Source organism: Chelon labrosus, assembly GCF_963514085.1.
Source record: "Chelon labrosus genome assembly, chromosome: 11".
Taxonomy (NCBI): Eukaryota; Metazoa; Chordata; class Actinopteri; order Mugiliformes; family Mugilidae; genus Chelon; species Chelon labrosus.
Window position 1 is genome coordinate 1509269 of NC_140344.1, and position 72089 is coordinate 1581357.

Sequence of the window (72089 nt, forward strand, 5' to 3'; positions counted from 1 at the left end):
AATCCAACAAAGGAATTTTATGTTAAAACAGTTTTGTTATGTTCAGTGAATGACATTCTGTTATCCTGTGACAAGCAGAAAAGGGGCCTGATTTCTATTTCTGTTGAATACTATTGTGTGTGTGTGTGTGTGTGTGTGGGTGTGTGTGTGTGTGTGTGTCAGAAATGCCCCCTGTATTTTTACACTGGAGGCCAGCCAGAAATGAATGAAGCCCCGTGACACAGATAAAAACCTGTCCTTCAGCACTGCCACCTGTCACGCCCCATACCCAAAACACACCTACCCACGCCAGAGGCAGGGACATACCACACATAGCAGATATGCATGAGCTGGACTTGGAGGAAGACAGAAGGGAGGAGCAGAGGGAAACCCAATTCATGTACATGTGGTGAAAAAAGAAATAAGTCTATGAGAAGTGAAAGGAAGATAAAAATGAGGCATAACGTAAGATAAACAGGGATTTACAAAAAAAAGCAATACAGGATGCCTCCTATAACTGACACTCCTGATCACCAACATTCTTCCGACTGTCTCAGTTGTTAATAGTTTCCCAGAAGAGGAAGCAGGAAAGCAAATGTATGGATACTTGAGTCTTCTTAAACCTGAGTTTCAGGAATATGGCTGCAAGTATATACTTAGACTCATACTCATAATGTGTACAGATAAGTAGACTATCGTGTTGGTCCAAGCATGTGCAACAAGGTACAGCAAGAACCATGATGCTCAGTTCAGTTCAGCTCAGCTCACTTCAGTTCAGTGCAATTTAGTTTTATTCATATAGCACCAATAACTATCAGCCAATCATTTTACATTATGTGGCTTAAAAAAACAATACGAACTGGCTATGCGATCTTCTTCTAAATTACTGGAATGCCACCTTCTTTCCAGCTGTCTGCTTTAAAGTGAGCATTTGTGAATTATACCAACTAGCATTCTGTGATTCTTCTTCTGAGTGAGAGGAAACTGTGTCAAGTGTTGTACTCAGCAAGGTGTCAGTGCTATCAACAGGGTCATCAATTTGTGCAGGAGAAAAGTTTGCAAGAACAAAAAGCAACACAATACGCTTAGTGTAATGTCAGATGTCAGAGGCAATGAAAGGAACCAATACACTGGTGATGTCTGTGAGATGTACCACTATATAATGAACTGACCGTATTGATAGATAGATAGATAGATAGACAGATATTTTATTGATCCCAAGGGAAATTCAAGAATATTATTATGGTTATTGTGTTGGTCTGCATATTTCAGTGTAAACAAAGATCAGTGGGAAGAGCCTTTATCCATGGGTGCCAGTGCTTATTGTCCCTTTGGTGGATGTGGTTTTTCCCCAGCGTCACCTGTCTGGTCTGTCAGGAAGTTTATGATCCACTGGCTGGTGTAGACTGCTACGGAGAGCAGGGTCACCTTGGAGAGGAAGATTTCTGGAATGATAGTGTTGAACACTGAGCTTAAGTCCACAAACAGGATCCTTGCATAATTCCCTGGGGGCAGCTGTGTTGGGTTTAGGGTGAATTTGCTATGGTATTTGTTTACCTTCTTTGTATTTGTCTGATAGTTTGAAAAATATGATGCTCTGCTGCCAGTAGATTTGTCCATGCTTGTGATGGGTCATATGCTGCAAGATGCAGTGCACAATTTTCTATTAACAAGGCAAATAAGCTATCTATCGCCTTAAACAACATATTCACCCGGGAATAAAGCAAAGCACTTATAATATACTATTGTTCTGTTCAAGTGCCCATCATCAAAAACTCCCACTACCTCTGAGTTATGTCAAGTGCATCATAGTCACATACTGTACTGTACTGTACTGTTAAAAGGACTATAGTCTCACTTTATAGTCTCAATCAGGTAAGATATTGGGACGCCACCCTTGACCACTTTTTGATGGTTAATTGAATGATCTCTGCCTTTACTTTCTGCCAAAATGTCATTATTGCCTGATGATGTAAAATGTCATTTTTGACTTAGTTTAATGCATTGTTTTAGAAAGTTTATCTGGTACAATTCTGACTGCTATCAACTGAAATGAAATCAGTTTTATTTTCAAAGTGTGTAGTAGCTTGTAGTACATCTGAGAATGACTAGCGTCACTAGTTCCCAGAAGAACAACTTATTGATTAACCGCAGAGCTATACAGAATATTAACATTAACGATACCTAATTCGATTAATACATGTAGTTGAAAATCATCATTATTATCATCTTTCTATGGAAAGCACACATTTACTTACTGTGACAAGTCAGATGTCTGCCGTAAAACAGGTGTAGGAAAACAGGTCTTTTCTCCAACTTTAGTTTTATAACTTTCTGAGACACTTTCTTAATGACAAAATCCATTGTCTGAGAATGAACGTTGTCTGGTGATAAGTCCATTGTCTCTGTAAGATAATTGCATTATTAACATTATTTAGTTTAATACAGTTAAATGAAATTGTGAGCACCGAATTAAGAATGAAACGTGACACTGAACTGTGAAAAGAGACATAAACAAATCAATTGCAATTAATGGCAATCATAAACAGAGATATCATTGTAATTTAAGATAATAACATATTGTTTGTGAAATACACATATACAGTTCTATACTGAGGGTTTAATATTCCAAAACAGTACATAACATAATTATTTGCCTTTATCAAACCAAATATAGACAGTTACAGTTTTGTGGACAGTCTAGGACTTATCAAGGTTTCATGAGATAACTAAATAAACTTCAGGGATTCTCTAAAGTCCTCTGACCGTTCTCAAAAGGCTCTACAATATCAAGTGGTCTGTGGAGGCAGAAAAGGGCCTGATAGTGTTTCAGATAATTGTCGGGCAGCTGTTTCGGGGAAACCATGGGGATGACATAGATCTCACTTAATAACTGACAACATCAGGTTCTGTGAGGAGTATCTTGTGCCCACCAAGCAGTTCAGCAGCTTCACCAACAACAAACTCTGAGTCAACAAGGGCATCAAAGCCCTGTTAAACAGGAAGATATTAATTCAATTCAATTGTATTTATATAGTGTCAGTAACAATTCCAACAATCTTAAGACACTTTACAGAACCTAGCACCTAATACCCCCCGAGAGCAAGAAGAGGGCTTCCATTGCAGGAGACACTGTTGACGCCAGGAGCTGAGGATGGCCAGAGACTCCAGAGACTATAGTGAGCAGGTGTACAGGAACAATCTGATATCATTGGCATGAAGAGGTGAGAATGAACTGTAGATGGTCCAGTTTAACCAGTTTTTCAACAGGCTTGACTCACCAAACCATGACAAAACTCTTTCTACCTCATCTAATGTCCCTATTCACTCATCCTACCCTTAGGATCAGGAGGATTTCCTTATTTCTCCTTATTTCCACTATGTCCCCTGTTCTCCTATTACCAACAGACAAGCTCCTAGAGAACAACATACAATAAAATGTCCTAGCACTCTCAATGAGTTCAGGCTTGTGGACTTAACATCACGTTAATCTTATTACGACCTTTAAGAGAGTGGTTTCTGCAGTAAGTTGAGTACAAGACTGACATCGGTGTGGAGGATGTCATCTACCTGCTCCACAAAGGTTACATACATCAGGAGAAGCACAATGCCTCTTTGAACGTTGTGGTCCTCTACACTTGATTATCTACCACTCAGACTGCTCAGCTCAAGAACATTCCATTTACAGAAGTTCCCTGAAAGACTCTTTTCTCTATTGCTGGCTGTATTACAGATGGAAACGAGGAGCAGTAGAGACCTAGTTGAGGGCCTCATAGAAGGGGGCCACGCTAACCATGGTAAGGTCAATACTGAGAAGACCAAGGTGGTGAACTTCCTGTGCAACAACAGACCCAGAAAGCCTGTCACCATAAAGATGGAGGCGATGGAGATAGTGGACACCTGCAAGTTCCTAGGGGTACACCTTAACACAGTAGACTGGTCAGGCAACACTGGCATCCTCCCTCCTCAGGCAGGCAGTCATTTCTGAGGATCTGAAGAGGTGCAGGCCATTTAACGTACAGCATACTCTACCAGTCTCCAATGGCCAACATTGTTTGATTTGCTGTGATGTTCTTGATAGATGGCACTTGAGGACGAGAAACAAACTGGGCAAGCGGATGAAAAAGGTGGTGTGAAGATGAAAGGTAAACCGAAAAGTAAACTGAAAGTCCTCGTGGATAACGTTTCACATCTTCTCTATGCAAGGCTGAGTCAGATCAGGAACATGATGAGCCTGTCACAAGCCTCGGAGATTTTGGGAGACTCTTTCCTCCCATCTTTCATCAATTTATGCCTATCGTTTTAATCCTATTTCTAATGTCCATTTTTCCGCTTAGTATCCCTGTCCCTGTGCTGTTGTGTCCGTTTGAATTTCCCCTAGTGGGTGGGGGTCAATAAACGTACAGCTTATCCTTTCTTATTCCTAGATCGTTGTTTAAAGGCTGGAAACCCTGTAACCTTCAGGGAACGTGCCCTGAAGGTTACTGTTGACTGGGATAATAGCGCTGTGGTATTACTACTTCATGCGTCATGTCCTGCCCCCTCTATTGTGTCCACCGCTGTCGTTTCGAGGAGGAGCACGGCTTCCACTGGCACACACAGCATCCCATACTGGTTTGACCGGACTCCACCTGTCGCGAGCGCTGTGGGTTGTATGAATGATAACAACGCGCTCAGAGACACGACACGAGACACAAACACGGCAGACCTGGCAGTCTTTTAAAGCGAGAGCGAACGGGACAGAGCATTAGGTGAATGTAGTGCTTCGGCTCTCACCGCCTGCTCTATGGTTTGAATTATTTTTTTCAGCACCCGAGGAAGAGAGGAGGAAACAACGACCATAATTCCGGTGGATGGTTTTATCCGCAGTGACTCAGCCGAACAGACAATCGCGGGAGCAGGATGTCAAGGCACCAGCAGCTCCGTACGCCGTTAAGACTAACCGACAGCATGGTGGAGGTCAAAAGCAAAGTGAGTGGTGGGCTAATGGGAATGTTTGTTTATCTTTAGCGGTAATGAGAGGGGCAGCTGGTTCTGGCTCTTTATTTCTCTCGTGTTCGAGCGACATAAATCCTCTGACGCCGTTCAGACACGATACGCGACGTTCCCCTTCACACATACATTTTACAGCTGGGAATTCAGCGAAAATATTTAGTCAAACGAGACTGCGGTGCACTTGACTGGCGACCTGGCTCCACCTACTGTACTCTGTTAGCAGGCTACCTACCAGAGCCGAGCCGCTGTGTCAAAACACAGCACCATCGTCCCTTCTCTATGTGTCAGCGTCTCTTCAGTTTCGTGGTGTTACTTTTCCATTGAGCCCGTGTTTTGATTTGTCGTCATAGTGTAGCCCAAGGTCCTGTTGCTTGTAAGCTATTTACTTGTAGGCTATACTCATACTTTGCCACAGTAGCCCTCAGTTTTGGAGTAGTAATGCTAATGGCTCATTGAACGTTTGTGTTTATTTTGAGGCAAATATTCCTCGAGTACGGCAAATAAGCCTATCTGACAGCTGTACAATATCATAATGATAGGTATTTGTAATGTTCAAGACTCTGCTTAACCACCAGTGACACAGCAGTGACAATTAAACATTCTCACATTGTATTGTAATTGTGCTTGTACATTTTCTACCTCTGGTAAAGACAGAAGCAGTATGTGGACTCAATATTAAACGGCTGGTTACAGATTAAAAAGTACAACTGGTAACCAAAGCATTCCTCACGCTTACAGCCAAAACAGATATGCAGTGTCTGTATCAGTACCAGTCAGACTTCCTGGAACAGCAATGAAAAAAACGTACTATAAACATAAACATACTATATGCAGAATGGGCATACGCACTGTTCTTTAAAATATTCAGAATTCATCATATTTATCATTTCAATGAAAGTGTGAGCCCACGATAGTAATCAGATAATCATGGCAAGATGCTTTACCGCTTGATGTCCATTATTGTTTTTTTCACTACCCTTTCTCGGCCTTTGTCTGCAAGCAGCCAAAAGGTCTGGCAAAACAAAACAAAACCAAACTGCCTTTTAAATTTTTATACAATTGCATCTCAATAAATAGTGAATCAAATCTGCAAACTGACATGTAAATATTTTGTTTGCACGAAATAAATAATTAGTTTAATTCTTATCCTGATCACGAGGGGGTTTGGTCTGGTTCTCTACAGATGTTGTGTTTAAGACTCCTAACCCTAGAAATAAATGTCTGTAGCAGCACTCTACTACTACCACCATGTGAAACACCCGCATCGCATTTACAAACTGCTGTGTGACTGCCTTTGTTGTCCAGTTGGTATCTTCCCAGATTCATGGTTCCCAGATTCAGAGGTAGGGAGACCTCTGTTTCTAGAATAGCTTTGTTTCTGGATCCTGGCTCGTTGACTAGCTTTTAGTGCGGACAAAACTCCATAGTGATGAGGCAAAAGGAAGGCAAACTTTTGTGAAATGGGCTCTTTATTTTTCCCTTCACAGAGCAGGAGATTAGCTCATTACCTTTGGAAAGCTTCTCGACAGCAACATAAAACAATGTCTCCACCTTTTGGCCCTTAAACGTTACCCTGTGTACAGATGCCAGTTTCTGTTTCATGTGGTTGGCTTTTTTCAGCACAGCTCTCACACACTTTCCAACAACAACACGGCTCCAGCGCCAATCAAAATAATCTGAATATGACATCCCCAGCCTGCAGGTATCGGAAGTACACAGAATAGGGTGCCCAGTGGTGTTACTGCATACACTAACAGGATTAATAGTCACCATTTAGCTTGGGTTGTAACAAACACTTCTGCGTATTTAGAGACATTTGATTAGTTTTATTGAGTTCTGATATTTATTTCTAGTTCCTTTGCCAAAGAAGTTACCTCAGTAGATCTTGTGAAAACTGTCTTCCTCCAGCTCACAGTTTTAGTTAAGCTGCGTAATCCAGTGCTTTATTTATTTACACATAGTTAGACTAGCATAATAAGTCCTTTGGTTGTGAATGTAACTGATAACATATTGTTTATGTTAACACCAATGCTAAACTGAAATGACTGATAGTCTTTTACTCTGGTGACTCAGAATATGGATGGATTCATTCATTTGCTTTCCCATTATGCTGTGCCTTCACCAGAAACCTTTCCATTCTGTCTCCACCTCTGCCTCTTTGCTGTCTGCTGTGTGTGTCAGACTGACAGGAGAACAAGTCTTTTAATGTTTGAGAAAATATTTCAGGAATGGATTATGACGTGGTGAGGCATGTGGAATTGTGCAACACTCTGTGACACAGTGTTGTGTAAGTTGTAGGCTTTACATGAAACACGCATGCAGTACCTGTCCTGCCAGCTCCAGAGAACAATAGACAAAAGACAAATCAGCAAATGTCCTGCTTAAAGTAGCTAATGATCAGTGCCTTTTAGATTGTCTTAGATGAGTGGAGAGCAGCTCATACTTGACCAGAGTTCAAAAGAGTTCAGTACTGTATCCTTGGCTACCATCGGTAAAAGTAAAGAGCAACCATTACAACCCTATACATTTGTCATCATTGCTCTGCTAAAACCTCGTTTACAGGTACGTGTGATGAATATTTAGTGCAGTTGCATGCGACACCATTTCCACATTTAGTTAGGGATATTTTTTTTTTAGTGGAAGGCAGGTTGTGCATCTGCGTTTCCACAGTGACTGAGATTTTAAAAATTAAATCAGGTGTGAATCGACATTGAAAACTCAACTCAATGTCACCTGATTTAATTTAATCCATTTGGACACTTCACCAGTACTCTAGCCTTAGAAGTAGTTTCAGCAGCAAAAGTGCTCCAAGGTATTGTTCCTGCTAATGCGTGATTATCAACAGGTATTTCATTTATTCAAAAGTAATGACCCGGAATTCAGTAACAGAACTTCAGTTGTTTAGATTCATGCACACGGTTCATTTATTTTTCATCAGGGAGTGAAACTAATTCAGGTAGCAGAGAAGTGAAAGTGTGAAAGAGAGCCGGTGTGAGCACATCTGATGTCAGCGATAAATGATGCATATCATTTCATATTAGAACACCTTTCACTAACAAGACCACGTCTCAGTATACACAAAGAAATTAATTTTGACCAAGTTAAGGGGAGAGATGGAGGAACCCAGGGAGTGAGATTCAGGGTGGGCCATATCTATAGACGCTTCGGCTCCGTGTCTCCCTGGATCCTGCAGTGAGATTGTAAAGGAGAAGAAAGAAGCCAAACGGACGAGGAGAGGTTAGACGCGCCTATGTATGCAGGTGCGGGTAATTGGATGTTTGAGGCGTGGACTTGTTCCTGAACCCAAGTTATGTAACTTAATTTATGTCGCACTGAATGCTGCTTTCAGCCAGGAAATAGTAATGTTTAAGAGAAGTCATCAAGCTTAAAAAAACCATACACCAGTATTAGTAAGAAAATATCTGTCTGGCATACAAGTTCTCCTGATTTGTTTGTTATTATTTACCCTAAGTAACTATGCTGTTCTGTTAGGTAGCAGTGGCCTTCATACATACATGGCAAGCCCATGTTGTGCCGCAAGGCGTTTTATTACATCACTGATGTTTCCGCCATTACCTCATATTCTCACCTGACTGAAGTTACACCTAGCAGTACTGTCATGTGTATTAGTCAGGAAAACATGCAGCACTGATAGGCTCTGAGGTACAGTATGTGATTGATGGAATTTACAATTTTGTGCTGGTTCTTGATTTCCATCCTAATGGTGATAATTTTCTTGTTATTTGGCCTCTGACCCGTCAGTTAAAACATTTAAACCTCCATGTAAAATACAGTATGTGAATTGTGTGTTCATTGTCTCCCTACAGTTTGAGGCAGAATACCGTCGCTTTGCTCTAAAGAGAAATGGCCCAGGTGGCTTCCAGGAGTTCTACCGCCTCCTTCAAACCATCCATCACATTCCCGGTGTTGATGTGCTACTGGAATATGCGGACGTCCATGGAGACCTCCTTCCAATAAACAACACTGACAACTTCCACAAAGCTGTTTCATCAGCCAATCCACTGCTCCGCATTATTATAACAAAAAAAGGTAAGAGCAAAAAGAAAGGGGGGCTTGCAGATAAAAGTTTAGAAAATTCTGAACCACTATCCGTTTCTCTTAACAACTCAGAAAATACACATTTTTACATTTCGACTGTCAAACATTGCCAGCTGTATGTGTGGGAGTGAGAGCTTTGCACAGCTGCAAGAAAGACATCAACATGGTTTATTCTCCAGACAACACCATCTAGTGACTGACTAATATTGTTTTTCAGTGGGTGATGTCAATATTTATAGAGCAAGGTGACCCACATTGAGGGACAGCCGTGGCCTAGTAGTTAAAGAAACAGCCTTGGGATTGTGGGTCACTGGCTGAAATATGTTTGTAGGTAAAGCAAAGAGCCCTTTTCCCTCAACGTCACAACACAGCAAAACACATCAACAACAAAGGTTATTTTTCTCATAATTCCGATATCCTGTAAAAGAAAAAAAGAAAAAAAAAAATTAAGAAATGTATTAATAACAAATGAGACAGAGTTTCTGGATTAAATTTAATTATATGTATAATGTATTCAGGCACTCTTTTTTTAGATCTTTACTCTGTGGTGCATTTATTTAAAATTAATAAATGTATCAATGAAATAAAATCCACACCTAATCATAGAAATATTAGTAATATATTTTATAAAATATATTTAATAAAACAACGGCAGTTATCAGCAGATAGTAGTGTTTCTCCACGTTGTAATTAATGAAGCTTGATACTAAGTTTCTCAGTATTTTCTCCATTGAGCATGTTCTTTTTCTCATGAATGGCCATGACCCTAACTGAGTCACTAATATAGTGACATTTCCTTCACAGTAGGCCATGAAGGCATAGGTTTGGTCTTGTTTCCATCTCTCTATGGGCACACCACTCTTTCTGTCACTGGTTTCTGTATCTAACAGTTCAGCTCTCAGAGATTTCATCACTTTCTTCCAAGAGTTCCATCCTGAGATAGGCCTTTTACTGGCCCTCAACCAATGTTTTGGTGGACTGGTTGAAGTGAGTTGCAATACGTGCTCACTGCAGCTCAGGCTTATTGTCCTGGCCAGTTCAATGTCTTTGTTTATGTTGGTCTCACAAACCAATACCGATACCAATGATCTATCATGTTATGGAACTTGTCACTGATATCTTCCACCCTTACAACACCCAGATAAGGTTTTGATATTCAAGATTTATTTACAAAATGACATGTTAGACTCATGTGATTTGGTTTTAAGAGAGCAACAGTCTGAAGGGAAAGACCGTTGAAAGACAAAGTGGGGCCAGCATTCTCTTTTGCAGTTTGTGCTTTGATTTGTTTTCCACAGCTATAACTGTACACTGTCCAGCATCTCTGGTGGATCATTAATGTCTGTTAACAGGTGTCAATGTGTTGAGACCAGGCATTTACTTTGAGCATCAAACTTGTGTTGTAGTAGGCTGAAGTGAGACAGTTGTTTCTGTATCTTCTTCCTTCTTCTGTGCCTCTTTATTAGCAGGGAGATGTAATGTTTGGTTTCATGTTCATTACAGTGGTGTCTCAAGACAAGATAAAAATACAAAAATACATTCAGTTTTATTTCGGTTTCAAATTTAAAAAATACAACATCGTTATCAAGGATCATCATGCCTTGTCTTGAACTTTCTGCAAGCTTCATATTTAAATGAAGTTTCCAATCTTCGTTGCTGGTCCTAGTGCAGGGCATAAATCAGTCAAAAACAAGACAGATGACAGCTTGAGGCAGGCTGGCCAGTTCAATCATCACAATCCCTTCCTAGACAGTTCCAACTTTGAATATGCTGAGCTGATGACTCTTTAATCAACACAGAAAATTCCCACTTTTGACTGCATATGTCCATGTAAGTTTCATCCTAACAGAGCAGAGAACATATTGACAAGTTGAGTACACAGACTTTGAAAAAGAGTGCATGCAGGATGTTCGCCCAAACAGGTAACACCTCAACCAACTGAGTTTCCACATGGAAGATTTTTGATATTTTATAAGCCCCTTAGATCTCTACTTCAGACTGAGGGGACAAGCATTTAAAAAGTTCTCAAGGGAGAAGCTGTCAGGAAACTGTAACTGTACAACAACTAAAGACTTATTGTTTGTTATTGATTGTTTATGTTTTTGATTTTAGCACAAAATTAACACCATTACCGGTGACCCATGAAGCAGTGCTTAATAAATGGGAACAATACAGAAAACATGCATCACAAAAGCTACCAACTTGCCCATTTTGATTAAATTTGTCGATACAGCTGTGCCTAGGAAAACACATGTTCCCACCATGTAACCACCAAAAATCTAAATTATAAGCAGCAATTAGCAGGCTTAACATTGATTTACAGAAGAAGTGAGGATCAAAAGATCAAACTCATTTTCATGAGTACCATAGACAGTGTGTAGATAAACAAAAGTACACCAGGCAGTAACTATCTGCTTCATTCAGTCACCAAGTTCCTCTGTGTGCCATTTAATATATCTAGAGTCCATGTTACAAAGTATTTCTGGGACTTTTATTTTGCATATGTCATCCCCTCTTGGTCAATTATGAAAAAAACATGAACAAATACACACTATGTTTCTTGGACAAATTGGTTTCAGATGTCGAAATGGGTTTTACTAAGAATTGTTCTGTCCTTGTATCTTACATAATTCATGATATAATAATGTTGGTCTACTGCTTAAGCAGCTTTGTCCAGAAGTACAGACAGCTGCTAGCTTAATCTCATTAATTCAGCGGTGTGAGAGAAGGAAGGAAAGCAAGATGTGAGGCAGAGGACAGAGAACAAGATGAAATGAAAATGTACACTTTTGTCTTAACATCGTATTTAGCTCAACATTGAGAAATATTTTTTAATTCCATCAAATCCTACATTTTAAAAGAAAGTAGGAATGGTGACTTAATTAAATCTCCTTTGTGCTTAACCTAATTAGGAAGGATTAAGACATGAGTTAGCCAACTAAAGATCTACTGTACACATGAACAGAGAGACTCATACTAAAGCAGCTAATAAAATCTATTCAGCTGTTTAATCTTTCTCTGTTGTGGGAGCTTTATCCATCAAGAACAGATTCATATAGTTGTGATAGTTCAGGTTTTTGTTTATGGCAGGGACAAAATTATTTGTCAGTGATGTAATGATGCACTGTTTTAGGACTTTAAAATGTGCCTCGCCAGCATTTGTGCCTTTGTATGAGAGAGAGTGAAAGTGATAATAGCCCATCAGGAGCTGTAAGCCATTAGCCACTGGGATTATGTTACTCTAAAAATGTAATCAATTACATCAGCTCTGCTTAGAGAGAGTGACTGTGTGTCTGTGTTGTTGACACACACAGTGTAAAAAGGATTGCACAGAGAAAGCAGATGTCTAATATTTCAATTATATATATTAGTATCATTTCTGCAGTTGCAGTCATGGTAAACATTCTGAAGAAGTACCACAGTCATAAATGGTTTTGTGTTTATATAGCGTTTTTCTACCTATTTGTAATCAAAGTGCTTTACAGCAAAGTGACATTTACCCATTCATTCTCACACACATACGTACATTCTCACACCAGTGCCAAGCACTTAGGCAGATGGGTCCCTCCATAAGAGCTGGGTTCTGCTCAAGGTTTCTTTGTGCTTGCTCTCCAGATTTCAGGCCGGGTTTTGTAAAGCGCCTTGAGACAAATTGTATTGTACTGATGCTATATAAATAAAATTGAAATGAAAAATTTAATTGAATTGAAGAATTCAGAAGGTTTTCGTAAAGTTGAACATGCTAAAAAATAAGACTGAACATTTGGAGATGGCATGTCTGTCTGCGGCCTTCCCCTAATACAGTAGAGTTAGCAGTGACAAAGACAGCTGTGTCATAAATAAATAAATAATGAAGTAATGAGTGATAACAAAATACTTCAGTAATGATGTCATCAGTATCTGTATAATCAACCGAATGATCAACTGATGGCTTCAGAAAGCCATGACAGTTCACACTGAATGTATTTGCTTGACTATACCTGAGGTTATCGGAGGGTCAGTGGTTCAAACCCCGGTACATGGACCACATCTTCAGCTAACACACAATTTTAACAATAGCACCCAAAATAAAAATTCAGTACAGTGCATAAGTTTTATTAGGCTTGGAATGTGTGTAGAGGATGTTTGTGCAAGTGATACCATACCATACATACGTTTTCTCTTGCCATAGTTAGAAGTTAAATTAGATTTAGTTTGAAAATGGAATTTTCTCAACGTCTCTATGTATTAAAAGGCTTTAATAAAATGTGTAAACCAGTGAGGAGAAATATACAGTTTGATGTTTTGAAGTGCAAAGTACACAAACTGTCGTAAACCTGCTCTTCACTCAGCCATATGGCTGCCTCTTGGGCTCCAGATGGCTGGAACTACAGAGTGACGTCACTGTTACACATACATACACAAATGCTTATGACAGCTGCAGATCACAGACACATGATACATTAGGGACAGATATGGTACAGTTAGACACAGAGGCAGTAGTTTAATTTTAGAGGTAACACAACCTACCTACTGGTACCTAATAGTAATAATAATAAGTGTTGGACTATTTCTCCAAGTGGGGAAGTATAATATAATTTACTGATTTATTCATGGATTCTTCTCTTTTTTAATATCTGGATAACTTAGTGTTTTTAAGTTGAATATGAGCTACTGTAGCTAGAACTGGGACAGTGAGTAATTGGTAGGCACTGATTACAAGGAAAGTCTAGTCATGGCTTTTTTTTTAAACTTGGCTCTGCTATGCTGGGAAGTGTTGTTTTTTACTTGCTGTTTCCCCGCTTAGCGGGTCACACTGGAACAGAGAAAGCTGTCAATGAGGCAGACGGTCATCTGGCAGTGCATTGTGCTCCTGTGGCCAATGAGATTTCAGGGGTGGCTGGCGCCCCCATGTCTCCTATTACAGGCAAAGACAGTGCCTACAATATTGTTCTATCAGTGTGTGTTTCTATGTGTCTGTTTAGAGGGGGTTTAGCAGGAGTATACCTTCAGGCACTGCTCTGGCTCTTTCTGGTTAGGTCCTGTCTCTATTCTGTCTGCGTTGTCTGAAAATACTGCCTCTAAGTGGGGACAGTGGTGTACAGTTTTTGTAAGTGTTGTGTGTGCATTACTGCATTTTCTCTTGCATCTGTGTTTAAGTTGTTGCTGCTTCTTAATGAGTGTTAATCAGCAAATGCCCACAACTTCACACCCACATGCAGTGACCTTCACTCTACTTCTACTGCAGTTTTCTAGAAATATACTTATTGTCACACAGTGATTTCTCAGAGATTTCTATTATGCCTGTGTAAAATGTTTTGTGGACAGATGAGACCAAAATCATTCAAGCACCAGATCCTCATCCTGTCTATTAAACACGGGGATGGTAATGTCCTTGTTTGGGCCTGTTTTCCTGCATCTGGGCCAGGATGACTACCCATCATTGATGAATCAATGAATTCTGAATTATATCAGTGAATTCTAATAGAAAATGTCAGGACATCTGTCCATGAGCTGAATCTGAAATGAAACTGGGTCTGCAGCAAGACAACAAGCCCAAGAACACAAGTTGTTCTATAAAAGAATTATTCAAGAAGAACAAAATGAATGTTTTGGAATAGCCAACTCAAAGTCCTGACCTTAATCCAATAGAAATGTTGTGGACGGACCTGAAGCAAGTAGTTCATGTGTGGAAACCCACCAATATCTGAGACGTGAATTAGTTCTGTAATGAGGAATGCACTAAAAAAAATTCCTGTAAGCTGCTGTAGACGACTGATCAGAAGTTAGCAGAAATGTTTAGTTGCTGTTATTGCTGCACAAGGGGGTCACAGCAGATACTGATAACAAGGGTTCACTTACTTTTGCAACTGACACACACAGTTTTCCCGAATAAACAAAAATAATATTCAAAGTCCACTGATGTTTGACTTATTTTTATTCAGAAATGTAGACAATTTCTGTATATATAGAAGAAGACCGACACCCCCCCCCCCCCCCCCCCCCCCCCCCCCCCACCCACACACACACACACACACACACACACACACACACCCTCACACACAACTCACTTTTATTAAAATAATTAAATAAATATTATTTTTTAGGGCTTCTTCTTTGGATATAGTAAAACCAATTGAGCTGAAGTGAAGCACCTCTTCTGCTTGACATTTACAGTAAGCCTGTCATCCGGCCAGGCCATTGAAATATTCCATCTAAAACCTGCTCTCAGTACATATTGACATTTTAAAAGTATTATATCATGAATAATTGACTGTTACTTACTTGTTTCTCTTCCTCCTATGTCTCTTCTCTAAGATGGTGAGCCTGTAGTTTTTGCCACCAACTCCCTCCAAAGGCGTAAAAAAGGTCTGGGCTTGACCGGACTGCGCGCCCCTGCATCACGCCCCAGCCATTCAAAGAACAAATCGGCAATTGAGATTAGTGAGCCTGGGAACTTCAGACAGATATCGTCCATCATTGACGTGGACATCTTGCCTGAGACACTCCGACGTGTACGACTCCACAAACACGGTACCCACAAACCCCTAGGCTTCTACATCCGTGATGGGGTGAGCGTCAGGGTGACACCACAGGGCGTAGAGAAGGTGAGAGTCTTTAATTCATTCAGAATACTTTAATTGATGAGTATTTGTCAGTGGCATTTTTCACACAAAAACATTTCATAGTTCCAGCCTCATGTATGTGAGGATGTTTCTGCTTTTTCTTGTAATTACTTTTAATTTTGAGGTTTGTACTATTGGTTGAATTTCTCCTCTATAGGGGTAGTAATGCTTCCACTATGCTTGAGTGCTCCTGTGGACAGCAGAGAAAACAAAGTAAATGCATAACTTTCGTTTAATATCGTGAAAATATTCAAAAGTGCTTAACTCGTCTTAATTTGTACTGTAATAGTAAAGTAAACAATACAGCACTATCACTAGAAAAAGATCATCAACTGTATACTTAATAAAATTCAACATATTCATATTAATAAATTTAGTCAACCATTATGACCTAAATATATGGTCTTAGTTAACAAATTGTACATGTTAAAAACTTACACAGTGTCTGCCGAGCTTTTGCTGATGGATAATACTAACTGGTGCATTGTGAAAACATTCTGAAAGTAATTGCTTTGCTACAGGGTATATTGGGTATGTGGAAAAAAATAACCTATAATGTTACATGTGGGCGTCACAGTGGTGTGGTGGTTAGCACTGATGCCTCACAGCAAGAAGGTTCCGGGTTCGAATCCATGGGCCGACTGGGCCTTTCTGTGTGGAGTTTGCATGTTCTCCCTGTGTCTGCGTGGGTTCTCTCCAGGTACTCCAGCTTCCTCCCACCGTCCAAAGACATGCTGGTTAGGTTCATTGGTGATTCTAAATTGGCCGTAGGTGTGCGTGTGAGTGTGAATGGTTGTCTGTCTGTGTTAGCCCTGTGATAGACTGGAGACCTGTCCAGGGTGTACCCCGCCTCTTGCCTGATGACAGCTGGGATAGGCTCCAGCAGACCCCGCAACCCTTCACAGGACATGTGGTTACAGAAGATGAATGAATGAATGAATGTTAAAGTTGGTACTGATTTAACTTCTTATTATAAGACTGCTGCAATTTTTTTCTGCACCATAGTGTCTGTCTCCATTTCCACAGCCTAAACTCACTAGCTGATGGGAAGGCTGCATGTTTGTTTTTTTGCATTTGTTTTGGAATAGTGCATATGAATAAGCATTGCTGTAAATTCACCTGTTATGCTCATTGCTGCCCATGTACCTGGAGAGATGGTACATGGTCACACTAAAACAGTTTTAAAATGTCACAGTAGTTGATCATTATGCAAATAAAAGAGGGTAATACATAGACATATAGACAATAGACATACATAACAGGAAATTAAAAAGCAACTTTTGTGGAAGAAAAGAGTGACAAACAAGCTCTCTCCTGTGGTATTATCATCTTTAGTTTGAGGAGTTACATATTGTATGTAAAAAAGTTAATGATATAATCGCATAGAAGATATTAGGAATTTCTGTCTGCTGTCTTACACTAGTATCTTCTTCCTTCCTCCTGTAGGTTCCAGGGGTGTTTATATCTCGACTGGTTCGTGGAGGATTAGCAGAGACTACAGGGCTGCTTGGTCTTAATGACGAGATCCTCGAGGTCAATGGCATTGATGTAGCTGGAAAGTCTTTGGATCAGGTAATAGTTCTGGGAAATAACATTCTTAGAGACCTGCCAAGCACATACAAAAGCCAAAGTGAAGAGTGGGAAGAATAAGTTTTTATCACAAAGGAACTTTGAGAATCCATCTCATAAAAAGGGAGCCATCTGCTTGAGAGTGCACAAAATACACTGGGCATATCTGTATGTATAGCATATCTTGTCACATCAAACAGCCTATGAAGACACAAAAAAAGCAGCAACACAAAACTGATTCAAGATGAGTCAGATCTGTGCAGAATCAATCACCAACCATTGCAATGTACACTGATTAGATATCTATCTGCAACAGGATACATGGCGACATGAAGGGAAACACCTTACTCTCACCTGTTTTTTCCTCTGCTTCCAGAGCTAAGATCTCTCTATCTGTCCTTTCAGGTTACAGACATGATGGTGGCCAACAGTCACAACCTCATTGTGACTGTGAAACCCGCTAATCAGAGGAACAATGTGGTGCACCGCGGGAGTAAAACCTCAGTGGGCAATTCTGATTCAGTGGGCTCAGCTGGATCTATGGGGTCTGCTCTTTCACATGACTCCCCAAGCCCCGCCTCTCAGAGCAACCCCATTACTGCCAGGTATGACATGAACAGGATATATATTTAGCCCTCAAGCTACTGATAAAAAAAAAACAATGCATGTTGTGCCACTTGACAAATGTAACAAATGTAGGCAAAAACATCAGTAGGAGGAGAAGATTAATCGTCTAGAATAAAAAAAGAGAAATTGGTGTGCAGCGAAAAGAGGACAAACATGTATTGCATTTGTGCACAATCACCCTGAAGATCATGGAAATAATAAATAATAAATGTGACTTCTAATACACCATAATCAGTCCTAATCAGTACAAAAAGGCTTCTTTGTCAACTACGGAGCAAATTCCAGAAACTTTCCAAACAAAGCCATGAAAAGCTGTGTATAGGACAAGAAAGATTGCATTTTTGAACAAATACATTTTCTAAGAATGTATGTTTGAACTTAAACACAGCATGTTGATGAAGATTTTACCTATTTTCCACCTACACTGCAGTAGTTTAACAGACGACTTGAATTCCAAGGACATTTCACCTACGTTATCAGTATTTTTATAAAAGGGTGGCTTTACAGCAGCGGCTGTCCATAGTTGGAAAAACGTAAACGGCAGATACAGATATACTGTTGAAAACTGGAGAAGTATAGTATAATAGTAGTACTGTGTAGTAGCGGAGTAGTTCTGTATTGGTTGGTGGAGACCTAACCAGAGCTAAATGTTTAAACAAACAGTAAATACTAAACTTAGATTTCCAGATTAATTCTAATAATTATCTAATGACCTTTTTGTCTGTTGTTACAGCAACAGCATTGCTGAGGGTGACAGTGATGATGAAGATGATGACGGTGACCTCATTCTGGAAAACGACTGCCAAACACCCTACGAGTCCCACCGGGTAACTAACAGCAACAACACAAACCTCAACAGAGACTCGCCGAACAATTGGCCACACGGTCCCACTGTGGGCAGGCCCCTCCCACAGAGTGTCTCGTTGCCCAGTAGCATTGGAACATCCCTGAATGACAGCTCCATGAGGATGTCCAATCACAATGGAAACCCCACCCATGCGGCCAGTAGCAGTGAAGAGAGCATGAGAGAAGACGGCAATATAATAACACTGTAACCATGACAACCCTGACCTCTACACTGTAATATTGAGGACTATGGAATTTTGCAGTGGCAGTGCTGTAACCATTACACTTACAGACGACTGCACTCCTGTCAGACAGCAGACTTTGCAGCACATTTTCTTTTAAAGGTTCTTCCTGTTGATTTCTTGGTAGATTTTCTTTTTGAATTTGTGGACAGGATAGAAAACACTCTACACTCCACGTGGCTGATCTATATTAGTAATTCTATTATTTTTATTGTTGCTTTACAATCATATTATGGAAACTACTGCAATGCCATAATGTCATAATTGATTAATACGGACTTACAGAACATAACAAGATTGAAAAATAATTAAAGCCATGAGTCACTTTGATGTCAGCGTAGAGTGTTTAAGAAAATGTTTATATGCAAAGCTGTTTGTGAAGTAGCTACTACAAACCTACAAAATCTACAGTTACTCTGATCAGAGACGTCACTGCTAACTGCAGTTTACTGACAACAAGATGATTAAAGATCACTATATTTTAAACTTTAAGGTTCCATTTTCATGAAAGCAAAGCAATCAGTGCAATCAACACTGCACCTGGTATTTCATTTTTATGTTCATCTAGTTCATCTGTGTTGTGAGGGGTTCATTCAGATAAGTCAGTGCAAAGGTACCAAAAATCAAAATGGTTTATGTTTCTATAGCAACATCACCATTCTATGAGCAACTGCAACACATACAACATTAACTGAGTAATGTTTAATATATTTTCCGTAGCTACTCCATTTAATGTAAGTGGATTGTATGTAATTGAAAGAAAACACATCAGTAAAGTAGGTTGATGAAAGAATCTGTTGTCCAGAGAAACACAGAATATTTCAACAGATGATTGGTATTTGTACATATTTGATGTCATTTTACTTTTTTCCTTTCTAAAATTATGTCATTTTTTTTCACCAAATTCTTATCAAGCTTAACATTTGATATAGGAGTCATTTGAACGGATCAAAGAAAAAAAAAAATAAGGCAAATTTTTCTTCCAGTGCACACATTATTGAAAAGGGTGTGGTCAGTTCTACTGTGTTGTTTGACTAAGACATAGTATGGTATGATCACATATATCATCTCTGTGATTTTAAATGAATTTTAACACTAGTTATTCAGACCAAAAACCAGAGAAGAAGGTGGAAATGTTTATTGGTGTCACATACAGCACTCCTTCATTCTGTTGTATCTTCTATTTCAGATTTCAACAAAATGCTATGATCTGATTCTGTATTGTCCATTCTTTCATCAAAAATGAGTTCCGTAGTTTACAGTATCCTCTGACAGACAAAGTCTTTGCTCATAGCCATGCTGGTCTAGCCTGTTGAATAAAAATAATAATAGATTTCTTAAGCCTTTTTTAAAGCGTGACGTAGCACAATGCCCAAACCTGAGCCTGCTCCCCTAAAGAGAAAAACTCCCTGATTTGCAGGGGATGTGTGTATGATGCATGTGTAGGGATGGCTTTTTCAACTCCCGTTCAACCCATTCCTTTGAGACAGCTGTTGCATGTCACGTGGTTGTCACATGTTTCATATATTTCACAGCTAGGGAGTCAAATTATTTATACAATCCTACCTGACACGGTATCTAATTCCAGCACTGGTCTGAGTATGGCCTAATGTTATTGAAATCCCTATCAAAATGAAGATTAAGATTTCACCGGATGCTGTCATGGAGACATCTCTAGTCAAATAATCTTGACTGCTTATTATGATTGAAATGAGTTTAGAAATATAAGACCCTCAAAGCTGAATCAACAGAAATACTTTCTGAACTTTTTCCGTGTTAAAATGCCTCTAGCAAACAGCCAGTAAAGGTAAATCAAGAATACATGCATATTGTTACACACTTTGATGTCAAAACCTCTTAATGCACACACACACATACACACGCAGACAAAACAAAGACATTGCTTTCATTTTAATGTATCTTAATGTTGAGTAGAAATGTACATGTATGATCATGTAACTGGAATGATTTTCATAACCTGGGAGATGTTTTTATGTAAACAGCCATTTTATAATATGTATAAAATACAGAGACTATTTTTCTTATTCTTGTACTTTTACATTCCACACACACTGTTCATTGACTGACATGACCAGTGTGTGTGGTAGGTTTCTCTGAATAGTCACAGAAATTGTGAATCTATTATGAAGTAAAGGAACTTTTTGTTGTTGTTTAGTTTTTTTGAGGCATTCACAGTATTTAACTTAAATTCTGTTTTAATTCTAAGAATCCATGCTGAAATGTTCAAGATGAAAATCCTGTTGCGTTTTTAAAATGAATTAGCATTTGGTGCACACTGTCATTCCAAGGTCCATGTTAGGTGTTCCTCATGGTTTTGTATCCATAACTGTATGGATCATTTATCCTTGCCCTTATATGGTTGCCATTTGTGTTTGCCAGAAAGCGCTGGGTTTCAGAGCACTGAGACAAACACTGAGGTGCTGATGTTTTTTTCAGTCAGACTTGGATTACCTGCTGGGCAAATGGGACCGGACGACCAGGGGTCTGGACACACTTCAGGACATGTTTATCCCAGCTTAGCACAAACACGGAGCAAGAGGAAAACTGCTAGCATGTCTCTATGTCTATTCTATATCCAGTTCAAAAACATAGCAAATCTCCGGGTCTAGACTATCCTGCTGACATCTGACTAAATGGTAACTAATTATCTGTGGTAATCAAGTTTCCAAAGCCCTCAGAGTCACTTTACTGTTGAAGCCTGTGTGCAGTCTGCTTACAACATGACAGCTGGTCGGCTTGGAGACGGTCAGACAGAGGAGGTGTCCTCCTGACTTTACATGGTTTTAGAAAATAAAGGAAGTGCCTTTTTTAAGTGAGGATTTATTAGATGTCACATTCTGTGTGGTGATCTGTCCACAGAATCATCTCAGTGAAAGCAGGACTCATCAAACAGCCTATGAAGGGGTTCTTGTTAGTGATGTGTAACCTGCATTCAGCCCATTGCTGCTTTCTGTTGGAGTCTGTAACAAACTGTGGATGTCATTTGGAGACAAGCTATCATGATTATCGAATTATAATGTTATGCTAATAAAGTATTATTTAAAAAAACAGTGAACTTCCTGCAATGCTTTCTTCTTGTGTTTCTTTTCCATCGCTATATTCTAATTCTATTCCGACTTTCTTCTTCTTTCTGACTTTTTTCTTATCCTTGCATCGACCTTTGTGGTTGTACCTATTTGTTTTCTCTCGCCTTCCTTTCTATGTTATTCTATATTAATAACCAAACTTTCCTCCTTTCTGCTGTTTTCTTTCTTTTCTCATTTCTCCTTTACATCTCCTTTTTGGTGATCAGGTTTTTTTTTTGTTATCTCTTGACAGAATAAATTCTCCTTTTTATTAGAGTGCAATGTATCACCATGTTTTGGGTGTGGTCAGATGTGCATCAGAGATGGAACAGCCCAAATGTTCATGCGTGGTTCCACTGTCAGCAACCAGGAAGTTTCAACCTAGAGCAGCCCAGCAGAAGATTTCTTTTCCATCGTGTTTACTTGCACTCTAATGGACCTGCAGTCAATGACAGACCTCCTTCCTGGTAAATGTAGGCAAAGATCACACCTTTATTCTCATTCCAGCAGCAGCAGCAGCAGCAGCAGCATGATGAAACCAAGCAGAAATGTGCTCAGCGTAAACAGTGATATCCATTACAGGATAAGCTAAACCAAGCACTGCTGCTGTTTGCTTAACTGAGGCTAATAGAGGCTGTTTATATGGCTGGAAGAAATTGGGCTTTGAGTGGTCGAGGTTGGAAAGAGGACAGAGAGAGAGAGAGAGAGAGAAGTCAGTATTCACATGGACATGCTCTGGCAGTGGTTTAAGCAACTTGATGTGACATGGAGGTAACAATAGCTCCATGGCATCTACTAGAAATGCTTGCTGACAGCTAAACATATAAATAAGGTATATTTTTATGTGTTTGATACATAATACTGTCCTTATGAGGTCATAGCTATTGAAGCCTGAGGACAACTGGATCTACAAAGCATCCAAAGATTTGATCTGTAGTCATTTAGAGCAGTAGGCCCTTATTTTTGGTTCTTATTATTAGCTCACCCAATTTTTTTAATTCTAATTAGTACCTTAATCAGCAGTCACAGAAATGTTCTGTGAATAGAAGTAAGTTGATGGTAAATGATATTTGAGTTATATATATTATATAGTTATATATATATAGGTAGAATATATAGTTATTTATAACTATATATTCTACCTTACTCACTGTTTTCACTTCAAAGTCCTTCATTACGAAACCATGGACCTCTCTGCTTGATTTGCACAATAGCATCTCTTAAATTGCCTTTTCTTTTCTATATATATATTTTTTTTTTCACCATTTTACCAGTAGACAGACAATACCATTGCCTCATATTGTTCTCACTGTACTAATTAATCATTCTATAGTTTATCTAGTGTTGACTGTTGTACTCGTGGTGGCCTCATAGTGCTGAAATGTTTAATCAGAATTTTGTATTCAAAGCACTGCTGAACTTTGTTATTAAAAAGGATCAGAGCGCAAACTGACAAAGCTCAGAGCTGTGACCTCAAGCTCTAGCTGAGACAGGGAGCCAGTCTTTAGGCTTTCTGCTGCTGCTGCTGCTGCTGCTGCTGCTAGTGCTGCCCTCTGGTGGTCAAAATAACACTGCAAACAAGATGCCACTTCCAAGAAGATGTAAATCATCCATCATTTACTTCACTGTTTTTCTTTTTATGTACAGCGAGCTGAAATCTGGACGCACATGAAACAGTCATGCATGAAAAATACAAATTACGTAACAAATCACAGTTAACTATTTACGTTAACCGGAGCTTTCATTATAAATCTGTGATGTAGCACCGCTTGTGTCTCCCCGTCACGCTGACTGCAGTGATGTGAAGTGAAGTGTCAGTAAGTTGCTCATGTGTGTCTCATCTCTCCTGGAGGTAGTGGATGAGGACTTTCTCTGAGCTCACAATGTGGGTGGGATTTTTGAACTTCGGTGACTGCATCTTCTGGATGCCTGCACACACACACACACACACACACACACACACACACACACAGGTGAGACACAGGTGAGACACAGGGGTCCCATGTCCAAAACATTATTGTATTATCATCATATAATATGTTATATGACATATTAAGTAAACTAAGCATCTACCCAAGAGTTGTCTTTTTTATCATTCGGCAGACCAAGAGACATAACATCACTGAGTGGTCATTTAGCTTTAGCTGCTTTATGATCTATGTGTGCCTCTGTCTATTGCTGTGTGCTGGACAGGTAGTGCACTGTAGGTTTATCAGAACATTTTCACTGACAACAGCTGCTGTTGCTGGTGTTCGGAGCACTCAGACTGCAGGAGGCCAAATATCAGTGCAGCTTGGCAGCAGTTCTCTGTGGGTTTGTCACTAATTAGATTAATAATTAATGGGACACACTGCCAGCGATCCTGTCTTAAGCAGAGTAAAATCCAATTAAATGGTAACGTACCTCTGAGAACTTCATACCACCCTTGTAGACCCTGCTTCAAGACACTGTTGTCATCCTCCGACACAAACCTCCTGCCATCTGAAGACAGGAACGGGAGAAAACAGGCTGCTGTACTGATGCTGAGCTTCTTCAGAGAGATTCACATTTTACTAAAAGAAATCTTTCTTTCTTACTGGTAATTTACTACACATTCCCAGATCTTCACACTGGTTATTTACATAGGTGGTCAGTTAGAGTCTGTGTAGAGAGGTTTTCTGCCATACTAAAGACATTTTAACAATCAGTCAGTATTACTGCTGTCTAAGTTATCTTAATGGATGCTGCATAAGGGTGCCTCTGTCACTGGCTGCAGACAGGAGACTTTTGAACCAGTGGTGGAGAGGAGGACGCTGAACTATCGATCATGTATAACCCTGACCACCCTCTCCACCATATAATAGACACACAACGGAGCACCTTCTCCAAAAGGCTCAGACAGGCTACAAGAAATCTTTCCTTCCACAAGCCATCAGTCTGTACCACTCCTCATCTGTGTGTGACAGATGACTCTGGACTCACGGTTGTTTTTTTGTTGGTTTGTGAAATTCATTTTATTTCATTGCTGAGTTCTGTTCTACATTTTTTTCTTCAGTGATCAAGTATGAAAGTATGAAAAGGTCCAGCAACATACTCGCTTGTGGAACAAGTGGCTGCCTTCGCCGTCCTTGGCATCTAGTTGACAGCACCTTGGCTGTCTGTGAGGATTCCTCACTGGACTTTAATAATAGTTATCCAGACATCCCCACATGTACTGCATATCTTCAGTACTGGTCTGGCCCCGCCAGTGGAAAGCACTTACAAAGTAAAATCTTCAACTCCCAGGTACCAAGCATGTACTCATAAAATCAAGTGCAATGCCAAAATCCATTTCAGCTGGTTAACAAAACAAAAAAAGTAGCCTGTTCAAACAGTTTCACCAGATGGTGTCACTAATTCCATCTTTGATTATATCACAGTATATAGTATTAATCCAATTTATGACACGTCTCTATGCATAGCATGCAGAGGCTAGAATAAGATCCTTACCGCCTGAGTAAAATCCAAACACACTCCAAAAATAAGGGAGAGCCATTCCAAACTTTCAGACTGCTAATGAATCTGAGTGATTGAGTCACTAAGACCTGTTCACAGTTAGTCCAAAAATGTCCCTCTTATAAGAATTAAGAACAGATTAATGACTTTTTAAGCTAATTGACCATTGATGGTGGTGAATTTATAAAGACTGAGCCAGTTCACAGACGAGCTAAAACAATCCAGTAATACTGGATATGATCGTTTTCACAGTTCTACACTCCAAAACTCGGTCTGGTAATGTCTGAAGTGTCTGTGAGATCATTAGAGTATATCATTAACCAAACCAAGAAGCTCTACAGAGTCCAGCTCCAACTGCATTGAATAAACAAAGCCAGACTTTCAGATACAATTGGTACTATATATAGAGTAAACCTATATAGTACTATTTGTTCAGTCAACTCTAATTAAACAATCTTTTCTATCATTTCAGTATCTGTGTATCACTGAACACTGACACAGAACCTTCCACTTGTCATTGCAGACATGGTGAGTTAGTTCACTGATGTAGCAGGTAGCGAGCTGTCCAGAGCAACAGGGTCAAGCGCACCCCATCTCTTAGCTTAGGACCAGATGTTTCTTCCTAAAAGTGTCATAGGCTTTGTGAACAGATCAGAGTCTTCGTCAGCCCTGCACATTCTAAAATAATTAAAATGTGTCTAGAAAATGATGGACAGACAGTCAGCAGCCACAAGCAGCCTGGTGTCGGGAGGGACAGCTGTTCTACCCAGTTTATAACATCAATAAATGAATCCTCAGTGAAGAGCTAAAACACACACATACAAAATATGAAATACATGTGACATTGATAAAGTAAGAGTGTAAGCACTGTAGTCGTAGTTAAACTCACGTTTGCCCTTCAAGTACATCATGGACTGAGGACCCCAGTGAATATTCAGCTGAGGGGAAACAGACAACAGTTTGCCGGTGAGAAACTGTGGTGCTGAAAAGCAGTGGGACGTATCAGTAGCTGGAGAGTTTTACCTTCTGTGCATGACAGGACACAATGAACAGGGAGATGGCCAAAGTACACGTCCAGACAACCGTGCTTTTAAACTTCTGAAACAAGAACAAACAGAGAAAGGAAGCATGCGTACTATGTTGCAGAATACGCGTATAAGGACGACCAAACTGAAATACTACCAGCTTCTACATGGTTTGAATACACTTGTGTCCACAAAAACAAAGTATTTAGCTTTGTAAACTGGTGTTTGAACATGGCTATAATGTATATTACAGTGTATTATATTTTGCCCAAACATGTACTGCAAATGTAGATACAATCCATCTAACAATAAGTTAATATTCTAGGAGTCGCTCATGGCTGTGGCTCAGTAGGTGGAGCTTTATAAATACAGGACCATTACATTTCCAAATCCAACGTTGCAGACCATTGCTTGGTTTTGCATACGTGTTCCTCAGACTACTGTAGACTTTGCCACTTATGGTTCTTCTTAAACCGTATAACAAAATCTGAGGGAATAAAATGGATATAATTACCACCCACTGATTAAATAAATTACTGAAATTCATAAACTCAAAATCACTGGCGAGCAGATAATGTATTCTTCATCTGTTACATTCAATTTTAAGGGTTGTAGTAATACTACTGTATAAGGCTTACCCATTTAAAGAAGTACTTTTTGGTACATTTTGGTTTCAACAGTAAAGTATCTGTGAGCTGCGCTGTTTTGTGAGATTCCAAAATAACCGACCTTTATAAAAGCAGTATAGCAATAGTTAACAAATTGTTTAAACAAACAGAATTAGTTTTAGATATAGATTGCTGCAAAACTTTGAGCCCAAACAGTTTCTTTCATGGTAATCTTTCTGCAGAGCTTTCTGAATACCTGCAGACAGGTCAGATTGGGCAAGCTGGAGCTTTTTCTGTGTTTTTCTTTTCATCATCAGAGAAAGCCCAAAAATAGACAACATGTGCCCTTGATGGCAAGAACATACACACAGACCGTGTCAAAATCACAAAATCACATGGAAGGTCATGTAGTAGATTAAATCTGGTCTCATTTAACACTGTTTCACATCACAGCTGACCTTTAGTGTACTGGGTTTATTAAATTCCTTCGGCTTCATACAGTAACAGGATTCATGTAAAGCCTCCTAAGCCAGTTTAACAAGTTACAGTGTGTTTTCCGCACATATTTTCTGTCATATCATATTCAGTGATATCAGTCAATAATTCAAATATCATACTTGATCCCATTTAAGGGTTAACCCTAGAGCTTTAAAGGGGGCCCACCTGGGCTGAGCTCTACCGTTTTGCCCCCTGTGACAGCCAACATGTCACATTAAATATATATTCTGGTCTGCTCTGTAAAGAACCAATGCATTCTGTCTGGGCAGTAAACTAAATACTGATGGCTTTCGAATTTTTTTTTCTTTCTTTTCTTTTTATCTTTTTTTTTTTTGCATCTTTTAATACCACTGAAAATACTGCTGGGCTTTTTGACAGTTCCTCCAACAAATGTTTTAAAGTTTAATATTCTGATACACAGCAACTATTAGAATAAACATGATACCTTGAATAATTGTAATGGTAATGCAAATATTAAATTTTCAGTAATTAAAATAGCAACTAAAATAATAAAATGAAGTAATTAAATATAATGTATTCAGAATGGGTAATAAAATTGCAGAAATAATAATGGTGCTGACAATTAAACAGAGCACAAGGAAATGAAATGATTTGCTCTTTGCTATATTATATTTCAGATATGAATAAAATTTAAAATATAAAACCCATTTTCTTCATCGAACTGGCAAATTTACACAAACGAAAGACACATTCAGCCAAAATTATTCATACAATTTCACGGAAATAAGTTTTACACAAATCAAGTTACAAAGAGCAGGTCTATCGTGCACTTGTTTCCACTTACCATATCTGCTGCAGTAGGTGCGGGCAGTCCAGCAGCATGTGTGGTTCAGGCCAATGTTCCAGGCTGCTTTTATCCCCCATCAGGAGCAGCAGCGTCAGTAACAGGTTTGATCATGCTCCCTGTGAGGCCTTGCAGGATTCCTGTTTACGAGAAGCCAAAAAAACAGCACAAAAACAAGCTGACGTCACGACCAGCGAGGAACATCTATAGTGTGGATCTGCTGTGTGCACCCTAAGTGTGTGTGATGCTGTCCCAGTGCGTACGACACAGAGATATATCATGCTGCTGTTTTGATTTTCATTAGAGGTTTCCTAGTATGAGGCAATGACCTAATTTCTGAAAGCCTTCAGAGGCGAGGATCACTGATAATCTGACTTCACAGCCTTCATGCATGGACTCCACCACCGTAAAAACAACATGGAAATATATTTGTCATAAAGAAGAATTCAGAATGCTTCTCTTTTATAAGTTTAAACTTCCTTTTTGAGACTATCCAGTCGAGGGCTTTGTAGTGTGCTTACTCCATGAAACACTGGAGATGGTATACACCATGTGTCCATGTTTAGTTATAAAGTGAAGTGTTAGCATTTACTTTGCCAACCCATGAGTCGCTCTCTTAACTCTAAACTCTTATCCCTCTCATCCCCCTTCCTCACCTTATTCTTCTAGTGGCTCTCTGACTACGCAAGTGGTCTCCTCCAGATGTTCTGGATCCTCTCCAGCAGTGACGAGTCTGCTGATTTCTAGCTAGCCATGAATGCACCGTTAAAAGAGAGTAAGACAGTTACCTAGGCAGCAGCTACAACATGGAGCAACATGACCATCAGTAAAAGGCTGCGTTTCTCATTGGAATGGCAACTCCTCCCAGCTGTATCATCAACAGATACGATCCCTAGCTATCAGTGTAACACACTCCCGTGAACTCCCTCACAGGCTGGTCACTAACTGGACTCACACAGCTAAGGCAGTGTAATTATGTACACATGGCTAAACATATATCTGCTTAACTTTTGCCACTGTACATGCACTGGTTTGAGTTGTCCAGTGAATGGTATTGCTTTGATTCATCATTGTTAAACCAGTGGGTTCACTACACCACTGAGTATTCATTATGTTTCACACAGACACATGGTGTTGCAAACTAACCATCTACTGACTGGTTTTGGCACCATCATCTTACACAGATCACATAAACACAGACACACTCATCCTTTCTTCTTTTGTTAGATTAGATTACGTGATTTACTTTATTTCATTCATTAAATACATTGTAATAATTAAACAACACTATTTAATGTTGCACAAAAGTGAATGCTGCGTAACACAACTATACCTCAAACAGTTTGTGGCAACTTTGATTATAGTCATTAATTTAACTATGAATCAGTGTTCAAAATTGATAGTTTTCTATTTAATATACGGTATATATGAGACTGCAGACTAAAAGTTTCTTAGATGTCCTATTAGTACAATTAACTGTGCAGAATGGAATTATTGGTCCAATATTTCCACGGAGTTGACAAAAAAGGAGCAGGCGGTGTTGCCAGCAGAGTCAACAGACAGAATCTAGCACTGTGAAGAGGGGTCTGTTTCATCTGACTCTGGTGCTCAGCCAGCCCTGCTGTTCTGTAAGGGTCGGCAGTGGCCCATCATGAGGCCAGCCTGGGAGCCACCTGCGGGGGAGTTTGGTGTCACTTAGCGTGTACGTGGTGAGAAGCAATGCAACAGGGGAAGGAAAGATGGCTTGTTCAACGTGGTCCAATGCCATCCTCTTGTCTCCTGCATGAATGAGTCACTCCCTGTGACAAAACAACAACTGTACGGCTACTGCTCTAAAAACCGCAACACCTCAAAATTGTTCACCTTAAATTTAGATTTTCAAACTTCAGAGAACCTTCAGAGGCAGCTTTGAGTGATAAATCTAGAAACCTATTATGTTTCTAATCCTTGGTCTGGGTACGGTGACTGCGCTGGCAGCACAGACTGCCACCTTTTTGTTCTGAAGGTCACCGACTTTCATTGTTTTATTGGTTGAATGGATCAGAGTGGAGGAATGAAATATCTTGGATTGAAAAAGGTTGTAAAGAAAAATATTGCGACAATGTAATGTGGTAAGAAAATAAATCTGCTCTTAACACCCGATATCATAAATATTACTTTTATTTTGAACCAATAAACAATAAACTTAAATTATATCAAGGTAAATCTAAACATAAATACATATGTTTTAAATGGGACAATATTATACATAACATACTGCACAAAACAATTTTTGTGCAGCAACAACTGGAAAAAACTGTGTGTAACTGAATGCTTACTTCTTGTCAGTTTATAATCAAAACCAGAACACTGTCATTGCTTTGAAAAAATCATAGACACAGAGAAAAACTGTTTGAGAACAATGGCGCACCTCTGAACTCAACAAATTTAAGTGTCTGCATAAGCAATAAAAACATCAGAAAATGTACACTGACCAATAAAGCTTTCTAAGAACACAATACAACATAAAAACACTGATGAAGATGTGGTAAGCCCTTCAAACCACTCCTCCACTCAAGTTCAACAGAAGGACATGTGTTTATCTGTCGCTCAGTGTGTATTTCATTCGAACACGGTCTTGACAATCTGTGAGAGACAATGTCCGAACTCCTCCAGGATACTTTGCTCAGCCTGGGCGGGGCTCTGGGCTTCCCTCTCAGCCTGAGCCAGCAGACAGCCACACACAGCCTCCACCACGGAAGACGTAATCACAAATTCAGGACGTCTGAACACACACACACACACACAAACAAATGTGAACCCAGTCCAATGGTGCAACCTTCACAGAAACCTATCTTCATCTTCACTGAGGGATGTGCTTCTCATTCAAATCAGATTCAGATGCATTTGCTTTCTTATTTTAGCCCGATGAATGCCATTTCACACGATTAGCATGATCAACATTCCTAAATTGGTATATAAGATATTTGGGTTGCTCCAAGTGCAGGGCACCTAAAAAATGTGAAACTATATCACATGTCAAACTTAAATGACTCACCTGTCCTCCACGTTGTCAGTCTTCCATTTAAGGCTCGTTTGGGAGCCTTTGTCATAGTTCCTGCAGCCAACACATTTACAGCTGGAGGTACACATGATGTTGGCCTGCACACGGACACAGCAGCAAACAGCAAAACAATCTCAAATGCTTCAAAACAGTTCCATGCAATTTGTTGCTTTGTTATATGTACATTCAAAAACCTAATTAAACAAATGTAAGTCTTACTGACTTACGCTGACAAAATAAACCAGGAGACATGACAGATAAGAATGACAAGTATTTTGATATTTTGTCTGTTAAAGAAAGTCAATTATATTTCACATTTTGCAAACTTTGCTGAAGCCTGATAGGCCTACAAGTTGAGACGAAAGGGAGGAGGTGAAATCATTCAGAATTTAGCAAATGAGAAATGTAGCATTGATCAGTGTTTTCACCTATTGGAGCCAACATTTAGCACAGTGAATATAGACGCCTCATTTATTTCAAAGTGTGTGAAAATAGTTATCTGTGGCTCAGTCTCTGCTTTTGTGGACAACAGTCCACAAAATGTTGCCTATGTCTTTGTCATCTTTAAATGCATTGATTCCAGTTTAATACTGTTTATTTGAGTACAGCAATTAGACCTTGTGATTACCATTCAGTTTTGTTTGATTTCTCTAACAATGAAGTAGTATCTTTTAAATATGGTGATGTGTAATGTGTGTGTGTAAGTGTGTGTAAACCTCATAGCACTCGCAGTAGTTCTTAAGGCAGCCGGAGCGTTTACAGTTGCAGCCCTTGTTATGCCGACCTTTGACCACTCCTGACTTCCCACCAGCAATCTTAGGCCTGAAGGCATCTGGGTTACGACCTAAACATGACTACAAAGTGATAATACAAGTAATGATTGGAGCAAGAAACATTGAGGAAATAAATAAAATAATTATTTATCACATTTATCACCCCCTCTGAAACAAAAAAATGGGAGAAAAACTAGTCTAATCTAGACTACCGTAGACCTTTTTTAGGTCTTGCACACATTCATATATACATACATTCACTATAAATTACTTTGTGTAAAACCACATCTGCTTTTGCCTGTGTTTCATCTTTGGAGCGAACACATTTCTGCCTCAGAGTGTAACTGTTTTCGAAGTGTACAGAGATGTGATGTTTATTGAAAATCTTTGGCTGATACTCCAGCTACATTACACTCTTGTAGCCGCCTTCCCCTCTGTCTGTTTTGGGATATTTCTTTGTGCTTTTAGATGCCGGTTGGGATATCCAAATGTTCTACGCCGGCCTTATGGTTGTAATCTGTGGGCAGCTATTGATCAGGTGGTAGAGCAGGTTGTTCTCTGATTATAGAGTGTGTGGTTAAATCACTGCCTCTCCACATGCCAAAGTGTCCTGGAGCAAGACACTGCACTGGACATTGCTCCTGATTTTAAATGTGATGTAAAGTACTTGCTCTTAGGTAGTGCAGACAACTGAATATTTATTGAGATCACTCTTGCTGATGTGAATACGACCTGAATTGGAAACAATACGGGTGGAACTGATGATGTTGAATGAATGGGCGCATTCCAAATCAAACTTAGAAATGCCATTTAATTGTAAATAATGTAATACACATCTGTAATCATTTTACTCCATAGATAGGCACAGGTACCAACTAAAACTAGAACTATAACATAATTTGCTATGTTGATTTATTTGAAAACATTTTTCTATGCTTTGGAATGTATATGCAGATTGAATGTGCCCTCCTGATCAATGAACCAGTTAATGGATGCCAGGGTGTACAGTTAGATTAAGGATGTCAGATATCTCAGGATTCACTACAAGATGCAAATCCCATGTAAACTTGGGGAAAAACCAGGCTGAACTTGGCAAAAACACGGGCGCAAACAATGCTGGATTTGAAATATTTTACAGAATCAGCTTGTAAATGTTTTATATGGATGGTTTTTCCATTAGGGATAAACAAGTTTACGGTTAGGGTAATAGGTCTGTTTATCATGCAGTGATTATGTTTCAGTTTTTGAAGGTAATAGATGAATGAAGAGTGAAGACAACACAACAAAACACCTTAAACTGAGACACACTGAGAGTGAGAGAGAACCTGTTTTCCCATGAATGTTTTCCAGTGCTTTAGAGTATCTGTTTATGACATGTCACCCTGACAGAAACACCAATTAGACTTGATTGATTCTGACAACTCTACACGCTGTCTCTCAGCCAGTCAACAGTCAATTTCAGCTGATACTGAGTGATCCACTCACACAGCAGTCACCATCCTGTACCATCCCATTACAGCAGGGTGTTTATATACAGATTATCACAAATATCTGCCACTATGGTAAATGGTCTTCTTTTCATTTAGCATTTTTCTACCTACTGGTACTCAAAGCACTTTACAGTCACAGAGACATCTACCCATTCGCTCACACAAGCACACACACATTCACACACAAGTGTACCATGTACTGGGAGCAACTGGAGGTTCAGTGTCTTGCTCAAGGACACTTCAACATGTGGTATGTTGCCATGTTCCAGAGATCGAACCTAGCAAACTCTAGTTTGTGGAAGACCCACTACTGACAGCCACGCCAGTCAGTCAGTCAGCACTCTACTTGCTACAGCAAGCCATTTAATAAAATTCTTTGACCTTTTCACTTAGTGTTTGTATATCTTATACTTCATCCACAGTGTGAAGGAGAGATACCAAAGGTCCTTCCATCCTGCTGCAGTCAAACTAACTACTGTAAGTACCAGTACATCACAGATACATTTGAACAAGAAACATAGTGTGTGTTTCTGTTCTATTCCCTGTGCTGCTGTAACGCTGCAAATTGAATAAAGGATTACTGTATCTTATAAGGTACAGGCCAGTTTTTGTTACACTGAATGATTTTAACCTTTAATATTTAAGCACATTTTAACGGATGTAATTACACACTTTTATCCAAAAGTGTACTCAGATTTAGAGTAATCACTGTAGAAAGAAAACTGGATCAAAACAGATTCCTTCAAATAAAGGTGATTTCTGGTTGTTGACCCTAGCCAAGTGAGTTTAAGGTGGGCAACTAGCCAGAGATGCTCCAATTATCTCCCCAACGCCACACTAGTCTTTTAGAAACTATTTATTTCATTGTTCTTTATAAATTGCCTTTTTGTCATCAATATTAATATATTACAACATTAAAAAGTTGTCTTTCATGCATACTGATTTACAATGTGGGCGAGGGCACTCTGAAATTTTGATCTGACCAAAGAACAGTTGAACTATAATTCTTAAACTGTGTATGCAGACTATTTAAGATCATATATTTTAATATGTAATTCCAGTGTAATAATCAGTCTGTTTGCTGTCTTATTCACATGTCTCTTTTCATAGATACTGTATTTAAATATATTCTTACATATTTAAGTCTTATTGGGAGGAACTTCAGTAAAAATATTGCAAACCTTGATTGCCTTATGACGCTTCATTTGGTGTTCTGAATTATTGTGGCAATTAGAGCAGTCACAGTTGATGCACATTGCTCCATTGGCAAAACACTCACAGTACCTAAGAGACACAAACACATAGAAATATTAATTCATCTGCAACACATAACTTTAAAATGTAGTGTGTATTTATTTTTACAACATAAATAATTTAGTTCAATTAAACATAATAATGTTATTGTGGTTACAGCAGGAATGACAGTAAATCAGTGCACTAACCTATGAATATGGCAAATTCTTACAGTATCAGTACAGTATCACATCTGATTTATACTTTCTGAAAAAGTTCTCCTTCAATTCATTAAATCCATGTAGCATCTGAAAGCTGCAGGACTGACCCAGTTAGGTCCATATACGTTCAGCTTTAAAGGGGATAATGGAAGCCAGTTTCCACAAGTTGGTAGGATCTTGGTAACAGACTTCAGTTAAAATTCCTCAATGATTGTGTAAAACTGAACCTTTTTTCACCAAGTTAACAGCCTTGTCCACAAAGATTTCTCTACCGGGAGGTGTGCTTACACAGGACACTGGCTGTGCCCCTTGCAGCCATTCAGTGTATTGGTCGAGAATGGCAGCAGGGCGCTTTGAAGCCACAGCAGTCCATTCTATTTTAACACGAGACAACATGTCTGTGATACAGTTAATGGTTAAGAAAAGATAGATGTATGCTATGTAATGCAACTGTTACTGTAACACTGATGTTAGCTCAATGCCATTAATGTAATCTGGAAGGAGTAATGGGTCGAGGAAGGTTTGAAATACTCCTCTGAATTCATTGTAATGTACACCAATCAGGCATAACATTAGGTCTTATGGGTTAAGGGGAGGGGCCTCTGTGGATCATCCCACAGATACTTGATCAGTTTGGGATCTAGTGAATTTGGAGGCCAGGTCAACACCTTGTACTGTTCTTCATGTTTTTTTGAGTTGTTCCATCAAGGAGTGTCATTACTAGCAGCCATCCCAAGAAATCTTAACACACAGTCATACCTCAGATCACGTGACCCCCTAAAATCTGTCATGATGGCTTGGAGGGTCATCTGTTTTTTATTTATTGTCTGTCCAAAGGAACAGAAAAATAATGTAGTAGTATGATCATCTACTCACAGTTTGAGGCACTGAGATCTGGTGCAGTGGCAGGGCTTCCTGGATTTTGATTCACACACTGTTGCAAAAGTTCTACAGGGGTAAAAGGTGAAAATAGTCTGTACTTAATTGTGTTTCAAATTCACATTACATAAAGTTCATATACCCTCTTATAACTATTAAGAGGCCTTTACAGATATTCTACAATAGAAAGGAGGACAATGTACACATGACTGTTCCATTACTCTAGTACTGAGTTCGTTTTCTAATGTTTAAGGATATGTATGTATAACATAGTATCTAATATCAAGGCTGGCCACAGGCTTGCCGTTGCAATCCTGATTAAGACAATCACTCTTTGGTATCAGTGCGTCATTCCTTACCTTGCAGGTGGGGTTTGAGGCTGCATGTTGGATGCCTGCACTATGGACTCATACAGGGGACAAGGTGTCTGGTGATACAGATGAAACTGTATATGAGCAATCACTGCATACCCAAAGATAACCTTCTAGTTAATGAACTGATTAATCAATCAATCATGGTAAGGAGGGCTAATAAAATAAACACTTTCATACCTGACAGGGAGACCCCAGAACACCGCAGTCTGTTAAACACAAAGGAAAAGAGAAAAACTAAATAAACCATGGTTCAATCAACAACAACAAGATTGCTGTGTACAAAGTGTTTTGGCAACATTTGGAAGGCTATAGTGAGAAGCACTGGTCTTAAGCCATTTTCAAACAGCTGTTTCTTTTTAAGTGTGGATATTAATGTGAGGCTAAAATCTAAATTGACTGTTTTGTGCAATGTGGCAATGAGGAAAAATCCTTGAGCAGAAAACAGCTTAGATGGGGGGAGCCAAGCGGAGAGACAGAAGGTGAGGAAGTGATACAGAAGTGGAGGGGAAGACAGAAGAAAGCAGATAGCTTTCTCAATTGAAGAAGGAAACTGAAACTGGAAAAACTGGAACTGACCTTTTACTTGAGTTAGTCCGTCGTCTCTGTGTTTTTCCACAGATCCTGACTCAAAAGGATCAACCAGCCCCACCTGTCCATCTCCACTGACACTACACATGACCTAAACAGATGGAGGGAAGACTTAAGACTTATGTAATCTTAAATTGGTGGTTTATCAATTACTATAAATAGGCAACTATTCTGATTATCCATTTAACACACTTTAAAGAGCTAAAACATCAAACACTAACTGTTTCCTTCTTCTTAAATGTGGAAATTGACATTTCTGACTTTGGACAGTAGCTTGGTCACCAAACTAAAGTTGAGATCCATTCCTTCTTGAAAAATAGACCGAACTTGGCAAAACTTACAGGCTGTTTGATGTAAGGTGTGTCTTCTGGCAGTCCTTCTTGAAACTGCTGATAGTCCATTGCTACAGAGTTATGTAAGTCACCCTGAAAATACACATGGTAAAATGACACATGTAGACCCATGAACACGCACGCTAATGTGTCTGAATTTTGAACTAACCTGCATCATGCTGCAGCAAATGGGTTCATTAGTAAACCAGGAACCAGAAACAGGGTAGTGATGACTGCTGTCAGGTGGACCAGGCATAAGGATAAGAACAACATGACTGGCTCAAATCGCTTTACACAGTTAAAGCAATTCAGCGTTGCACAGTGGATCACGGTATTTTTGTTTTTACAGTATAAATACATACAGACTTACCCAGCGAGGAGGTGATACTGGCTTGACTGGGGTTGCTGGAGGTCATATGGATAAGTTAGTAGACACTGGGTGGACTGATATGGACAGTGGAATCTGCAATCAATGGATTAATATTAGTCCAGGCAAATGTCAAACATGTATAGCATTTCTTTGAGCATTTCTTCCTGATTTTTAAGATTAGGAGTATGGCCATCATGAAAAATGTTTTGGAAAGGTCTGACAAAGAAACTAGACAACAGAAAACATTTTCAGATCAAACAATATCAGAAATCCCAAAACAGTTAATGACTGAACACATACCTTAAGCTGAGAGGGTCCAAAATTTCAGGCTGGAGAGTATACTGGTGAGGATGGGGAATTAGAACAGGCAGACTGATCTCTGAAGAGGGCCCTTTCCAAACAGGAGTCCCTGCAGAGTCAGGATGGACATAACAGATTTTTTCGGAGCAGCAATCTCTTGTTGAATGGTCCCCAGTGTCATTATATTCCTTTTTGCACTGGGCTGTGCTCAGCTCTGCCATAGGGCTAGTCATCCCACCAACATGGAAGACACCTGTTGATGAATCATGCACTCATTAAATAATTAGCATATTGTATATGAATCAGGGATTTCGATATAAACTCGCTTCACTGTCCTAGTTATCATCCATTGTGTATCAAGATTAAACGTGTCACTACTCTTTACCAAGATTTATTCATGTACTACGAAATTTACTGATTAAGCTTCTAACTTCATTAGAACGCAACTCTAACTTTTAATTTTCCACATAGCTGACATACTTGTACTTACATAACTCTTTACAAAGCAGGTTGTACCAATATTTCTACAGCGTTCTTTTTCTCTTCTACAACACAGGCATTTATCTGTAAATTAACTAGTTAGCATTTAGCTATTAGCCGGATACCATCTACTCGGAGTAGCTCATTTTAAATAAACCTTATGTTAACGTTAGCTCATCTTTGCTATGTCTAAGTATTAGACAAACGTCCCGGGTGACCTGTTGAGTTAATTGCTGTTCATAGACTTACTGAATCCGTGCAAATTTATAAAGGAGTGGCAGTTTACTAAATTTGCTGGCGTTAACACAGGGGATGACGATACGAGATGTAACCATGGTTGCACTTTTTTTCAGTTAAAGAGCGCTCGTATTGGTACGTGTCATGGCCATGTCATGGCCTACCAAGCATAGACCAAGTACGCTAACTCCGGACTTTTGTTTAACATTTCAATAACGCTTTAATAAACAAAACACTGCAATCAAATCAACACAAGCAAAAACAGAATCAAACTAGTAAACAAAAGTTATGCTGCCTGCCCCCCCAAAAAAAACAAACAAACAAACAAACCTGTGGCACTGTGTCGATAAGCTTCTGCAATGTCACCAGATTTATTTCCATCCAGTGTTGCATTCATTTTTCACCAAGATCTTGTATTGATGATGGGGGAGTCTGACCACTGCTCAAAGCCTTCTCCAGCACATCCCAAAGATTCTCAATGGGGTTAAGGTCTGGACTCTGTGGTGGCCAATCCATGTGTGAAAATGATGTCTCATGCTCCCTGAACCACTCTTTCACAATTTGAGCCCCATGAATCCTGCCATTGTAATCGGAATATGCCTGTGCCATCAGGGAAGAAAAAATCCATTGATGGAATAACCTGGTCATTCAGTATATTCAGGTAGTCAGCTGACCTCATTCTTTGGGCACATAATGTTGCTGAACCTAGACCTGAGCAACTGCAGCAACGCCAGATCATAGCACTGCCCCCACAGGCTTGTACAGTAGACACTAGGCATGATGGGTGCATCACTTCATCTGCCTCTCTTCTTACCCTGATGCCCCCATCACTCTGGAACAGGGTAAATCTGGACTCATCAGACCACATGGCCTTCTTCCATTGCTCCAGAGTCCAATCTTTATGCTCCCTAGCAAATTGAAGCCTTTTTCCCAGTTAGCCTCACTGATTAGTGGTTTTCTTAAGGCTACACAGCTGTTCAGTCCCAATCCCTTGAGTTCCCTTCACATTGTACGTGTGGTAATGCTCTTACTTTCACTATTAAACGTAGCCCTGAGTTCTACTGTTGTTTCTCTTTGATTTGGTTTCACCAAACATTTAAGTCTTTAGACATGGTTGTTTAAGAAATGAGAAGCTACTCATTGCATCAGTTTGGGTTAAATAACTTGTTGCCAGCTGAAAGATAATCTCCCATGCAGTAATTATCCAATAGGAGGCTCGTTTCTATTTGCTTAGTTGAATACAGGTGGCGACTTTTTTTTGGCCAGACAGTGTATATATAATTTCTTCTCTCTTGTGAGTATCTGCCCTGTTCACCGCTGTCTGACTCATTCAGCAACAGCGTCTGTCCCCGTCTCTGCTTTCACATGATAATATAGTAATGGTAAGTCCATACATGTGATTGGTCACATGGTGCGCTCATCAAAACAAAGTTCTACCCCCTTTCTCACGGGAGCAGAGATGAACGAGCAAAAGGAAAAAAATAAAACTGGGAAAAATGGGAATCGGCAACCCCCAGTTGCTCCCAGTGCGTGGCACTGGTGTGTGCTTGTGTGAGTGAATTGGTTGATGCATCAGTGACTGCAAGGCGCTTTGAGTGCCAATAGGTAAAAAAGCGCTATACAAAAACAAGACTGCTTACTGTTTCTGTTACTCCTACACTTTGTGGTGTTGCTGCTTGCAAATTGTTTCAACTCCTTTAAAATCACGAAGACCCTCTGTGTATAGCGGTTAATTACACACACGGTGGCGCCTATCTTACTAAACCACTTGTATTCCAAAGCTCCTTGTTAATTTCACACCTAAATTCTCAACTGTAGTCTGTTAGGTTTAGGGGTTAGCCATGGCTGCTGTCTCTCCGTGTTTCTCCTAGCTAATCAGGTCTCTGTAGCTGGAGCAGACCGACCTGGAGTAGCTCCTTTTAACTGTCCTCTGGGTGAAATCAGGGCGGCTGGATGATGGTACAAAGTAAGCATAGACCTACACACCAACCCATGGCTCACTTTGGCTCTCTTGACAACTCAGGCCTTTCTCACATCCAAAACTCCTGTAAACCCCACAGAGGATCTGTCTGCTCTCAAATTCTTTAAATAAAAAACAAAAAGAAAAGAGGAGTTATTTAATAAAAACAGAATATAAATCAATACAAAAAATTAAATGTCTGTAATTTCTTCACTGTGGCTATCACACTTTCCGGTCAACCTCCAGGCAATGGACACAGGGATAGTTGACTATTAAAAGTACCTGGGTGTCTACTTTAACAAAAAATATACTGACTAGTATACTATAGTATACTGGTCTGACTATTCTAGGGGACTTTATAAGAAAGGCCAGAGCAGACTGCTAAGGACACTTAGGACCTCAAGAATGCAAAAACAAACTGAACGGACTGGTGAGGAAGGCTGGCTTTGTCACTCTTGAGCCTGTGGATGGAAAACCAGTCCCAGGCGCTCCATGGTGCTATAACCACTGACTCTATATACTAGGATGTAACAGCACTGGGCAGCACCTTCAGCAGCTGACTGCTTCACCTACGCTGTGTGAAGGAGTGTTACCACAGGTCCTTCCTTCTTGCTGCTGCGAGGCTGTACAACCAGCCTGCTCTCAGTAGACCACAAACATAACTACAGTTGTATTTAATTTGCTATTTTTTGTATTTATTTAATGTTTACTTTTACCTGTCTTGTCCACCGTCCTTAACCTATATGTTGCTGTATTATGGCAAATTTAGATCAACTTGTAAGGAGTTAATTCCTTTATTATTTACCTCAGGACCATGTCTCAACATTATGGATGACAGCATCCAAAAGCGAACTTCAGTTCAAATTAATTATTTCGTTAACAGCACTGCAGCATCACTTAGTACAACTTTTGACTCAGTTCCCTCTCTGGAAAAAGAAGGTCATGAAACAGAGGAGAGCTCCCTGGTATAATTCACACTTGCGCAGCCCTAAGTAGTACTGACTTCACGAGCTTCTTTTCTAACAAAATTCCCAGATGTTTTAGCCAACTTTTAGCCAATTTGTATTTTTATTGAAGATATATAAATAAAATTTAATTGAACAATCAATATTAAACTTATCAAACTGTACAAAAACTGTACAAACACATGGCACAATCTTCATAAAATCCATAACATTTAACACGTCTGTGAAAAATAAAACTGAACAACACAATCTCTTATTCTCATCCCCCAGTGGGTGCTTTAAATTGTACTGCAAATGTATGATGATACAAATAAGATGTATCTCTAGCCCTGTCACGATAACAAATTTGGCTGGACGATATATTGTCCCACAATTTATATTATTGTCAACATTATTTTGAGACCATTTTTTCATTAATGATAATATGGCATACAATGCAAGTACAGCCTTTCAAAAGCAATAAACTTTTATTCCTCAAGAGTAGGGTTGGGCAATTATTTTTCTCAAGGGGCCCCATGAGAAACAGTAAATATCTTGGAGGGCCGTGCCAATAGGCTGAACTCAATTCTGCACCCACAGCATTGGTATGTTTTATTTTGTGCTGGTGTTTTTAGTAAAGGGATGATCAAGAAAGCAATTAGTCATACTTAAAGCTTGAAATGCTTTACAATGAACACATTCTCTTATAAAGTGCAGTTAATTAAATCTTTAATGAAATCTGTACCAATGAACTTTTAAAATATAAACAATATTTATTTCGTTATTTAACTGTTAATCTATTAGTATGATTTGTTTTTTTAAATGACCATATATAATATTTATATTGGCTAATACTACTGTATATTAAATAAATGATCATTCATAAACCACACGTCAAATTCAAGGACCATAACTGTATCAGGCAAGTTAATATTTTCTATCTATCAGAACTGACCCGCAGGTATTTTGTGTGCGTCAAGCAGGAACGTCAATCAGCTCATCCTCCCAACTTTATTGACAAACTCGTCAGAGTCTCATTGTTGCCTTGGCAACGGCAGCGCGGCGCTCTGAAGTTCATACGGTTGACCAATAATACCAAAATATGTTAACGGAGATTCTGACACAAAGGCGTAGTAACTCTGTACCAGTTAGCAACGTCACTATGTTTTGTAACCAGTTAGCAGACAACGGGCTAAATCTGTTAGCCTACTGTTCAACAGTAGCACACACGGCTAACAGAAAACTTACTATAAATGACAACACCACTGCAGCTAAACACCAGTCTGTTAGCATACATGCTAACATACAGACATACTGAAAGTGACCGATAGCCAAATAACAGCAGTATGTTTAACACGGCATGAGCATGCTAACTTAGGACACCACGCTAATAATACTCCTTTTAGCTCCAGATAAATACTTTGAGGAATGCAGATTTATGGCTTGTAACAGGCAAGATTTTCCTGTAGCTCGGAAGGAGAGTGATGCTGGGATGAGTGGAGGCAAAGTGGCCAAGTGCTCAACACCTCTGGGAACTCCTTCAAGACTGCTGGGAAACCATACGAGGTGGCTTCCTCATGAAGAATCTAAAATATAAAACATATACTGTTTTATATTATATTCTGAGTAAAAAAAAATAAAGAAAGAAGAAACACTGAATGCGAAGGTGTCATGGTCTTGGCCATCAATTCCACCTGATAAAATTTACTTACTTCTTAGCTGGTCACTGGGAGCACAGAGGAAGTTTGTTCTTGATTGGAAGATTCTTGGACTGACAAAAGCAATTAAAGAAACATCAGGATCACAATGCATCTGTCACATTGCGCAATTTCACATTTTTAAATAACATTTTACTCACCTGCATCAGAGAGACGAACCGCTTGTGAGTTCACTGTCAACAAATAAAAGAACCATCATGACACTTTTCCAAAATAAAAAAAAAAACTGTGCTGGTTCACTGGTTCAAGCTTTTAAAATACAAATATTTTCTGATTTCCTGTGATTTGAAGATATGATTGAGCACTTTTACAGGCCGCTCCTAGTTTATTTTAATGGTTGGTAATGACAGCTGGAACAGACTGAACCCCCCATGACCCCTCTAGAGTGGTAATGGATAATAGATGGATAACTGGAATAATGACTACTAATGACTATTAATCATTAAATACATTTTATTTGCCAATGTTACTCACCATCCTTGATGTCACTGTTCATGAATTTGTTCCCTGTAAAAAAAATAAATAAATAAATAGTTATCAAAACTTTACAGTGTATGTCTTCAAAAACCTGTAACAAAAAACAAACAAAAACATACTTGCTGGTTTCCTAAAATTGGACTTTTGAGCACTTTCAAAGGCTGGACTTAGCCGGTCACACATACACACACAGTTGCAAATTATTGCTAGTGATAATTCTAGTCTAGTAACCTATTATATATATATATTGCATATGGCATAATATGAGAGCGGCTGATGAATATATGTTATATAATATAGCAGTATTGATGTACATACACTACCAGTCAAAAGTTTGCCATTTAATAGTTCTTCTTTATTTTCATGATCATTTACACTGTAGATTCTCACTGAAGGTATCAAAACTATGAATGAACACATACAGAATTATGTAGTAACCACAATAGTGTGAAATAACTGTAAATATTATTCATATTTTAGAGTCCTCAAAGTAGCCACCCTTTGCCTTACTGACAGCGCTGCAAACCCTCGGACTTCTCTCAATGAGCTTCATGATATAGTCACCTGAAATGGTTTTCACTTCACAGGTGTGCCTTGTCAAGGTTCATTTGTGGAATTTCTTGCCTTCTTAATGGGGTTGGGAACAACAGTTGTGTTGTACAGAAGTCTTGTTGGTAGACACCTGACAGCCTTATTTGACAACTGGCAGAATTCATATTATGGCAAGAACCAATCAGCTAAGTAAAGAGAAATGACAGTCCATCATTATTTTAAGAACTGAAGGTCAGTCAGTCTGGAATATTGCAAAAACTGTGAGTGTGTCCCCAAGTGCAGTTGCAAGAACCATCAAGTGCTACAACGAAACTGGCTCACATGAGGACTGCCCCAGGAAAGGAAGACCAAGAGTCACCTCTGCTGCTGAGGACAAGTTCATCCGAGTCACAAGCCTCAGAAATCACAAGTTAACAGCTCCTCAGATTAGAGCCCAGATCAATGGCACACAGAGTTCTAGTAGCAGACACATCTCTACATCAGCTGTTCAGAGGAGACTGCACCAATCAGGCCTTTATGGTCAAATAGCTGCTAGAAAACCACTACTAAGGAAAAGCAACAAGCAGAAGAGATTTGTTTGGGCCAAGAAACACAAGGAATGGACATTAGACCAGTGTAAACCTGTGCTTTGGTCTGATGAGTCCAAATTTGAGATTTTTGGTTCCAACTGCCGTGTCTTTGTGCGACGCAGAAAAGGTGAACGGATGGTATCTACATGCATGGTTCCAACCATGAAGCATGGAGGAGTTGGTGTGATAATGTGGGGGTACTTTGCTGGTGAAACTTGGGGATTTATTCACAATTGAAGGCACAGCATGGCTACCACAGCATCCTGCAGCGACATGCTATCCCATCCGGTTTGCGTTTAGTTGGACCATCATTTATTTTTCAACAAGACAATGACCCCAAACACACCTCCAGGCTGTGTAAGGGCTATTTGAGAGTGGTGGAGTGATGCTCCAGATGACCTGGCCTCCACAGTCACCTGACCTAAACCCAGTCAAGATGGTTCGGGATGAGATGGACCGCAGAGTGAAGGCAAAAGGGCTAACAAGTGCGCAGCATCTCTGGACACTCCTTCAAGAGTGTTGGAAAACCATTTCAGGTGACTACCTCATGAAGCTCATTGAGAGAATGCCAAGAGTGTGCCAAACAGTAATCAAAGCAAAGGGTGGCTATTTTGTTGTTACTACATAATTCCAAATGTGTTCATTCATAGTTTTGATGCCTTCAGTGAGAATCTACAATGTAAATAAATAGTCATGAAAATAAAGAAAATCCATTAAATGAGAGGGTGTGTCCGAACTTTTGACTGGTAGTGTACATATGGATGTAAACCAATAAAATACAAAATAAATAAATGGGTGAGTAACACTTTCAACAATAACATAATAGTGAAGTTTTTTTAAGAAATAAAATGTAACTAACAAAACATGTATCTTAAGAGAGACAGTTGAAAATAAAGATGAAATAAAAACAAATATAAATAATTTTCAGTGTGTTTAAAGAGAGCAGAAAATAAATAAAAAATAGAAAAATAACAGTAATAATAAAGGGCTCAGTCATTGATATGGGGGGTAATGGCAGGGTCTGGGGCATATCTGGGGCACCAGAGACACCTGAGCATTGAAGTGCTTGTATGCGCTTATGTGTATATCCTAATTAACATTACAAAAGCCCAATATTGATATTTGTGAGTGGAGACGAACATGTATGGAATGAGCTGATCTGATTTTTAATGCCATTTGTTTTTCTGTCGAGATATGATTTGATAATAGAAGGTGCCACTGAGATAGAGATTTTTGTTCTGTCTTTCCAATTTAGGAGGACTGTCTTTTCAGCAATTGTTAGAGTGATCAATATGGGTTGTTCATATTTCAGTGGCAGTTCAACCGCAGAAAGGTCTCCTAGCAGATATACAGATGGGGAGGCTGGATACTGACACCCATAGCTAGTGATAAAGTATTGGTGAGTTAATGTACAGTGTTTGTTGTGAAGTGTGAACAGGTGTCATTTTCTGAAATTCCCATTTTGTGTAATGTGGGTTAAATGGACTATGTGCTGAATTTTGTATTGAATAAATTGTAATTTGGAGTTTTGTGAGATTGAGAAGCAGCATATATAAAACAACAACAATGGACCCACTTAACATAAACTTCTACCAGGTGCACCTCCACTACGACACAGGATTTTTGCATTAAGATACAAACTGTAATGGACACAGTGGATGTTTAGTCTTGACAGGATGTTTTTAAGAATTTATACTTATCTGTTAAACTGAACTTTCTGTTTTTTACCATCGTTGCATAACATTTTACTCACCATCTGCATCGTCACTATCAGCCAGCAATTGTTTGCACTCTGTCAAATAATAAAATAACTGAGTAAATTCTAGTTTACTGTTGCTAAAAACCTTTCACAGAAAACTTCATTCTCTTTATAAAATTGTAACGAAACAAGTTGTAACTTCTACAGTCCCAGTTTTATCTCCTACTGAATGTGAAAATGTTTTTCTCACCTGTTTCATTAGTGGAAAATGGATGCACAGAGGATTTTTGGTCTTGAATGGATGATTCTTGGACTGATAAAAAGACAAAAATAATCATCAAGACCACAGTGCACAGGCCACATTGAACAATTTCTGTTTTTTTCTGCTGTCTCCGTTTTTATCACCATTAATTAACATTTTACTCACCAGGTGTAGTGACTTGACCCTTTTTGTTCTCTGTCAATTAATAAAAGAACTGTTATGACCAGTACATCTGTCACATTATGTAACTCTTAAATAGTCAGAGACATTGGATAAACTATTCATTAAATACAAATATTAAGCACTAATGACCACAATCATTAGTTGAAGAAGAAACATAAGTAATGTTTCTTGGATTAATAAAACTGAAAAAATTATAATATTTTTAGTTAACTTAGTTTCTGGTCCCTGCTGTGTAAAAACAACAAGTTAATACTACACCTAAAGTAAATAAGTAAATACATACATATACATATGTTCATACATATACTTATAATGACAATACACAGATGCATATTTAATTATGTTCCATAAATTATAATCTTCAGTAAATTCTTACCTTTTCCTTCTTTACATTTGTGAATGATGATGATGATGATTGAACTGACTGAAATGATTGGAATCAAGACCACTAGCAGTCTGAACCACCAACTGCCTACAAACAAAAAGATAAGAAAGAATAAAACAGTATTTCCAAGTTATCTGGTCTTATATGCAATTAAAGGCGCCCTGAGGTGTCCTGAACTTTAATATCTATTGGGCCATGATGTAGATCTCTATTGACGTGAAACTCACGGCTGGTATTGAAAGGGTTGTCGACTGGTTTGCTGCTGTTGAAGCTGACTGGGTTTTTCACCATACAGATAAACGAAGCTGCACTCTCCTCCTAGAAATTCAGTGAAAAGCAACATTAGCCTTGAGTTCAAACGCCAATATTCTACCTTTGTTTTTGTACTTAAAATATAGATGATAGTGTGTTAGTTAAGAACCCCTCTCAACAAAAATCTCAGAGAGATGCTTGAATGTATGAAGCAACATTAAACTGTTCTCATTCTGACGGATCAAATTAGCCCACAAACAACATTATCATGTTTGTACCTTTGTAATGATGAGCTCCTTGGTTCTACTCTTCTCCTTGTCACCTGACCTCCAGTAATAGGTGACTGGTTCAGCGTTTGTTGTGTTGACTTCACAGATGAGAACACAGCGGGTCTTTTCACAGCTTGAGTTGACAGAGGGTGTAGGAACAGCAGCTGATAGAAACAAACAAACAAACATTTCATTAAAGTTCAGATGAATAAATAAATAAATGTTCCAAATAAAGTTTTGGTTCAATGTTCCCCACTTACAGATAACCAGAATTTTCGAGACTTTGTGCAAGACCTTCCTGTTGATCTCTGCAGTGTAGCTGCCGCTGTCCTCTATTGTCAGGTGTGAGATGGTCAGCTCTCCAGTCGTGGTGTTCAGCACACAGTGAAGCTTGCATTTACCTTGGATTTTAAGGAGATCTGAGCAGTTTAAAATTCCTTAAAATGGACTTCAATATATTCTATATTATGTATTTCATTGTCTGCACGATGTAAGGGCTTTTTAAAGAGTTAAAACAGAAAAAATATAAATCCTTTAAAACAAACCCTCATTTTTACTGTTTACATTGTTCAGTTCTTTCTGCCAACTGGGAATTTATTTAAATCCTTTAATATGCTGCAACACCAAATCGTCAGTTTAATTAGTGTATTAGAAGAATTAAGGTTAGTTTAAGAGATGATTGTTTTATACTGAAGGCTTTAGTATAAAGGTGCCATTTGAAACCAGCAGTCAAAGATATATCTGTATAGAGAGAATTTAACAGTTAAATCTTGAGTGACTATACCTCCATAGTCCTTTAAAAAGCCAGGACCCCAATCCAAGATATCGTCACGTCCATGTTTCCATGTTATGCTGGTAATGGATTCATCCACAGAGCCTGGGCTAAGGACAACTTCGTCTCCCTCTTTCCTGTAGATGTCTACAAAATAATATCAAAACATGTCACAAATGGGGAATACATTATTACATTTTACATTTGTGTCAAGTATCAACTAGATGCTTTTAACAACTTGACAGAACATCATTTAACTAACATTGATGATTTTAGGCTACTTTATACTTCTACCCAACGAGACCTGCTTACTGTACTTGTAAAACATGTCAAGTATATATGAGTAATTTTTACAGATAATGCTTGCCTGGTAAAATTTAAAATCTGTGTTTTTAGTGTTGCACTCCTCCTTGTATTAGTATTGTATTACACTCTCTTAAGTCTGTGAAGGTTCTTAGTCATCCAGTCATACACTCTGTTAAAGCACACCATATCATTTAGATTTCTATAAATTGGTCAAAGATCAGATGGCCATAAATCCTTTATTTACGCTATTATCTCCTGTTCCTGTTTCCTGTCGATAAGCTTCTGCAATGTCACCAGATTTATTTCCATCCAGTGTTGCATTAATTTTCCACCAAGATCTTGTATTGATGATGGGAGAGTCTGACCACTGCACAAAGCCTTCTCCAGCACATCCCAAAGATTCTCAATGGGGTTAAGGTCTGGACTCTGTGGTGGTCAATCCATGTGTGAAAATGATGTCTCATGCTCCCTGAACCACTCTTTAACAATTTGAGAACTCATTGCATCAGCTGGGGTTAAATAACTTGTTTTCAGCTGAAAGATATTCACCCATGCAGTAATTATCCAATAGGAGACTTGTACCTATTTGCTTACTTAAATCCAGATGGCGACTTTTTTTGGCCAGGCAGTGTACCATGCTGCCTAAAGAGCTCCGGTAGCTGACGTCACCCTGCACTGGCAATCACAACACCGCCATATTGGCAGGTGAGCCCGCTTTTCGAATTAACAACTGCAAGCAACTAACTAATTTGTCCTTGTACCGGTTACATCTAAAATGGTCGACAGCTGTTGTGCCCCATGATGCCAGAATAGTCGGGGACAAGCAAAGGGGAAATCGTTTTGTAGGATTCCCAAAGATCCCGGAAGACCGCAGGTGTGGATTATTGGAATAAAACGCACAAGAAGCAGGCACGAGAAATTTCAGATTCAGATTCAGATTCTGCTTCAGAAAACTTTATTTGTCCCTGGGGGGCAATTTAAGGCACAAGTGAGCAGCTTAACGAGCAAAATAACAGAAATAGAACAAGATACAAAATAATAAGTATATACAAGTTACCATGCCATAAATGTTATAACTATCCAAAATGTCCATGGAGAATGTAAACAGACTGTATAAGTAAAGTGACTTGAGTGGAAATGTAAACAGTAAACACAGGGATTATATACTTACAAGTTATAGTCGAGGTAGAATGGGTAATAAATAAAAACAACCAAGAGTCTCTGGTATGTGAGTATGGGGGTGGAGGGCAAGGGGTGTGTGACTGTGCTATGGTTGTGTGTGAGCTGAGAAGAGTCAGCGAGAGAGAGAGAGAGAGAGAGATCCCTCAAGAAACAGATTTTGCTTGTGTACCGATCACTTTACATCAGGTACAGAATCCAGTGTTTTCCAGGTGTAATGTCTTAATTATTTAGCATGTTTTTTTGTTTTTTTTTAACACGATGTCCAACAGATTTCTTCCTAAAGGCAAGTTTGGGTAATGTTTATAGCCTGGATTACAAAGGGTGTTGCTCATTCAGCACTAAAACTACTCACAATGAGGAAGAAATTCGGGATTAAACGGTACTTGTTATTGTAGTCACGTTACTGTCACGAATCTCCTCAAATACTCAATACTCAAATACATTTTTACGGATACGAATAATGATAAGAATAAGGATACGGATAATATACTGCAGGTCAGGAACAGTGTCCGCGCCGGCTGTTTCAATGCTGGGGGAAAAAGCACAACTGATGCATGATAAGGGTCCGTGATACATAATCTGTCGAGTTTTACCTTGTACTGGTCAATTTCTATCTGTTTAAAGTACGCAGTAAACTCTGACGGCCTGAAATCAGCGCATTTTTTGATGACACTGCGATCAGCAGGGAAAGAAATGGCGCCAGGCATTTCAGGCCGCGGGATTTCCCCTTTGCTTGTTCCCGGCTATTCTGCCATCCTGTGGTACAACACATGTCGACCATTTTTAGATGTAACTGGTACAAGGACAAGTTAATTAGTTGCTTGCAGTTATTAATACGAAACCCGCGCTTTCCGGCCGATATGGCGTGTGTTGTGATTGCAGGGTGACGCAGCTAACGAAGCTCTTAGCTCAGCAATTGATTGCAGCAATACTTTTGGAGAGAAGTAATCTATTCTTGTATGGGAATTATGTAATTTTGAGAGAAAAAAAGTAAAGAAAATCATAGCTTTACATGAAGCCGCATATATAGATGTCAACAAACTTTACACTTGATCCGTAACTTTGCAGAAATTTACCTGAGTTAGCTTGACCAGTGTCCAGAGCGTAAGAAAAGCTCACAGTCACGATTAGCAGTGCCAACAGCCACTTCATCCTCTTCTATTAACTAAAATAAGACACATAAGAAAGGTAAAAGTGACTTAATTCCGGAATATAAAAACTTTTCAAAGTCTTCTTCTCTCTGCGAGTACCTGCCCTGTTTACGCTGTCTGTTGTCTCAGTCAGCCACACAGTGGGTTCCTTGTTTTGGGCGGATCATCCAAATATCGATACCAATGTAATGAGATCGATACTTAAGTTTCAGTTTCTCTCTCGTACGACTGCATTAAAGAGGCGACCTGACTGTTTTTATCTAAATGCTGCTGCTATCACAGGAGGGTGAGAAATGTTGTCTTATTTTTGTATTGTATTGTACTTCCTAAACATACATACTACTTGAAAAAATCATTTGTTTTATATTTTTATAATATTTATTGTGGATTTGTACACGTTTATTTAAGAAAACAAATACAGGAAGAAGTGCAATAGCCTACTATGAGGGATTTAGTTTTATATAATTGTAATATAGTTTCTGAACACTCTGCCTGAAAAAAAAGAATTTATTGTCATTTGTTCTCAAGTGACAATGTTGTAGTGTTTCTGAACAAAAACTTTAATTGTGATAATAAAGTATTTTCTATTTACTTATAAACTTTGCCCAGATTCTGTACTGGATTTTAACTGATTAATAATCCAAAAAGGCAAATCACAAAAACACGTCATGAAAATCCATTCAAATTTAAATTGATGATGCATCCACCTTCATTACTAAAAAGTATCGGTATCAGCGGTAATGGCCCCGTATTTACTTGGTCGATACCAAATCTAGCGGTATCGCACTCCACTACTAGTGATGTGCGGATCGATACTGAAATATCGATACCTCCGATAACAGATCGTTATGCCCACAAATCGATTTTCAAAGTAAATACCAAGTAAATACCATTGACTGTATATACTACGTAAATACAGGGCCGGTATCGCCGATACCGATAATAATTACGGTGGATGCATCATCAATCCGAATCAATCTGAATATGAATGAATGTTCATGAGTTAAGTGTTTTTGTGATATGCCTTTCGGATTATGAATCAGTTCAAATCCTGTACAGAATTTGGGCATAGTTAATAAGTAAATAGAAAATATTTTATTATCACAATAAAAGTTTTTGTTCAGAAACAACACAAAATGATCACTTGAGGAGAAATAGGGCGGGGGATTCTAAAAATTTCCATATGATTATACAAGTTTGTTGTGTATCTTACAGCCTTTTTACAAATGGAACAACTTGCTATTGTTTCATTTTCGGCCTGAAAATATTACCAAACAGCCCTACTCTTTTTCCCTGCCATTCTCCTGCTCCATCTCTGCGCTGTGTGTAATGCTGCTGGCCGGGCCTGACTGGTAGCAGTATACGGTGCTTGGTTACCTGGAGTCACGTGACGGTACAACAAACACACGAGAGGGGGAGGAGGGGCAGCAGAGTGAGCCTGCTCTGCTCTGTGACAGCAGCGGCATTTAGACAAACACCGTCAAGTCGCCTCTTTAACGAAACGAGAGAAACTTAAACTTAAATATCGATTTCATTGCATTGGTATCGATCAATATCGACTCTGCATGCAGAATTGCCTCAACAGGAGAAACTGAACCGTGTTCTTACCAGTGTAAGTGTCTCTGCTGCCGGACTCTTTTACCTTTTCCCTCCGAGTCTGAACTCATGTTCACTTATTTTCGATTGTTGCTGTGCCAGTGCACCTGCGCAAAAAAACAAGAGCTGAACGCTGCAGATGATTGACAGTGAGGAGGGGCCAGCCAGCTATGAGCCGATCTGACATGAGCAGCAGAGCCGTTTCTTGCATACAGCCAATACATGAGACCCTTAAACCACCAGGGGGCCCCAAATCTGCAAGCTTTGAACTGGTCTTGGGACGTCTGGTGGCGTTTCACGGGGCGTTAATCAGTATCAACACCAAGTCCGCAAGCGACTTGTCCCAGAACTTCTCGGATTACATTATTAATCAGTTCAGGCACACTTCTCTTTATGTCATTTTTCTGTAAGAAATACATTCTGAGGTTGAATATACTATATTTTGGTCTAAACAATATGTGGATGAAGTTTATTTTAGCCATGGCACTTCAAGATCAGCAGGGTGGCCAACCTCCAATGGGTAAAAGCATCAGATTGTGAGTTTGTGAGTTTAGTTATTGGCTTATCCTTCTGTCCTGGGTGGGTGCACAATATTTTCTCATGTTGTATTGTTAGGCTTCACAAATGACTTTCACACATATCTAGGGTGTAAGGTGAATGTATACTTGTTATGTTGCCATTTAAACTGATGCCAATAACCTGTTGTTTGCTGACAATTTTAGTTTCAAAAAAATATGTTAGTACACTCTCACAAAATGCTATAACAGAATGGTTCAGATCTTTAAATAGTTTGAACTAAACAAATGTACCACAATATTAAAAATACAACTCTTAGAATCATATATAAAGATGGAAATACATCACCATGTGTCCTCAGCCATCAGCCTCAGAACCAGCTTCCCTCAGGGCTGTGTGTTGAGCCCCTTTCTCTACACCCTCTACACACGACTGCACCTCCACCCCAGCAACAGCATTATAAAGTTTGCTGACGGCACCACCGTGGTGGGCTCATCACAGGTGGGGAGGAGTCTGCATACCGGGACCAAGTGGAGCGGCTGACAGTGTGGTGCACCGAGAACAACCTCACCCTGAACACCACCAAGACGAAAGAGATCGCCCTAGACTTCAGGAGGCGGAAAATGGCCATTCAGCCACTGTTCATTGGAGGGGATTGTGTGGAGAGGGTCTCCAGGGTGTCGACCTCAAGGACGACCTGACCTGGAGCACCAACACCAGAGCCATCGTTAAAAAGGCGAACACTGAACAACTTGAACATTAAAGAAATAATAATGTGAATGTACAATAATTCTCATAATAATGTGCAATACATGTGTGTGCAATAATTTCATATGTGCAACTTATAATAACTTTCTTTATAATAACTGTGTAATGTGCAATCATTTCTCACAAACAAGTGCAATAACTTCACGTGATATGCAATAACAGTGTTATGTCATGTTAGTGTTTATAGTTTTGTACATATTTTTTTATTCTAGTTTTTTACATTTTCTTTACCTTTTTATTTTTATTTATTTACTGAACCTAAGGGGGGACCTCAGGTCATCTTAATTTCGTTGTACCTGTACAATAACAACAAAGACATTCTATTCTTCTATTCTAAATAAGTAAATTTCTAATCACCCCCGGTCATACATAAGAATTTCCATCTTAACCATTCAGAATTTGCCGCAGTCTCAATCAGCCAATCATGTCTCCATTGCAGCTTAGTATTTCACTTCTAAATATTATGTTAATTCCAGTCAAATTCAGTCTTGACATCCAGAACTCATCAGCGTCCTCTCCCCTTCCCATCCAGATCTCTGGCCTTCTCCTCTCATCACCACCATCACCCCTTGTGTTTAGACCTGGTGGTTTCTTATATTAAACACAGCATAACCTAACCTCCTTCTAATCTGTTGAAATCACACTTGTTTTGAACAAAAAGCTGTCTTTAACATAAAACCAAAGGTGATCTTAGTTCAGTTTTATAATATATCTAGTAAAATAATTCGCCTTGGTGATGATTTAGATTTCAGATATTTGTTATGTTAAATATACTAAATCAGGCTAAACTTCTCCTGTTTTAGGTCAGTTAGGATTACCAAAATTATTTTCTATTTGAAAAATGCCACAATAATGAGAGAGAGAATTTCTTAGAGAATTTTTTATTACTTTCTTCAAAGTCAGAAGTTTACATACATGTCCTTAGTATGTGGTAGCATTGCCTTTAAACTGTATGACTTGGGACAAACATTTTGGGTATCCTCCCACAAGCTCCTGGCAGAACTTGTGTAACTGAGTCAGGGTTGTAGGCCACCTCGCTCGCACACGCCTTTTCAGATCTGCCCACAAATTTTCTACGGGATTGAGATCGGGGCTTTGTGATGGCCACTCCAAAACGTTGATTTTGTTGTCCTTAAGCCACTTTGTAACTACTTTGGCAGTATGCTTAGGGTCACTGTCCATTTGGAAGACCCATTTGCGCCCAAGCTTTAACCTCCTGGCTGATGTCTTGAGATGTTGCTTCAATATTTCCAAATAATGTTCTTTCCTCACGATGCCGTCTATTTTATGAAGTGCACCAGTTCCTCCTGCGGCAAAACAGCCCCACAGCATGATGCTGCTACCCCCATACTTCACAGTTGGGATGGTGTTCTCAGGCTTACAAGCTTCCCCCATTTTCCTCCAAATGTAACGATGGTCATTATGGCCAAACAGTTCAACTTTAGTTTCATCAGACCACAGGACATTTCTCCAAAAATTAAGGTCTTTGTCCCTGTGTGCATTTGCAAACTGTAATCTGGCTGTTTTATGTTGCTAATGGAGTAATGGCTTCTTCCTCGCTGAGTGGCCTTTCAGTCCATGTCGGTACAGGACTCGTTTCACTGTGGAGAATGACACTGTCTTACCAGTTTCAGACATCATCTTGACAAGGTCTTTAGCTTTTTTGGGGGGGTTGATTCGCATGTTTTGGACCAAAACACGTTCATCTCTGGGACATAGAACCCGTCTCCTTCCTGAGCGGTATGATGGCTGGACATTCCCATGGTGTCTATACTTGCGTATAATTGTTTGAACAGATGAACGTGGCACCTTCAAGCATCTGGAAATTGTACCCAAGGATGAACCAGACTTGTGGAGCACCACAATTCTCTTCCTGATATCTTGGCTGATTTCTTTTGATTTTCCCATGATGTCAAACAAGGAAGCAGTGTGTTTGAGGTGTAGCCTTAAAATACATCATCCATGACATCAACACCAGGGCTTTCCTTCATTGTTTAAAGACATAGTAATCTTTGTGTATGTAAACTTCTGACTTTGAAGAAAGTAATAAAAAATTCTCTAAGAAATTCTCCCTCTCATTATTGTGGCATTTAGCAAATAGAAATAATTTTAGTAATCCTAACTGACCTAAAACAGGAGAGGTTTAGTCTGCTTTAACTTCAGTGAGGAAAAAATGTTTGTGTCTTTTAACACAGTGTATGTAAACATCTGGTTTCAACTGTATATAGAACTACTTTTTCTTCTTTTTACTTATGCTGACATACTGTGTTTGTGACTGACAGAAAGAAATAAATCCACATTGAGCAGTAAGTCTAGTGCCATTTGTTTATTTCACTCCATTCTCTGAAATCAGGTAATATTATGGTACGATTAAAATAAAGAGTTGGCTTCTAAACAGTAGTCAGTGTTACTTACAGTACATCCATGTCTACTACTAGACATTTGCTGACATTCAGTTGATATAAAGTTTTATTTACACAGGATCAGGACAGACCTGATGTTTGTACTGGGAGGCAGTCAATTATAGTCTGATCATTGGTACCAGGACAAATCCGCCAATAAGAGTGTGAATGGAGCTACAATAATGTGACATTTAGAGAAGTGGGAGCCCAGACAGTAAAAACACTTAGTAGAAGGAGGCGAAACAGCAGAGCGACAGACACATTAGGGATTGGCCAGTTCATCTGATGTGCCAGAGGGAGGCAGGCTGTCCAAGGCTCCAATCTCTGTAACCACACACAAACACATTCACAAACACATTACTATAAACAATATGCACGACAGGGGGTTGTCATGAATGCAACAAATATACTTCAAAATGTATATATATATTTGCTCTTGTACCCACCAAGAGTAAGATTTTTTCCACCATTACACAATAAATGTTATAATTTAATAAAGACACTGACATACAATTTTCAGGGTTTATCCATGCCAACTGAAGACCCTTTTAAAGGTCCTTCAACCTTCCTCAAAACAAAAAATAAGTAGTACGTATATGGTTTCACACAGGTCAGATTTGGCCTTGTGTGTAAACTGCATGGAGCTTAAAGGGATTACACTGTATATGAAAGTATTTGACAATATTACATTGACTCTGAACCTGATGAAGTTTATTTACTTGACACATTGTTTACATACATACTCTTACTCTTTATTCCTTAAGAAACTGAGTAGCTTGAGTTCTGATTGTAAAAATAAAAGAGTATTTCAATATGTTGTATTATATTGCTTTTGACCAGATGCTAAGACTTCTGACCAGTCTTCACTTTCAAGTTAGGACAGAAATGAGAGGCATACCTTTAAGTTTGAGGTACGACAAGAAGTCAATGACAGTGTGGATGATGTCTTCATCTGCTATTCTCAGGGCGCCTGTTGAGGCACAGCAACAAAGTACAGTCTGTTATCATTGAATCTGAAGTTTGTAGTACACCACAAGTTTTGAGAGGAGCTCTGGTAAGAACACATGTGGGAAATGAAATCCTCTGCTGATAGCAAAGTCTCTTGAAACAAGTAGAAACCTTTAAACATGAAATGTTAATTAAAGTACAAAACAATGTTTAACTTTATCAACCACTGCTAGCTGGTTTGGCAGAATGATGTAGAACAATTTGTTAATAACTTTACTGGTCAATTTATATTCTCAATTTACAATGCTTCTAATATGTTGCTGTGCACAGTAGTGGTGGTAGTAGTGGTGGTTGTTGAAGTTGTGCCCAAAGTATGTCTTCAAAATACATTTTTATAATCCCACTTCTCACTTCTCACTTCTCTGTGGGTCGTTTGTTCAGTCATGTTTTAAAATACCAATAAGAACAATCTCTCACAGTAGATCCTGCGTCTTTGTCGGAGTGACAGACAAACCTGTTCTGAAGTCCTCCTCCATGTCCCTCTTGCCAGCCAGACCCGGCTTGTCTCCTAGTGTCCTGTGTCCATCTATTCCATCTGGATAATGAGGAGTGATACAGTTATACAAACAGTGGATGGGGCCACTGAGCATCAGACTGAACTGGTTGCAGATATAAGTTCAGTTCACTTGAAGGACAACACTATCAAAAACTTTATAATAGGATGGTTTAAGTATATTTTTTTAGTATGGGGCAATTTCAAGATAGAGATAATAATTTCCTACTGCATCTGAATTTCCACATTTTCACTTTATAGTGTTTTTTAAGTTATGTAAGCTGAATGTCTGTAAAATAATTATTGTTTTTTGTGCGCTAAATTAACATAGAAAATAAACACATTTTCTAAATATCCCATATATCAGAGGCATCATACATTAGACACACATGCATACACAATGCACAACTCTACCTAATATTCATAAGAAGAGCTATAGGACATTCTTTACACTTATATTAATGTTAATATTTCAATATGGTATTTGGTTTGTTATTGTTTGGCTCAATTCTCAAAATTGTACAGACCACCTGCAGGGCTTGGCTCACGGAATTGCGGTACAGCAGAGATTTGACCACAGAAGAAGTCAAAAGCACACATTTCAGAAAGGATGGGCTGCTGTTTAACATATAGGGAAATGCTTGGGATAGTAATGATGATGAAAATATGCATAAAGTAATAGACAATCAAAGAGATTTGCTTAGCCTTGGTGGGGGATCATTGTGACTATTCTCATTCAAAGATGGTTGCCAAATAGAACAAGTAAATATGTCCTTACTTCATTTGTACAATAGGACAGTTCAAAAGGGGTAAATATTGTAAATATTTTTTTCCATGCACCAACTTATGTCCCCCGAGCCCCGCCCTAGCTTTCTTAAGTATGTATAATTGCTGACAATTAGTTCATGAAAATGCATATATTGTGCATACCCAGAATATTGCACATACTGTAAAAAATACACATTTGAACTACTGTATCACTACATTTATTTTACTTTGCAGCATTACTCACCTGTCTTTTTCAAGCATGCCATTATTTTTTAAGTTCACACACTCAGCACAGCACTTTACCTATGAGTGGTCATTACAATAAATGGTCACAATTGAATTAATTCATCTTATCTCATCTTAAGTACACTTGAGCTTGCACCCCATCCCTCTATGGGTGTGTGTGTCTTTAAGTAGATTAAAACTCCAGCAAAAACAAGGCATTGGAGCGACAATATGACAAAATATAAAAGTATAAAACTGAGTCACTGGGCCCTTCCTGTTTTGGTCATGCATAGTTTTTATTGTCAAAATGATTATGTACTATATCTTGCTGTACTAAAAAATATATTAATAATAATATGTAAAATGTTTGATAACCAATTTAATTCAAAATATAAGACTAATTCTAATTCTTCATTTTAGTTAAGGAAATAATTATGAAATTGTGGAAAAACACAATATTGCTATTCTGGTTAGCAATGTACAATATAAAACTTGTACAGTAAACTAACAAAAGGTAATCTTCACACATTTCCTAAGTATATACCTTGTCTGTGCATGTGTGTGTGGCAGCGGTTTTGTAAAATTCATTAAAAATTTGCTTAGCACCAAGACTGGAAACTGGGAGCAGCGGCCGTAACTCCATCAAAAGGAGAATTTGCCTTCCAGTGCGGCACCAACGCCTACGTTGGTAAATTCACTACAACCTTAGAAAGCAGGCGGGGGAAGGATTTCTTTTTGTACTATTATTTTATGTATTGGTCTTCCAACCTTACTCTGGCTAAAAAATAGTAAAACAATAAACAGTAAAAATACGATCTTCACAAAAATCTTGAACTACTACTATAATATGGCTCGTTTAGCTTTCAGGACAATTTTCAATACGGCAAGATGAGCCAACATCTTGTAAAATGGCTCCAAGGTAAACCTCACTGGCAATAATTTGTTCTAAATAAAATACACTACCAATAAAATCTCAGTTAATACAGAAGAGCTATATTGTGTTTATTCATATCTGGTTCTGCATGTTATATTACCTATTAAGACTATTTATTTCTATAACTTAGTAATAAGACTGGCTGACAATAGAGGTGACCTTTTTATACTAATACTGTTTATGGGTGAATGAAAGATGGAGTAGCATAACGTTTTTCTTTTCTTCCCATTATTTCCCGTCGACATATGCAAAAGCAGTGATATCCAACTTAGACTCACATAGAAAATGCAATGCTACGTCTTTTCCTACCCAACATGCACGCATGAGATAAACATTAATTCCTTTGCTAAAAGCACAGATAGAAATGCGGTGCTGGGATGCATAAGCACAGACAGCAGTAGGATGACCGATGTCCTCCCCTGATGAGTGACAGAAGCAGCTAAAATGCATGATGTTTGGACAGAGCAATTCCTGGCCTGACACCAAGGCCCTGCAGCGGCCGTATGTTTCTATCTTACATTGAGTGACCAGCTCGTCTCTGCCTCTGGCACTGGGTGAATCCTTTATCTGAATTAGGTGATCAATACGACCTGAAACACAGGATGAGGTAGGAGCAACCTTTACCTGGGCTTTACTCTGGACTGATTCTGGACCCCACACGCACAAATTAATAAGAACACTCACACACCCACAGACATAGGCTACCCTTTGTTCACGTAATGTGCCCTAGAAAGGTAATGAGGCAATCTTGAGATTACACAAAAATAGCTGACATGTGGACTGGGTCAAAGGAACACAAAAACACCACTAATTCACAAAAGATGAGCTTGGTCGTCTCTTTCGTAAGCCATGTTATATGGGCAATATCTTCAAGCAATACTGTACATGTACAACCCATCTCTGCGTGTACTTGTGTGTGAAGTCAGTACTTACGCGGACCCAACAGGTAGCCAGCACTGTTCAGAGTCCAGCCACGCTTCTCCTTTGCCTGCAGGATGGAGACCCAAACAGTGATGAGATCAGGAAAAAAAATCTTTCAAAATACTTAATGATTTGACGATATGAGATAATTCACTAAACCGATTGATTAATGGACAGGTGATCAGATGGTTTCCGTAGTGTAGTGGTTATCACGTTCGCCTCACACGCGAAAGGTCCCCGGTTCGAAACCGGGCGGAAACACGCCCTATACTCAAGGACAGTACGGCATGTCTTTCTGTGTTGTAATTTTTTTATATATATTTTTTGAAATTTGTCATTGTTTCTTGTAATTTTCCTGTCGAATTCGATATTGTTTTTTTGTATATATTTTTGCCAAATTCCGCGCTACTGTGACAAGGTAATTTCCCATACGTAGGATAAATAAACAATGTCTTATGTCTTATGTCTATGTTGCATCTTTCCTACATTTCAGGTACTTATGTGTTGTTATGCAGTCTCCACACCAACACTCTGCTACATGTTTTAAAAAAAGATCACCTATAAACAACATCTAGCTATTTGTGTGTGCTTAGGTGTTGTGTTGAATCTTAGACAGCTTACCGCTATGACCAGCCCGATAGTCTCAGACACAGTTGCGCAAAAGATGAGCGACACGCAAAAAAACACAAAGCACCTCTGCATCTAAAAACAAAAGACAGAAAAAAAGCATGTCAACACCGACAGAAAGCTATTCGAGAACGTTTCAAAATTTCTTCTAAAGATATACTCTGGCCGTTCGAGACAACTTTTTCCATCCCGAGTATTTCATATTGGCATGTACAGTAAAAAAAAAAAAAGTAGCCAAAGAGAAGGTGCGCATCTTTTAAGTTTGAAAAAAGCATTAACTTACCTTTGTAGAGACTTGTAGCCGTCTTGTGCACTCTGGAGCAGATATTGCCTGGTGTGTGCAGCACAGGTTCGGATGAAATGAGGACTCCTCTCACCTTTTATTGTCATTTCAGCTCGACCCTGCTGCTGTCAGCTCGCGTCAGCAACAACCCCCACCCCACCTCACCCCACATCTCCCCACCCCGCAGACAGGATGGGCAGGTCGACAACAGAACGCATAATGCAATTTAGTAATGTGATATGAAGCCACGATCACTTTTTTCGTTTTATTTATTTATTTATTTATTTTTTCGCCCTGTGAGGCATGGGATTGAATTTAAAAGTAGACAAATAGTTGGACAATGAGGCTACTTCTGAGCTGTTTTTCTGTCCTTACTGCAGAATCTCACCAATAAATTACTGTATGTTCTAGTTAATGATCATCCTCGATTTTATGTTTGTGAACTTAATGACTAAGTTCTGCATAATTCTGGTTCATACCAAAAATGTTGACGTCACTCTCAAACACAAGACTTCAATATTCAAGATAGAACATTTACTATCACAGGAATAGACATCTAACTGTACTTGCAGAGTGCATTGTGGTGCAAAGTGACTTCGTCATCAAATCTAGCTAGACAGTTTGGATAGACTATATAAATAAAATTGAACTGAACTGAAAGCAATTTGAGAGATCTTGATCACTGATAATGCCTCTCAGTTGTCTTGGCGCATGTTTGGATGGACTCATCCTGAACACTGGCACGCTAGAGAAATGTCATGTATGTTATGTTGAAGCATACATTTGTGTCTACTGTATGGTATGTTATCGAGGTGCTATAAAACCATTTCTGTGAAACATGTACCAGTCTACTGATACTTCTTACATTCAATAATCAGTTAAACCACAATTTCTTTATTCCTGTAACAGTAACTTGATGAGCACACTGTGTACACAACAAACTATACCAAACTACTCTTTCTTTTTCTGTCTCTACCCAGCTGGCGTCAAGCAGATGGAAGTCCCTCCATATGAGCAGGGTTTTCGTCCTGTTAAAGGGGAATTTTTTCTTGACACTATCACACTTATTGTTTGCACTGGGGATTTCAGGCTCTGGGCTCTTGAGCATCTTGAGAACATTTGTATTGTTATTGACACCACATAAATAAAACTGAATTGAACTGAACTGAATCAACATTGGGAGTGTATTCCTGGCTGGCCAAGTAGTAACGTCTGGATGTGGTTATTTGGAGATATTGATGTGAATCAATAAACACACACTATTTCCAGTGGTGGCCTGGATGGCTGCATCCAGAGATGCATGTTAATGCCAGGTCTGAACAGGGTCAGAGTGAGAAACAGAGACACTGTGGACAACTCTGTGAAACACAGAAGTTAGCTGTTATTTGTTTCAGCATCAGTCAAGTTTGGGAGACAACCCCTTGACTGGTTTTACATCGCAGTTAGTCCAAGTTAACATTTTGGTGAACACCTGTAAACATGGCTGGATTATTCCACACCTCCTAGAGCCACTAGAGGGTGTTGTGGTTTGCCTTCTTCCTCAAACCCACCCAACATATATGTTCCTATAACTTAGGTTCAGGAACAAGACCACACCCTATGTCATAGTATTTCCCATGCTTACCTGTAAAAGTGTGTCTTTACCCTGTCTCTCTATGTTCATCTCGGTTCTCAACCCCCAACAAATACAAACTGTCTCAAGACGCTTTACAAAACCCGGCCTGAGACCCTCAGAGCACTTATCTGTGCCGTGATTCTCATTCCTTAGGTTCCTCTGCATCTGAAGACCATCATCCATATACTCCTTCCACCCCTGTCATCCCTTCCCTACAGCCCATTTCATGCATCCCCTCGACCTCATGCCTTGTCTGTCAAAACTTCCTTGAAGGCGTGGTCTTTGTTAGTGAAACTTTGGTTAAACTAGTTTATTGATCCATAGATGCAACACCGTAGGCAGCCAACCCTCCATTTCAGACACAAGAGTGGAAGAGATGGACTTGTTAATCAATAACAGGGATGGTGCGGTCATTGGGTCACTATTAAAATGTGTACTTCTAAACTTCAACAGGCAAACCAGTCTTGCCTTTCAGAGGAAAGCAGCCTTAAGGTGATAGGCTGCTTTAGAGCACTAAACACTTGTCTTCTCCAGGAAGTTCAGATGGCAAATAAGAAATCTGTGCTCTACTTAGAAGACCTACACCCAGCACAGTCAGATCTCTGCTCACACAGGGAGGAATTGTGAAGGCTTAAATTAGAATATTTTACCCACCACTGTCATTTAGCCAGTGTGATTCAGGTTAATCTCTTTCATACTTCTGTCTTAATTATAGGTTAACTCCTTCTTCTCTTGAGAGAGAGAACAAAATAATTACCAACTGACCATAAGGATTTAGGAATGATTTCAGCTCTTCAACCTCCACTTCAAATATAAATATCCCACGTGACTGCTATTGGATTAGATAGTCTTCAAAATAATTGTAACAATGTTTTTCCACCCGCACACTGGAAAAGCCATTCGCATTAGTGGTGCTATTACTTGCAGCACCACACATGTCGTGTACATGATTTTGTGTCCTTGTGGACTGGCATATGTGGGAAAAACCATGCGTGCGTTGCGCACGAGAATCAGCGAGCACAGGAGCAGCATTAGAACGGGGTACGAGCGAAGTCCCGTAGCTGCCCATTTCAAGCGAGCTGGCCATAATGTGAGCGCATTGAGATATGTTGGGGTGGAATATGTAAACAGCCCTCCAAGAGGGGGCAATCGTGATAAAAGGCTTCTCCAAAGAGAAACTTTTTGGATCTATTTCCTCAACACAATGTCGCCAGGGGGCTTAAATGAGGAATTTGACATAAAGCCTTTTCTTTAATGTATTTTCATGCAACATACAATGTAATTTGATTACTTTGTGAACATGGTGTTGGTCTTTTTTCTATATCTATATCTACTCTTTGTTTATTGTGGTGAAACTGTATACAGTCGTATGAAAAAGTTTGGGCACCCCTCTAATATTTCATGATAATTTGCTCTAACTTTATAAAAGAAGATCACAGCAACAAGATTTGATTTCCTACTGAGATGTAGACATTTGAGTGTTTTCCAGACCAAAATTCTCAGAGTAGCATTACATAGTTTTATTTTGATAAATTAAAATGTAAAAAATGGTACGTGCAAAAGTTTGGGCACCCTTTTAATCACATTGATTTCAAGACCTGTAGGGATTTATAGCTGACAGGTTGCAGCACAAAATTGCTTTGACTGGCTTGTGAGACCTTCAATTACAAAGACAGGTGGAACCAATCATGAAAAAGGCTATTTAACAGAGGCAATTGCTGGCTGTGCTTGTCCTAGGTTCTTTTTTAGAGTGTGGCAACATGGGGGCATCAAAACAATCCTCCACTGACCAAAAAACTAAGGTAATTCATTATCATGAATTAGGAGAAGGGTACAAGAAATGATCAAGAAGGTTTGGACTGTCTGTCTCCACAGTCAGAAATGTGGTGCAGAAATGGAATGCCACAAGAACAGTCCTTGTGAAGGAAAGATGTGGTAGGCCAAAAAAATACTGGAAAGGCACAGGTGAAGGATGGTTAGAATGGTCACAGACAAGCCACAGACCACCTCCAGAGAACTACAAGAACATCTGGCAACTGATGGTGTAGTTGTTCATCGTTCCACAATCCAGCGTACTTTGCACCAGGGAAAGCTCTTTGGAAGGCTGATGCGCAAAAAGCCTTTCCTGAGTGTTCGTCACAAGAAGAGTCGCATGAGGTATGCAAAAGCACTTCAGGACAAGCCAGAAGCATTTTGGAAAAAAATACTGTGGTCAGATGAGACTAAGATAGAGTTATTTGGTCAGAACAAGAGGAGGTATGCATGGCGAAAAAACACACTGAATTCCATGAGAAGAACTTAGTGCCTACTGTGAAATTTGGTGGAGGGTCCATCATTTTATGGGGCTGTGTGGCTAGCACAGGGACTGGAAACCTTGTTAAAGTTGAGGGCCACATGAATTCCTCTCAGTATCAGCAGATTCTTGACAAGAATGTTCAAGAATCTGTCACAAAGTTGAAGCTACGCCGGGGTTGGATTTTTCAGCAGGACAATGATCCTAAGCACTGTTCAAAATCCACCAAGGAATTCATGCAGAAGCACAAGTACAATCTTCTGGAATGGCCATCCCAGTCCCCAGACCTTAACATCTTTGGAAATGTATGGATTGATTTGAAGCAGGCTGTTTACGCACGGAAGCCAAGAAACCTGACTGAACTGGAGGTGTTTTGTATGGAAGAATGGGCCAAACTACCACCTGCCAGACTTCAGGGACTTGTCTGTGGCTATAGGAGGCGTCTACAGGCTGTTCTTGCAGCAAAAGGAGGCTCTACTAAATATTAATGGAATTATTTCTTTGGGGTACCCAAATTTATGCACATGCCTATTTTTGTTTAAATACACATAAAAATGTTTCTGTTGGACCGATGAAAATGATTTCACTACTGAGATGTTTCTGTTTCCATAAGGTATAACATATGTTAAAATAAAGTTGCTGCTTCAAAAGCTCAGCAAGTGACAAACTGATGCAATGATTTTCCTAAGGGGTGCCCAAACTTTTTCATACGACTGTATGTACTTTTAACACTAATTGTCTTATGTGGTGACACATGTGTGACGAATGAGGTGATACTTAGGCCTTCAAGGCCTTGGTAATTAGTATGAATGGGCTCAGCTGATGAATGATCATCTGAGCAGGTATATGCTCTATATGCTTGAGCCACTGCTGTATACCATTTGCCTGAAGAAGACCCAGCCGGGTCGAAACGAAACACTAATAAATATTTGGGAGTTTTGCGGGCATTTCATTCCTTTTTTGAACAATTTTTTTGCTGGCATTTAATTTGGTATGATTTAACACATTTAGCGTTTTTCTTGTAAGTGAAAAATACAACAACATCTTTTTCTTCAACCAGCAGGACTGAAAAACATCATCAAAATGACAGACTAAAATTTTGAAATGAAACAATATTTAATCTAAACAGGGACCCAGTGGACACCTCATTTGAAGGTAATCTGGTTTTAATGCTAACAAAGATTATACTTAGATTCAATTATTTTTTGTCTTTAGGCGTGTTTCTGCAAAACAAATATTAAACATCTTAAAATGCAATAACCAACGTGAAATGAAATGAATCACACAATGCCTCACTGGATCCAAGAAGAAGCCCAAGCATAATCATGTTGCTGAAACTGAGCAGGGGAAGCTGTTTTGTTTAGATAAACACACTTTGAAACCACTTATCATGATAAGATCAGATAAGGCAAGATAAGACAACGCAGGCTCATACAGTCAGTCAGAGTTCCAATTTGCTCTCATGTCCCTAGTTTCTGTTGATGCCTCAGCCTCAGACTTTCTGGACACCATCTGATCCTTTCTTTGCCTCAGCTCATCTCACAGCTCCCTGGTCATCACCTTCCACTCCAGATCCCTTGTGTTAGTTAAATAAACTCGACAAGTCCAGTTGCCTTTCTTTAACATTGATGCACCAGAGGTCAGCTGTTGACTGCACTATATTGTATTGTACGAACTATACTGAATGGAAGTCTTCTGAAAGCCTTGTATTCAATTCATAGATTACCTGAAACAGAACATAGTGTTTTGCATGTGTTTAATTATTTTCATAGTTATATCTGAAGATTATTTGAACCTGTTCAGGAGCACAGAGCAAGAAAACCACACAAATGAAATAACTGTAAGGGGTGAACAGACAAAATATGTTCATCTTGTAGTCTTTCAATGGTAAAAACACACATTTGGTGACCGTGTTAAGGTCCATAAAGCTGATTCTGATGTGAAGTACAATAGCATGGCAGGAAACTATTTCATGCTTTCAACTATTCTCTCTCGTAGCTCTCCTTCACTCAGTATACGCAGTGACCTGTGGAAGGGTCTTCCTGGCAAAAGTCCAGACCTCTCCCGCTGAGGATTTACTGACAGGCTACTGGATATAATGATGGTCACTGATATCAGGCATGATGGTTAACATTACCAAGACACAGAGTACCTAATGATGATGGAGCAGAGACAGGGTGAGAAATAATACAAGAAAAATAAAAACAGATGTAATATGTCAGATAAGAGTGGAAGGAACAAGCAAAGACTGTGCTGAAATAAGAACACAGGATGAGAGGGCAGAGTGGGTGAAGCAGAACAGTTGCTGGCCATCGGCCGACTGTGGCCTTTCTGTGTGGAGTTTGAGAGCATGTGTCATTGTTTTTCAAAAAATAAAAAAATGACATTGAAAGGGATGAGCTTGTTTTCATTAATTATTTGATAAAGAAAACACCATTTAAACCCAAACGTGCTTCATTTGGTTGAGACTGTGGAGATTGTGCTGGTCGCTGGAGTAACACCAGTCTTCTATCATCTTCCTGGAACACTCTTGAGACAGTAAGTGCTTTGTGACGTTGCGCATCCATATCATGTGTAGATAAACGGATGCAATTGTTCAGAAACAATTCCAGGGTACACTGTGGCCATCCGAACAATGTGAGAGTGGAAGGTTACACCCAAAAAAACGAAAAAAACTCTCCACACCATTATAGTCAGCAGGCTATTGGTCTGACACTCACAAATCCCTGTATGGTACACCACAGCCGCCCGTGACAACTTTTTGAGGTCCTCGTAAAGCTACTTTATGTGTGCATTCATGTACTTCTGCAAACATGTGTTGTAAAGAAAAGACTGTGACAAACTGTGGAAAAAAACAAACAGAGCACAGAGTTAATTTTCCTGAATAAACAAATACAGGAGCATGATATTTCTGTTTCATTTGTTTGATTGAGTTCTCTTGTCTACTTTTGTGAAAATCTGATGCGAGTCCTTTTTATGCAGAAAGGTAGAAAGTTTTAAATTGCACAAAAACTTTAAAGCAGCATTATACAATCATCTAAAGAGTTGCATAGCCTTGCTTTTAAGCATAAACCAGGCACATTTATCCATTTTTGGTGGCTTTCTGGGTCATGCTAACATTACACTCTTCACCTCAGCCGTAGAAATTTGGGGAAACAAGGCTCCAGTGTTAAGCTTTGTGAGCCCTATACAGCTCTCCAAATAAACATGATTTTTACTTGAATCAAATGCTCGCTTCTGAATCCATCCAAGTTATCTGGACGCCGGCATGATGATGGTGAACAGAGAGGAGGCACGAATGCCACATCACTAGCTTGATTCGATGGATTAAGAGAGTTAGCCCTTGAACCTGGTCGTCCTGCCCTGGTTTGTCTCAGTCTTGCGTTACTGCTGTCAATATATAGACTGCTGTAAAGGTTGGAACTGAGTTAGAGTGACGGTTATGAACAGATCTCTACACTCAAACTATTGACCTGTCTGGAATCATGTCTTTAAATGAGGTTTGGTGTTACGCAGTGTGTCAGAAATTAACGTCACATGGGGAACAGTTTCTTCGAAATGGATAAGGTCTGTTAAATACTTTCAACGACCAGAATATAAACAAAACCAGGCTTCCAAGTGATATTGACCTGAGGAAAGATAAGATAATAAGAATATATGGTATGGACGACCTCCAAAAGGCTTTTTGAAGCTTCTGTAACTTTCATGTGGTCCTCTAATATTGTAAATACAATTCAACTATACAAAACTGGAATAAAAAATCAAACCTAAGACTGTTAATGTGAGACAAATATTTTTTAAAGCTCCAGGCATTTCAATAGTTTACAGATGCTAACTTTAGCTTTGTTCTTAAACACCCTATTAATGCACATATTTACATGCAGAATTTAAAGGAAAAAAAAAAACATATCTCGGCGAGGTGGTTAGCACTGATCCATGGGCCACCTGGCCTTTCTGTGTGGAGTTTGCATGTTCTCCCTGTGTCTGCGTGGGTTCTCTCTGGGTACTCCAGCTTCCTCCCACCATCCAAAGACATGCTGGTTAGGTTCATTGGTGATTCTAAATTGGCCGTAGGTGTGAGTGTGAGTGTGAATGGTTGTCTGTCTCTGTGTTAGCCCTGCGATGGACTGGAGACCTGTCCAGGGTGGACCCCCGCCTCTCGCCCGATGACAGCTGGGATAGGCTCCAGCAGACCCCCGCGACCCTTAACAGGAATAACCGGGTATAGAAAATGAATGAATGAATGAATGAAAACCCATATTTCCCTTGTATTCCTGATTACCAAAAGCTGTCTCTGCTGTCCTCAGCATCAAAGAAGACCTAACAGCAGCACACCAGAAAATACCTCTGTTTTTTGAGAAGGAACAGTAGTCTTGCTGAGAAGAAAGAGCTACGAATATGTGAGTAGTGTGCTATTATGGCATCATTGACAGGCTCAGGATAAGATAGATGGGGAGAGGCCCACAATAGGATAGCCTCAGCAAGACACAAAGATGTGCAGTGCAGACCACTGTCAGCCTGGAAATTGGTTTTTGTACTGCATTTGGAATATTTAGTCTGCTGTACATGTAAGAGTCTTAAAGCAGTTTTAAGGGTGATTCCACTTGATTACAAGTTACACAAATTCTGTATAGGCCTATATGAGGTTATGTTTTACATTGCAGAGCAAGGCATGCTAAATTAATGATTGTATGTACTGACATTACTTTTTACAGCACTCACATGACATGTTCTATTACTCCCTAGCCATTCACATACAGAAGTTAAGGCTAGGCAGCTGAACCCATGTGCAGACACAGAAGATGGAAGGAAAGGGGCTGTTTAGTTAAATACAGGCTTGGGAACTGGTGAACTGTCTGGAAAAGGGAGTTTTTCCTTGCTACTGTCAACTTAGTGCTTGCTCTGAGGGTTTCAGGTTCTGGGTTCTGCAAAAGGTCTGGACTGTTGTTGATGCCATATCAATGAAATATCAATGAAACAATATGATCACAATAAGTGAAATTTAATTATATAGCACACCAAAGTGGTAGATTCTTTGCTGCTGCCAAAGGATGTTCCCCCTTCCTCTTGCTGTCATTTTGACTTTTTATATCATCCAATGCCAAATCATAAGGTGATGTTTGTTTACTGAATTTGTTCACCTAAGTTTCATCACTAACACTAATGACAAAGTTTTACTATTACAAAACTTGTAAATTTCCACATTGACAACCAGAATGACAAACTGCATCTGAATTTCTCAATCTTATTAATACTTCTGACAGTACTCTCTGTTTCTGACAGTACTCTCTGTCTCTGACCTACCCATTAGAATAATTTTTTTATATGTTGTTTTTTATATGATGGTTTCCTTTGTGTTTTACTACTCCCTGCTTTAGTATGGAAGTCTGACCAGCTACCCTGTCCACCAATGTGGAAAGTTGGTCTGGAGTCACTCTGTCGGGAACTGATTATGACCAAACAAAGATTTTGGGTGGCCTTTATGTGGTGATGGACAGAAGAGTAACAGCAATGTAGTCATACACATTGTTTTGAAGAAAATGGTTCTGACTGGTTGTAGGACTATCCAGTTGCATGCAGAGGTATTGTATTCACCACATTTGTTTCATCAGACTCATGTTTTGATAAGAATTCAGTCTGGCTATGCCAGGCTATGAATTTGTTGCCGTTTTTTTCTCTCTTCTGGGATTGTTTGCTCCACCCTTAATAGTTTCGCCAGTGCAAAAACAAAAAACTAATGAAACTGGCCTGGACAAAAATGATGGGACCCCTAAATTAATACTGTGTTGCACAGCCTTTTGAGGCAATCACTGCAATCAAGCAATTTCTGTAACTCTCAATGAGACTTCTGGATCTGCTGACAGGTATTTTCACCCACTCCTCCAGCTGTCTCAGGTTTGAAGGGTGCCTTCTCCAGACTGCATGTTTCAGCTCTATCCACAGATGCTTCATTTTTGCATCTGTGAACATAGAGCTGATATGACTTGCCAGAAAGCTCCAGTTTTGTCTCACCTGTCCAAAGTACATTTGCCCAGAAGCTTTTGTCAGTTCAGTTTTTATTGCAGTTTTTTGGATGTGGATATTTTTGTCCCTAATGTCTCAAGAGGGTCGTAGTTTTTTCAGTGTTCTGTTGACCTATTAGAATTTATTTATTTTTTATTTCAAACTTTGTGTAGAGAGAGACTAACAAAACTTGTGCCAGCCAAAATGATGGCCAGATG

General features: G+C 39.2%; 5 protein-coding genes across 5 annotated transcripts; 1 reads left to right on the forward strand and 4 right to left on the reverse strand.

The window, feature by feature from the left end:
• Nucleotides 1-4390: 4390 nt before the first annotated feature.
• On the forward strand, nt 4391-21957 carry pard6a (par-6 family cell polarity regulator alpha). The gene is made up of 6 exons (XM_084555629.1): nt 4391-4950; nt 8802-9024; nt 15331-15620; nt 17085-17210; nt 17613-17812; nt 18568-21957. The coding sequence occupies exons 1-6, from the start codon at nt 4882-4884 to the stop codon at nt 18887-18889; spliced, it is 1230 nt and encodes a 409-aa protein (XP_084411755.1). The 5' UTR covers nt 4391-4881; the 3' UTR covers nt 18890-21957.
• A 1888-nt stretch (nt 21958-23845) lies between these two features.
• On the reverse strand, nt 23846-30186 carry LOC311496149 (uncharacterized protein; the record flags this gene model as incomplete). Its single annotated transcript, XM_084555912.1, has 5 exons — nt 23846-23937; nt 24412-24489; nt 26372-26420; nt 26506-26580; nt 30019-30186. 5 exons carry the CDS (start codon nt 30184-30186, stop codon nt 23846-23848), a joined length of 462 nt encoding a protein of 153 aa, XP_084412038.1.
• A 485-nt stretch (nt 30187-30671) lies between these two features.
• On the reverse strand, nt 30672-36623 carry tesmin (testis expressed metallothionein like protein). The gene is made up of 6 exons (XM_084555913.1): nt 36417-36623; nt 36055-36126; nt 34906-35008; nt 32178-32315; nt 31456-31559; nt 30672-31182 (listed from the first exon to the last, which is right to left on the reverse strand). The coding sequence occupies exons 1-6, from the start codon at nt 36440-36442 to the stop codon at nt 31020-31022; spliced, it is 606 nt and encodes a 201-aa protein (XP_084412039.1). The 5' UTR covers nt 36443-36623; the 3' UTR covers nt 30672-31019.
• Nucleotides 36624-46650: 10027 nt separating this feature from the next.
• LOC311495257 (SLAM family member 5-like) lies at nt 46651-51489 on the reverse strand. The gene is made up of 7 exons (XM_084554651.1): nt 51345-51489; nt 48793-48927; nt 48269-48409; nt 48018-48172; nt 47479-47805; nt 47085-47114; nt 46651-46970 (listed from the first exon to the last, which is right to left on the reverse strand). Exons 1-5 carry the CDS (start codon nt 51418-51420, stop codon nt 47638-47640), a joined length of 675 nt encoding a protein of 224 aa, XP_084410777.1. The 5' UTR covers nt 51421-51489; the 3' UTR covers nt 46651-46970; nt 47085-47114; nt 47479-47637.
• A 5043-nt stretch (nt 51490-56532) lies between these two features.
• Nucleotides 56533-61752, reverse strand: gal (galanin/GMAP prepropeptide; the record flags this gene model as incomplete). Its single annotated transcript, XM_084554470.1, has 6 exons — nt 56533-57025; nt 57600-57671; nt 58164-58244; nt 60648-60719; nt 61063-61117; nt 61672-61752. The coding sequence occupies 6 exons, from the start codon at nt 61750-61752 to the stop codon at nt 56964-56966; spliced, it is 423 nt and encodes a 140-aa protein (XP_084410596.1). The 3' UTR covers nt 56533-56963.
• Between the last annotated feature and the right edge of the window lie 10337 nt (nt 61753-72089).

What these genes read in the sequence shown, in the direction of transcription:
- pard6a (XM_084555629.1), top strand. Translation starts at nt 4,882, where the DNA reads ATGTCAAGGCACCAGCAGCTCCGTACGCCGTTAAGACTAACCGACAGC. An exon ending in CATTATTATAACAAAAAAAG is followed by an intron (nt 9,025 to 15,330) that starts GTAAGAGCAAAA and finishes CTCTTCTCTAAG; the next exon opens with ATGGTGAGCCTGTAGTTTTT. An exon ending in CACCACAGGGCGTAGAGAAG is followed by an intron (nt 15,621 to 17,084) that starts GTGAGAGTCTTT and finishes TTCCTCCTGTAG; the next exon opens with GTTCCAGGGGTGTTTATATC.
- tesmin (XM_084555913.1), bottom strand. Translation starts at nt 36,442, where the DNA reads ATGCAGCCTCAAACCCCACCTGCAAG. An exon ending in AGATCTCAGTGCCTCAAACT is followed by an intron (nt 35,009 to 36,054) that starts GTGAGTAGATGA and finishes TGTGTCTCTTAG; the next exon opens with GTACTGTGAGTGTTTTGCCA. An exon ending in AGCGTCATAAGGCAATCAAG is followed by an intron (nt 32,316 to 34,905) that starts GTTTGCAATATT and finishes ATCACTTTGTAG; the next exon opens with TCATGTTTAGGTCGTAACCC.
- LOC311495257 (XM_084554651.1), bottom strand. Translation starts at nt 51,420, where the DNA reads ATGAAGTGGCTGTTGGCACTGCTAATCGTGACTGTGAGCTTTTCTTAC. An exon ending in CTTTTTAAAGGACTATGGAG is followed by an intron (nt 48,410 to 48,792) that starts GTATAGTCACTC and finishes TTAAAATCCAAG; the next exon opens with GTAAATGCAAGCTTCACTGT. An exon ending in AGGAGCTCATCATTACAAAG is followed by an intron (nt 47,806 to 48,017) that starts GTACAAACATGA and finishes CTGAATTTCTAG; the next exon opens with GAGGAGAGTGCAGCTTCGTT.